Source organism: Zalophus californianus, chromosome 8 (genome assembly GCF_009762305.2).
Source record: "Zalophus californianus isolate mZalCal1 chromosome 8, mZalCal1.pri.v2, whole genome shotgun sequence".
Lineage (NCBI taxonomy): Eukaryota > Metazoa > Chordata > Mammalia > Carnivora > Otariidae > Zalophus > Zalophus californianus.
Genome location: NC_045602.1, coordinates 96,872,968 through 96,944,426, shown reverse-complemented (window position 1 = coordinate 96,944,426; position 71,459 = coordinate 96,872,968). Strand labels below are relative to the sequence as shown.

The following is a 71,459-nucleotide window of genomic DNA, read 5'->3' as shown; positions in this document are numbered from 1 at the left end:
CCAGGCAAGATAAGACTGTTACGCTGGTAAATATTTAACATTTAGCTCCGGAGGTAGGGGTGGAGGAGGTATTCCTAATTTGCAGCAATTATCAATTTCCATGGTGCCAATACTCCCACCATAGCTGATTTCAGGCTGCTAAGTCACTGAACACAAAGGTGGGAAGAAATTTGCAGTAATATGCCATTATATACCACAGAAATAATCTCATAAATAATCTCAAGGGCATATGTAATAATAAAATGTAGTGAAATAATTGGAAAGAGATGATGTTGAGTATTCATTACTTTTGTTTTTCGTACAATCTGTTTCTTTTTTAAATTTTTTGTATTTTTTTAAGGATTTTATTTATTTGAGAGAGAGAGAGCATGAGTGGGGGTAGGGACAGAGAGAGAGGGAGAAGCAGACTTCCCACTGACCAGGGAGCCCGACGAGATGCTGGATCCAAGGACCCTGGGATCATGACCTGAGCTGAAGGCAGACGGCCAACCGACTGAGCCACCCAGGCACCCCTCATACAATCTATTTCATTGTAAGTTTATATCATTAAATTTTTAATAATCATTGTGTTTAATGAACTGCTTGAAAAATTCTTAAAAACGTAACAATCAGCTGTCATGAGCCAGCTGGCTCTTCCACACCACTGAATATAATAGTCGTCTGGACCAGAGTGGAGGGGGGGTGTGTGTGTGTGAGAGAGAGAGAGAGAGAGAGAGACCCAACAGGATGTGAAATTGTACATGTTTGTGTTGACATTTCTGCACACATCTTGTTCCTCATCTCAACTTCAGACTCACTGGGGTTGGTAGCTCCATCTGATGTATCATCATGTTTCCTGAACACCTAGACCACTGCCTTGATTCAGGTACAGACTCACCTTAGGTTGGGTCTCCCCAGAAGAAGACATTGAGGACAAAAAGATTTAAGTGAGGCAGTTTTTCTTCAGAAGGTGATCCCCGGAATCACCAGGAAGGGAGAAGAGAAGTGAGACCAGAAGAGAAGACAGACGATGAGCAGTATGTCTTCAGCAAGTTACCTCTGTAGGCAACTGAAGCCTCATTCCATGAAAGAACTCTGGGCGACGGTGTGGAGTACGTCTCAGCATCATCCAGCTGAAAAGCCAGGAAGCTTGGGTACTTATTCACTAACACCCCTCCATCACTGGTTGGAGGCTGCTTCTGGTATTTTCAGCCCACACCACAGACAGAGCCCCAAGGAAAAAGATCGCTATTGAGATGCACAGGAATGGCGGACCGGATATCAACAGGCCACCAACAGTGTTGGTCCGAAACTCATGAACACTTCTTGAATGAATGAACAAATGAATGAATGAATGTAGGGCCCTTTGAGCTCCTTCAAACACAAATTTAAGATCTAGAAGTTTTAAAAGAGAATGCAGCTCCTTCTACTCCACAGGCAGCGCATTTATACTTTTGCAAAATCTAGAGCAGAAGCCCTATGTTATCCCAGATGGTTTAAGTTTTGTAGTAGTGCCACTTAAAATCAGAGTAATTTTATTATACCCTTGAAGAAAAATCTCTATAGACAGACTATAACAAGTGTCAAAAGGAAAATAAAATTTACGCAAAGAAATTGGATGGTAAGTGTGAACCTAAACTACCAATTTTTTATGGTTACTGGTGGTAGTAACAGGTAACTTGGGTAAGAATGTTTGGTTATGTGTGCGTGACACTGGAAGTGAGCTCAGAGTTAGGAGTCTTGCAAAAATGAGGACTGACCCAGTGGCTGACTGTGAATCCCCAAAGAAAGCAAGGGGGGAAAAAATAGATGGATGATGTCTATCTGGCACTTTTACTATTTCTAAAGTGCTTTGCAGATGATCCTTACCAGAACCAGGAGAGGGAAGTATTATTATTGTACCCTCAGTAGCAGATGAGGCAGGTGACTTCACACTTATGACAAAGTTAAATAAGCCTCGGAGACTCCAAAAATGGCATCTTTCCATAATACACCCCTCTGGGTTCTGAAATCACACTCCTCCATCTCAGACAGGAAGTACCAGTCATGACTAACGTATTGTGGTCCTGAGGTCAGCTTAGCAGGGTTAGCTGCCTCTCGCCGGACCTCCTGGGACAAAGTCTGAGAGCCACTGAGTCAGAAGCACAATGGGGCTTCGTTTTTCCAGCCCTGAGCAGAAAGCATCCTTCACTAGCCTAGTTAGTTAGACATCTTCACTCTTTTCTATGATTACCAGCAATGAAGAGCTCAGGACTCCAGAACTTTGTCTCCTATTCCTGATTGACTTCTTTCATTCAATAAGTATTTATGGAACATTGCCGCATGCTAGAGTCTATGCTAGGTGCTGAGAATTCAGCAGAGAATGAGCCCATAGGACCCTATGCTCAGTGAGTTTACAGTCTGGCAGAGATGGGGGCAGGCAATCAATAATTCATTAGACTTTAGACTAAGTTTCAGCTTGTGGTAAGTGCTCCAAAGTAAATAGAGTGAAACGGTATACAGGAACTGTGAACGATCTGACTGTCTTCTTTTTTGCTCTTTTTCTTTCCAATACATCCTGCTCACTTTTAGCAAACTTAACCTTTGCAAATGACTACTCCCAGCCTGTCTTGCCTCCCCCTTGGGAGCCCAAAAGAAATTGTTCCCACCGCATCAAATCTTCATTTCTCTGCCTGACTTTTGTGGAATTCCACAGCCCGGTGCCCCCTTCGCTTCACCGAGCTCTGCCTCTCCCTGTCTGTGCCCACCCTGTGCTTCTGCCCAGAGCAGGCTCTCCCCAGCTTTATTTTATTTATTTTTATTTTTTCTAAAGATTTTATTTATTTATTTGACAGACAGAGAGAGAGAGAGGGAGAGCAGGAACACAAGCAGGGGGAGTGGGAGAGGAAGAAGCAGGCTTCCCACCAAGCAGGGAGCCCCATGCGGGGCTCTGTCCCAGGACCCTGGGATCATGACCTGAGCCGAAGGCAGATGCTTACCGACTGAGCCACCCAGGCGCCCTAGGCTCTCCTCAATTTTAATCATTCCCTCCCACTTCGCCTTCCAAGAGCTGCCTTGGGTCGTTCATTCCAGAATCAGGTGCTAAGTTTGCCAGATACCCTCTTGGTGGTAGAGGTGCAAAGCTGGATTGGACTTGCTCTCTCTCTCTCTCTCTCTCTCTCTCTCTCTCTCTCTCTCTCTCGCCTTGTAGAGCTCACAGAGCTGCTTCCTCCGCAAAACCTCTGAATGCATTTTTTCCCCCATTTTACCAGCTCCATGTAGAGACTGCTCTGACACGACTGGGCACCAGAGTTCACTGGCAAAATCTGTGTACAGGAATGATGACTCTTCAACAATGATAAAAACTTACAAGAGGCCTGAGTCATATGTTTTCCTTCTGAATTCCCTGTGATTTTGGAAGTCCTTCCTTCTATCTTAAATCACTCCTACCTCACCGTGTACTCATTTCTTAAAGCCTTACTCTTCCTGGCTCTAGGGCAGAGTTAAGGCACCCGCTCAATGCCCAGTATCTGCTAAGTGTTCACAGAGTACATGTCGGTTGATTAGTAAGTGCCTGGCACTTAAAAATCGTTATTCTAGACCCTCCTCCGGGTTCTTCCCTCCAGACTTAAAAAGTGCAGCTGCTTCAACCTTTCTTCCACGTCTTTTTCCAACCACTTAATCATCGTGTGGCTCTTCTCAAACTCTGTTAATCAGCTTGTTTTTTTTTTAAATCATTAGTAAGAGTTTTGAAGAAGGTCTTAAACCAGAAGCAAAAAAAAATGTATAATAAAATTCAGAAAGAGCCCGATAGGGCGGTTGGGTTCAGTTCTCTGCTTTGGCTTGGCAGGCCCCCCAACCGGCTCATAGATCAAGCCGACTGGCTCGCCCGGCACAACCGCCCAGCCTCCGATCTGAAAGTGCGCTGCAGAAAAATTAGATTTGGTGGGATGAGAACATTGCCTGTAGCTCTGTTGATGCGCTTCTTCAGACTGCTAATGGTCACTGTGGTCAGAAAAATCCAGGCCTGGTCAGAAACTCATGAGACAGCTTAAATCAGACAACTTTTGTTTCTTCTTCTAGGGTCATTTTACTGTGAGTCCATGGATTCTTGTAGTGTTTAGGGGCCGTCTGTGGTCTGGTGTGTGTGTGTGCACACGCGCGTGTGTGTGTGAGAGAGTGCAATGAACTCATACTAATTCACACTAAGGTTTTACTGACTTACCATGCAATTCCTCTTAGACATTTGCACCAAACTGCCTCTAAAGACAGGGGAGAGTGAAGGTGGATATGGCAGATGAGGGGCTCTGGGCTCTAAACCATCTGTATCAGGAAGGCATTCAGGTTTGCATTAATATCCATGTAATTTTTTTAAAAGATTTTATTTATTTATTTGACAGAGAGAGACACAGTGAGAGAGGGAACACAAGCAGGGGGAGTGGGAGAGGGAGAAGCAGGCTTCCCGCGGAGCAGGGAGCCCGATGAGGGGCTCGATCCCAGGACCCTGGGATCATGACCTGAGCCGAAGGCAGACGCTTAACGACTGAACCACCCAGGCGCCCAATATCCATGTAATTTTTGCATTCTTCTCCAAAATATATCCACAAGGACAGACTTTCTAAAAATGGAAATCGTTGTATTGTTATTTTTATCAGAGTGATATATATATATGAATGCCATACATGATGCAGATAATATAGGAAAAAGTACCATGAAAAATATAAAAAATCACCTGAAGCCCCAGCCTCATAGGTAACATTTTTTTACTTTTTTCCTTCTACACTATTTTCTATTTATAAATATATGTTGTTTGTTTTCATACAAACTTTTAAAAGCACTGTGTAAAAAGATTCTGGCTATTTATCTGGTGGCATGGGGATCCATGGCACTGGGGATAACCCACCTGCTTTCCAGTTTGAAAAGCAGGACCTCAGGAGTGACCCCTCCAGAAATCATGCACATTTCGGAAGAGGAAGGAAGAGAGAGGGCAGAAGAACTTTCTGGAAATGTACAGGGTGGGCGCTTTAAGGGGAAGGGGGGGTGCAGTCCTGCCTCTGTTTAAGTCTCCCAGGGCCCTGGCCCGCCCTCAGCCCGTGGGCAGCAGGGGGCCATCTGTGTGGGCAACACCCAGGGGTCTTTGCAGGCCTGTGGGTGCTGGGCAGTGGGCTGGTTTTCCCCTAAATGACCCACCTACAAACCTACATTAAACTTCCTTGCAGGCAGGCCTCACCCTCCTTCAGCAGAACGCTAAACACGCCAATTCTTAAAGAAGTGTTTTCTTTCTTTCAGGCAGGAAAACTAATGAGCTCCATCTTTGGCATGGATCAGAAAATTCCACTGTGGCGTTGGCAGAGCTTACGCCAGCACTAGAACTTTAAAGAAGCCCCACATTGAGAGCTGCGAGGAACAAAGGTAAGGCTGATTGGCCTGATTTCCTTGCTCACAGTCGGGAAAAGAAAAAGGGAAAGGAGAAAGGAACAAAGTACCTGGCTGGGAAAGGTGTGTCCGGTCGGAGGGAGGTACTTTCCCGAGCCGTTCTCGGAACCATCCATCTCCGTGGGCAGCACAATGCCCTCCTTATTCCCGGTGTCCTCACGACACGGTGGCTGACTTGGAGCCTTACCCGGCACAGCGTCAGTGGCAAACATTCAGACCTGTGGCCCCCGGGCCCATCTTGGGCAGATTCCTCCAGCCACTGGGGTGGGTTCCCACTCTCAGCGGAGGTGGGAACAAGCCGTGTTTGCCTCACAGTCCCTTGTTTTCGGAAAACAGTTGGCAGACTGAACTGAATAAATACAGCATGTTGCCTACTTACCAATAAATATTTGTTCATTCATTCAATAAATGATTTTTGAGCACCTACTGTCCTCCAGGGGCTGGAAATACAGCATGAACAAAACAGACATAGACCTTCTACGCATGAAGGTTTGGGATGGGAGGTGGACCATCAGAATTAAACAAACAGATAAAATAATTTCAGACATTAAGAACACAGGGTGGCGAGAGAGAAAATGACAGTGGGGAGGAGGCTATTTTAGAATGCTTAGGTAAAGCCTCAAGTGACATTGCAGCCGAAATCTGAATCACCCAAAGGAACCAGCTGCCAGAAGATGTGAATGCAAAAGTCTTCTAGGGAGTGAGAATAGCATGTGCAAAGGCCCTGAGACAGGAACGTGTTTGACAATTTCAGGGAACTGAGGAAAAGCTGATGAGAAAGTCATGGTAATGAGCATGGTATAAAGGCAGGGACCAGATTTATTATGAGAATCATCACATGTAACATTGTAGAGTGTGTTATAGTTTGCACAAGGCTTTGAACACACATTATCTCGATTCTATCATCCCAACATTCCTATTTAACTTCCTCAGGGTCACAAAACTAGGAAGTGGCAGACAGGGACTCTGACCAAGAACTCTGTTTGCACAACTCCAGAGGGCACTATCCATGCAGCAGGGGGAGTCATTCATATCATTGCTTGGAGTTTGTGCAGTGCACAGCCTGTGCCACTGTGCATAGTGACCCTATGCTAGCTCAGGTCTATTTTCTCCAAATTTCTGTGCTTTTTCTGTGCTAGGGACCGTTGGGAATACAAAGAATAAAGATATTATTCTAGCCCTTGGTAAGCACATGATGCGGTTAAAGAGAAACAATATATGAAGAGATAGTGGATGATATAAGACAGTTTTTGTTTCTGGCAAGAATATTATGAATAATTTAGTAGGGGATACAAGATTTGAAATTGGCTTGAAGATTTAGATTGGTGGACATACAGAAAGAGAAATCCATAGGAGTCATCATACACACACACATGCAATAAAACCTAGTGTGTTGTAGACCACCATAAGAGCTCGCCTCCAGCAATTTGTGACTAAAAAAAAAAGAACGTTTATTATCCTATCATATAAAAGACAGAACCATACAGGTAAAATTTTGGCAAATCTAAGAGGAAAAGAAATCATCTATAATCTCATTAATGAAACACAACTGCTTTTCACATTTTAGTGTATTGCCTCTGGTTTTTCCTCTTAGGCAAGCAATGTATGGGTGTGTGCGTGTGTTTATGCCTCTTAGGCAAGCAATGTATGGGTGTGTGTGAATGTATGGATATGTCATACATGTCATATATACACCTACCATAAATACACACACACACACACACACACACACACATATTCTTACCTTTGTTGAAGTATAATTTACATGTTTTAAAATTCACACATTTTAACCGTGCAGGTTGACGAGTTTTGGCAAATACAAGCACCTGAGTAACGGCCACTATGCTAAAGATCTAGAACATTCCTTTACACCACAACTTCCCTTACCCCATTAGTCACTCCCCTACCCTACCCCATGGTCTCCTCCAGGCAATCACTAACCTTGTTTCTGCAGCCTTAGACTAGTTTTGCCTACTCCAGAACTTCATCGAATCAAGTGTATACTCTTGTCTCTGGCCTCTGTTCAGCGTGTCTCTGAGGTTCATCACGTTAGGAGTTTGTTCCTTTTCTTTGCTGACTAATATTCCGTTATAACTATATACAAGAACTTGTTTATTCATTTGCCCATTAAAGAACATTTGGGTTATTTCTCATTTGGGGACATCATGAATAAAGCAGCTATGAACAATCTTGTACATCTGTGGAGGTGTTTTCATTTCTCTTGCATAAATACCTGGGAGTCGATTTCCCAGGCCATTTAGTAGATCTGTATGTTTAAAGAAAACTACCAAGCATTTTCCAAAGTGGTTGTACCATTTTACAACATATGGGAGTTCAGCTTACTCCACATTCTCACCAACACTTCCTAGAGCTGTTCTTTTTCATTTCCCTCATCACTAATGATGGGGAGCACTTTTTTCACAGGCAAGCATTTCCATAGTTGTAATTCTTTGTAGCCTCTGCTTTTTAAATTTACACTTAATATCACCATTCTTCTCTGTTTCCCCGAAGTCTTCATGACCATTATATTAATGGCTCCTAATCCTCTGACACGGGGATTCTCTACAATTTATTCAATCATTCCTCTGTTAGACATTTAAATGATTTCCAATTTCCCACATTTCAAAGTAACACTGAAATGAACACATGAATGTCTATGTTTCCCCCATATTTTCAACGATTTCCTTTAATCACAAAAATAAGATGATCAGGCCAAAGGCATTTTACACTCTCAAAGTGTAAAATGTGAGGCAGACATTGAGGCTGCTGTCTTTGAAGGCACAAACTCAGCCCCCCGTTCTCATCTCTCAGCTCTGTGTTGAGGTCTTGTCATTGGGCCCCTTCCTGTATGTGATCTTTTTGTCTGGAGGCAGGGCTAATGGCTATTTGGTAGCCATGATTTTTTGAGTCCTGAGCAATGCAGAAAAGGTTGATGCTATCATCGACACAATGCTCCAGTACAACAGGCTTCGTTCCCCCTCTTGCCGAGTTGAAATGCAGGAAAGAAGAGGTGGGGTACCTGGTCCCCTGAGAATGATCTGTGAAGGTGCCCAACCAAGTAGCGACTTGGGGCCATTCACTGGCAGTTCCCTGATTTCTGTACACAAAGTGTCCGACTGAAGGGGCCAGGAACATGATTTGAAGAGTGTTTTGATGCCATGCGGAGTGTTTTCATTTGGATTGTATGTTTGTATGTAGGGGGGTCTCTGGGAGGACTGACGCTGATGATGGGGAGGGGTATGTGGAAGGAGTTGGGGGACCACACCACTTCAAAGGCAAGGGAGGAGTTGGATCAACCTTGCTATAGTATAGGTGTGAGGCTAGGCATAGGCATGGCATGGGCATGGGCACCTAGGGAAGCACATTAATCCTATTAGGACAGCAGAGACCTTCATCAACTCTTTCCAAGGATCCAACAGCCCCTCAAACCTAGCAAGAGCCATATTTTATATGGCTCCAGGTCTACCTCCATATTCCTGTTTCAGGAAGAATTGTCCAGGGAGATAGAAGCAAGAGGAATTTGCATAGCAAATCAGTCCCCTGTGGGTACCCCATTCAGTCCTGCCTATGTGGAAGAAAAAGCCTTTGGGCCAGGTTGCCAGGCCCCGTCTTCCCCCTGGCCTCCCCCTGAGAGTGTCATCTGAGTGCCTACATTTCCTCAAGGCACCGTTGATGACCCTCCAAATGGCAACCAGCAGACATTTACCAGCAATTCCCAGAAATTCCTGATTGTACTAAAGCCACGGTATGTGTCTTTCCCCCGCTAAATGTGAACTTACCAAGGACAAAAACCATTCCTTATTCATGATGTCTTAGTCTGGGTTCCCCCCCAAAACAGACCTTGAGAAGAGGATTCAAGGACAAGTTGTTTATTTAGAGGCAATCCCAGGAAACTCTGGCAGAGGGGTCGGGCAGTGGGCCAGGAGAGGGAGGGCAGCAAGATGGGGTGTGTTATCAAGCCAGTTACCACTGTGGGCAACTGAGGCTCGGTCCTGTGGAGACTTCTGGAAGATGGCACAGAGCACGCCTCCAAGCTGCTCCACCCAAGCAGGAGGGAGCTGGGGTATTTATCCACCAACCACTAACACTCATTGTGGAGGAGGTTCCTGGGGAGACTTTAATCCCTGGGCTCCCAGATGCACTGCCTGCAGGCACGGGGGGCTCCAGCAGCCAGGGAGAACCCCCAAACAAAGAGACACAGGTACTGGTGGCTGGAAGTCAGACCACCTTCGTGCACAGAAGTGGTAAAGCCAAGAAGCTGTGGGCAGGGCACAGACATGAGCTGTGCCTCCCCGACGTGGCTCAGTGCTGGCAATGAACACATTCTCAATAAAGTGGGTTGGCTGAACCCAGAGGGCTCAGCTAGCTTTGGCCCCAAAGCTATATCTTCTTTTTGTTCTCCAGCAACCCCTGACTACTGCCATCAGCGGGCCATGTTATTTTAGGATCAAACCCAGAAGACAAACACCATTACATTTTTGAGCAATACTTTTTAAAGTGCACTTCCTGGACCAGCAGCGGCAGGAGTGCCTGGAAACTTGTTAGAAATGCAGATTCTTGAGTCCTACCCCAGACTTACTGAAGTCAGGAATTCTGGGGAGCAAATCTGTATTTTAACAGGTCCTCCAGCTGATTCAAAATGAACCCTAAAGCTTGAAAACCACTGTTGAGACTCTAAAATGTAGGCTAGTCTCCAAGGCAAGGCCGTTTGCTCTTTGGTTAGAATGCTTCCCGCTCCCAACCTCAAGCACCAGAGAAGCAACTGGCCCCTTTTGTGGGTTCTCCTTTTCTTTGGGAGGGGGGCTTATTAAATAGGAATTGTACCTAATTACCAGTCACCTGCAGAGGGAAGCAGCGCAGGCATAGGAAACTATAGAAGGTACCCTGAGAGGCATCCATGTCGGGTCTGACCAAGGAGAGAGGGTGGGGGAGATTTACATTTTCCTGTTTGTTTTCTGAGCTAATATTTAAATTCTTCTGTTTGCCTCTGAACACACCAGTTGGGCGGTGGGGGAAAAGTTATGGGTCTGCCCTGGACTTTTAAATCAATCATAGAAAATGTGCAAAGGAAGAGTTAAGGGTTGGGGGTCCCCCCGCCTTGAAGTCAATGTGTGTGGGAAAAATTGAAAGAGGCACTTGGTTCACTTGTGTTGACCCAAACGAGGCGGGGTAGGGGACGCACTGCACTGGGGTCTCAGTGCCCCAGCTATATCATTTCTTCAGGAGGGGCTCCCTGCACCCTGACACCAGCAGTGACGGCGGGCCTTGTGGGGGACCCCAGTGGTGTGACATCACAATGTGGCCCCATTCAGGATCTCAGAACTGACTTGCCCCCACACCTAGGATATAAGCTTACCATCCTAGGGCTGGCCTGCACTTCCAAGGCCACAGCAACCGAGACAAGCTGACCTGCCAGGCACTCCTGGTGAGTATTCAGACACTCTGAGAACCATGGACAGAAACACAGCTGCTGGCTGGCTGGCCTAGTGCCTCAGGGTCCCACACTCAAAGCTGCAGACCCACTGGGGCGTCCAGCAGTGTGCCAGGACAAGCCTGAGCCCTTCCCAGAGAAGCGGGCTCACCTGACACAGACACCCCTCTCCTGACCTTGTTGTGCGGGTTGCCATCCGCAGGAACTGATATTCTAATCACCTCCTGGGCCCAGTCTGCCACCTGCCTCAGCTCCCAGGACAAAGGTCATCTGGATGCTCGATAGAGGCTCTGGGGCAAGGAGGCCAGGTTCTGAGATGGCATAGCCACTAGAGAATCACTTGAGTCCATGCTGGGGACAGAGGCAGCCACTGGTCCAGTGATACCCTCACAGCAGCGTGAGTAGGTGGAGCCTCACTGGCCGCTGGAGGGAGGCCAAGACCGCCTCCCCTCGGACCATGTGCACGATGGCCTTCCTCTCGGCACACTTTGCCTTCTCTCTTGGGCTGTTTTTAAATCCACCTCCCAGTGGTGCCCAGTGTATCAAGTCTCTTCCTTCCCTCTTGGGACAGAGAGAGAGATTTGAGACCATTATGGGAAGTGGGTAGATGGGTGAGAACACCGGAAGGGCGGGCAACAGGGAAGAAGGTGCGGGGGTAAGGGGTGGTGAGGGCAGGAGGCTGGCTTTTTCCCAGCTGAGTCACCAGCCGTGGCTTGAGGGTGGTCCCGGGCCCAAAGGTCTTCAGCAGCCAACAGTGGGGACGGGCACCGGGGGCACCAGGAGGCAGAGCCTGCCTCCCCCAATGCCCTGTCTGCCCATTGGCTCCCCACATGGACCATTTGCCATCTGTAGGAACCAGCGGGTGTGCACAGGTGCAGAACAGCTCACACACAGGGGTGGTTTGTTGAGAGCCCATGATTTTGAGCCCTCATTCGGAAAGGAAAGGAACAAACACTAAGCATCTACTACGTTTCAGACCCACTATCCCTGTGATTGCTCTCAATTCCTGCCACCAGGAAGGTGAAGTATGTATTTTCATGCTCATTTTATAGATATGGAAACTGAGAACTATGTTCTGGGTTGGGTGCCACGTTTTAAGAGGGACATTAGCCTAGAATTTCTATACACTCCGTATGCGGACGAGCATACCCATAGATTAGAGTGCTCTGAAAATAGAATGGGCTCCTTTAGGAGGCAGCGAGAGTACCTTTGGAAACATCCGGGCAAACCGGGTGCCTTCCGTCAGCAGGGCTGGGACAGGATCCTTGTGATCAGTCGGGAACTGAACCAAAAGCTCTTTAAAAGCTGTTCCAAATCCCAGATTGCAGGATCTGGGTCTCAAAACCTTGTTCACCTTCCATGTTTGAACCCAAATGGGTCAGGCCTTCCAGGGGGGCTGCAAACATTTTTAACAGGGAAAACTTGCAAGGAACCATAGAGACCAGCTCCCCCAACCCGCAGGTAGGAAGCAGGCAGCCAGGCTGGTTCTGGGGGGTGATCCAAGGCCACAGAGCCAATTCCCAGCATGAATACGTGTTGAATGAATGAATGAAGGGATGACAGTGCCAGGACTGGAACCAGTCTGAATGCTGATCAGACATCCCTTAGCCCATCTCTCTCCCTCTCCTGAAACTCTTTCCTGTGAAGATTATGATTAAGCCAACACTTACTGAGCACCGACTGTATGCCAAGTGTGTTCACCAAGATGATTTCACGTAATCTGCCCTCACCCATCAGGTGGTGTCATCATCCGCATTTCTCAGACGACGATGGTTGGGTAACTGCCCCAAGGGATAGGGGACTTGGGGAGCCGCCACGAACGATAATGACAATGCAGGTCTCGCCAACTCCAAGGAGAGCAGGCACCTCCACCTGTCGCCTCCCAGCCTGTGCAGGGAAGCACTTCCTTATTTATCCTTCCCAAGGACAAACTGCTTGTGACTTGCCCAGCTGCTCAGGGGCTATTTTACCTCCTCTTCGGCTTCGTCCTGGCTGCCGTTGGGCTCCCCGTGGGACTGCCTCCTTCACCGCCTGTGCCTCTCGCCGTAACAGGACAAGTTGGAGTGACTGTTTCCACACCAACAGATGTTATGCGCCAAGGAAGAAAATATGCTAATCAAAATCAGCTTTGGCTAATTGTAGCAATTTCCCTTCTGCGCATTGCCCTGAAATAGTAGCCACGCTCTGTTCTTTTTTCACATCAGGGAGCCCCAAATTGGCAGCTTAAATGAGGTTGCAAAGAAGTCAGTTAAACAGGCCTTTTTGCTGCCAGTTACCATGGATGAAGCCGTGAACATGCTCTCCTGGTAAGACCCCAGTTCAACCATTCGGGGATTTGGCACCTTGCTGTGGATAATTCAGACCCACTGTTGGGCTGCGAGAACCTCATTTAATCCTGGGGAAAAGCAGAACCTCAAGGGACTTAATGAAGTGCCAAGCTCAAAAGCACATGGTCTGACCTTGAACCCTAGTTTACTCGTGGTTTGTTCTATAGCTAGCACCGGCCGATAGTGTTTTCCCCACTGAGGGAGATATTCGCATCTGTGCGGTCCCATATGGTAGCCAGGAGTCATGTGTGGCTGTTGGATTCTGGAAACGTGGCTAGTGGGACTGAGGAACTGAATGATCAATTTTAATTTTAACGTAAGTTTGGCTTAAACAGCCTTGTGTGGCTAGTGGTCCGGGTGGCTGTAGCCCTGCCAACTTTTGTGACTTCATCTCTTGACCTTGTTCCCCTCTCTCCAGCCCCCCCAACATGGCGGCCCCCTCCCGCTGAATTCACCAGCCAGACCTTCAGCCTATGCCTCTAACAAGCCAAGTTGTTCCCTTGGGGCTTTGGCAGCATCGCCCTGCCCTCTGGTCATTTTACAGTTTGCCCCTGTCCACCATCACCGCCTCAGATCAAGAGTGTTTCCTCAGAGCACCCTTCCTGACCTTGTCTGATATCGTCCCCAGCGCCACTCCCAACTGCTCCTGATTTCTCCGAAATTATCGTGTGTCTTAGTTCAGACTGCTATAACAGAGCACCATCGACTGGTGGCTTATAAACAACAAGCGTAACTCACAGTTCTGGAGGTGGGAAGTCTGAGATTAGGGGCCAGCACAGACAGGTTCTGGCGAGCAACTGTTTCCCAGTCGTGGACAGACCTTTTCTTGTTGTCGCCTCACGTGGTGGACAGTTTTCTGGGGTTCCTTTTATAAGGGCGCTAATCCCATTCATGAGTGTTCCACCCTAATCACCTAATGACCTAATCACCTCCAAAGGCCCCGCCTCCTCTTACATCACTCTAGGGGTTAGGATTTCAACAGACGAATGCTGGGGGTGGGGGGGCACACACATTCCACCATGGCATTGTGTTTGGCTATTTTCCTGGCTACTGCCATCTTCCTGGACAGGAACTTCAGTCCTGCAAGAGCAGGGGTGCTAGCTCTCGTGATCACTACCCCCCAGACCTGGAACAGTGCCTGGAATAGCACCTGGCAGGTGGAAAGTGCTCAGCACAGTGTCTAGAGCAAGTGAACACCCTGCAGGAGGCAAGACAGTCACTGCCTCAGTAGGCTTTTGCTGCGGAACCCAAAACTTAGTGGTTTAATACAGCAATGATCAATGATTTCTCCCAATGCCTTGGGTCAGAAATTTGGGTAGGGCTCAGCTCCACATGGCATCAGCGAGGGTCGCTCCCACAACCTTCCGGAACTCACATGGCTTCCAGATGGCATCTCCATGCGGTTAGTCAGACTTATGACAGCTGGCTTCTGAGGGAGGATGCAGAGCTGCCAGGCTTCTTGAGGGCCAAGCACAGTCCTGGCCCCACCACTTCACCACATTCTGTTGGTCCAGGCAAGTCCCGGGCAAGCCCAGATAAAGGGGGTTGGGGAGGGGGAATGCCCACCTTCCAGTGGGCAGGGCATACAGGAAGGAAGGAACTAGTGGCGGCCATCTTTGCTCACTACCACAGTCACTACCGATAACCCAATAGTGGTGCTTCTCAAACTGGATTGTGCACATGCACCATTTGACCCCTTGTTAAAATGGAGATGATGATATAGTAAGTCTGCAGTGTGGCCTGAGATTCTGCATTCCAAACAAGCTCCCAGGAGATGCCAAGCCTTGGGTCCATGACCATCAGAACCACCGGCAAGGCTGTATTAGAGTGCATCCTGTCAGGGCTTGCTTATGTTTAGGTTTGGCCCCAGACACAACCACTGGTGCATCATTCCCCTGGGTTAAGCATTGCCCATTACCACCAGGGTCCATGTGATCAGTTCCTTCTCCCCTGGTCTCCAGGCTTGTGCCCACAAGAACCATCCCACTCCATATTCCAAATGCTTCCCACACTTTGCTTCACCAAGCTCCACAGCTCCTTCCTCCTTTTCTCTAATATTGGATTCCCACCACACCTCTTGTAAAATTGGTGGGGCGGGGCTTTTTCAGTTACAAGCTATAATCAAACTCAAAATAGTTTAATGGAAAAGGATTGATGGCATGTCATGGCTTCAGGAATGGCTGGATCCAGCCCCTCAGTGATGTTGTCAGAAAACTTTCACCATCATCAGCTCTGCCTCCCCCTAGAGATCTCTCTGGCAGGCTTTCCCAAAATGAAGGAAGAGATGACCCCTGCTTTGCAACCACACCAGGAAGAAGACACCATTTATTTCCTAATCTTTCCAGCAAAAGTACCAGAGTGCTCTCTGCTTGGTCCCACTGGAGTCCCATGTCCACAATGAACCAATCATGGCGGCCAGGAGGATGTGTTACCTCAACGGGCAGGCCTTGGTCATACGTATGCTCCTGGAGCCAGGTAGTGAGGCCAGCTCCACCCAGGCCACACGGAATGGGGTCAAGAAAGGTGCAAAAATCAGAAAGAAGAGAGAGCTCTTGAGAAGCTAAGAACTCCCCACAGTTCACCATGAGAACAGATGTTCTGTGATGGCTGGGGAAGCAGAGGGCAGGGGCCTTACTGATGTCAGGGAGCCCACAGCCAACCAGGCCTCTTGGCCCCCAGCACTGACTCAGAGGGGCTAAGACCTTTAGTACCAGAAAAGACTTGAAAATTAGCCAAGGCACGTTCCACAGAACACTGGCCCAAGGGATGTTAATTGATGTTACTTAAAAGGCTGTGTGGTCCAGGAAGCTTAAGGAGTGGGTTAGGCTAAGATGGCAGTTGCCTTGCTGCACAGGACTTGTCAGGGACCTTGAGTAAGCTGGAGTAAACTATGAATCCTCAAGAGTAAGGGGAAGATGAAGGCTATTGTTCTTTTGAGCACACTTTGGAAAATTATCAACCTAACTCCACCTCACCCATTTTATAGATGAATCAACTGAGGCTGAGAAAGGGAACATGATTGGGGCAAGTTAGTGTAACTCGTTAGTATGGAGTTTCTCCCCTGCTGCTATGACATTGACAAATCTGATGCTGCATTGGAAGAGTTGCCTTGTAGTTCAGGGTGGCCTGTGCCCCAAGAGCTGGTTGTTTTCCTTCCCCGTGAAAGGTGTTTTCCTCTCCCCCAGACATCCCCTGCAATGACCCTTAGGCTTCCGTGGCATGGCCCCTGTGAGGGGCTCTAGGCTCCCTGAGTGTTGACCCTTGCCTGGGACCTGCCCTTTGCCACTGCCAGCCTGACGGGAACCACTGACCAGGCAGGAAGCCCTGTGGGTCTGGACTTAGAAAAACACAGCCACCCGCCGAGCAAGATGGCAGCATTCTGAGGTTGAAGAGGCTCCAAGGTTGGCCAGACATGGAAGAGTAGCAACAGCCAGGGCACTAGGAGTGCCAGACAGGAGGGGCCCGGGGAAGATCAGGTTCCTGGGGCCAGGCATGCCCCGTAAATCCAGACAGAGATTGTGCGTCAGGGCCGCACCGTGAGGTGGTGGTTATCACAACAGCATCTTTGAGGACTTCTCTGGTGCGAGCACTTCATATGTGGTGCTTCTAAGCCACTCAATGGCCCACATTTACAAACAATAGAAAGTGGCCATTGGTCAGTTGGCAGAACTCACAAGAATTAGCTCAACATGAAGGACTCAAGCTCCTCTCCTTGCCAAGGACACAGTTGTGGATGTGTTATTAAACCTCGTTAACCTTCAGTTTTCTTACCGGTTAAATGGGGCTAAAATGAGCTCCTGCCTCACAGCTTTATTATGAGGATTGTACATATATATATATATATATATATATATATATGTATGTATGTATGTATGGCTTCAATGTGCCTCCATAGTAAGGACTTCTTATGTGATGGTGGTAATGGAGAGGTGGGCTCAGGTCCAAGTTCCCAGCTAGACAGGGGCAAAGCCAAGATCAAACACAGGTCCCGCCAATGCCCTGGCTTGGCTCTTTTCTGCCCCTGCAACTCAGAGAAGCAACACTGAGCAGACAGCAATGGCTCAGAGCCCAGGGAGTGCAAAGGGCTTTTTCAGGTCTTCCTCTGTATGAGAGGGGGGATGGCATCTGTGTCTCTTTGGTCACTTCCAGGTGACTCTATCCAAAGACCAGGTAGAGAAGTCGATGTCGAGAGCAGAGCCAGCACCAAGCATGACTTGGGTGGGCACCTGCCATCAGCAGTCAAGGCCCAGGAGGGAAGAGATTGGGGACCACACCCTAGCATTTTCAGCCAGGTCTACATGGACTGGAAACCATGTCTCCACCAGTGGATGCTTTTCTTCCCCATTAATTGAGATATAATTGACATATACTATTATATTAGTTTCAGATGTAAAACATAATAACTTACTATTCATATATATTGCAAAATATATAGTCTAGTTACCATCCAATACCATACATAGTTACAAATTTTTAAGAACTTCTAAGATCTACTCTCTAAGCAACTTCCAAATATACACTTTTATTAACTATGGTCACTATGCTGTACGTTATATCCCTGTGACTTATTTATTTTATAATGGGAAGTTTGTGCCTTTTGACTCTCTTCTCCCATTTTACCCACCCGCACCCCCCACCTCTGGCAACCACCAATCTGTTCTCTGTATCTATGAGCTCGGTTTGTTTTTATTTGTTTGTTTGTGTTTTAGGTTCCACATATAAGTGAAATCATGTGGTATTTGTCTTTCCCTGACTTATTTAACTTAGCATAATGCCCTCAAGTTTCATGTTATTGCAAATGGTAAGATTTCCTTCTTTCTTATGGCTGAATAATACTCCATTTTATGTATATACCACATTTTCTTTGTTCATTCTTCCATCAGTAGACACTTAGGTTGTTACTACGTTTTGGCTCTTGTAAATAATGCTGCAATGAACATGGGGGTACAGATATCTTTTCAAATTAGCGTTTTCGTTTTCTTTAGATTAACAGCCAGAAGTGAAATTGCTAGGTCATGTGGTAGATCTATTTTTAATTTTTTGAGGAAACTCCATACTGTTTTCCACAGTGGCTGCACCAGTTTGCATTTCTACCAAGAGTGCACAAGGGTTCCCTCTTTTCCACATCCTTGTCAATACCTGTTATTTCCAGTCTTTTTGATACTGGCCATTCTAACAGGTGTGAGGTGATATCTTATTATGGTTTTGATTTGCATTTTCCTGATGACTCAACACCAGCAGATGCCTTTGAGATGAAAATCCCAGTGGGGACCTTTGGGAAGATGCTGGGAGTAGTGAGTGTCTGGCCACCAAGTGGAAAGATGGGAAGCAGAGGCAGGAATGATGGTTGTCTGTTTGTAGATGACCTTCATGGGGAAAATTAGAACATGTCCCCAGGAAACCATGTCCAAGTTTAAAGATGAGAACCACTCACCCAAGATGAAGGTTTTATATGAGTTGAAACTTGAAGGTAAAGTTTCCTAACCTGGGGTCCCTGGTCCACAGACTTCTGAAATTTGATGTCAAATTATATTTATGTGTGTGCATTGGACATTTTTCTGGAAGGAAAGTCTATAGCAGGAGAGGCAAACTGGTGGAATGGCTTTGTTCGGTTGGGTCCACATCGTGTTAGAGATATTTGAATTATTGTCCAACATTTTAAAAATGGGAACTTGCACATAAAAATCTAAATTTTTAGATTCTTTTGAAATAACTCACCATATCTGGTCATCTGGGACCCACATTCCTATGAGGGGACTACCTCCTTTCGTGGGATGTGGTACAGCACTCAGCCATAGCCCACACCTTTTGTGACCTCCCTGATGAATGCCAAATGTCAGGCCTTGTTTATCTTTGCCCTCACACTATTTTTCCTCACTAATTTATTTTTTTCACTTGCCTGGACCCTTTGGATTTATGTTTGCTACCCCTTGGCTGAACTTCTAATAAATGCTCCAAAGGGTGTCTGATTTCAAAAGGGTCATTGAGACTAAGGTCCACTGCAGCCTAAACCCTTCCCTGACAATCCAGGGTTGAGACTGATCCTTAGTAGGAGAGAAGCACCGCCCTGCCCAGACCAGGAAACTCAGTCTCTTCCCCCTAAGGAATGTGGTTATGCTCCATGTCCATGAGTGTGTTTACAAATGGGCAGGCTTATCTTCTGATGACTACAGAACACCAAAAGGTCTCTAGAAATGACTGAAACTCCTTTGTGTAATCTCTGCAAAAGTCATGTTTGCAATACAAATAGTTCATTATCTGCTCACATAAATAATGCAATAAATGAAATCAATGGCAATCTTTGGGAAATACTTTCTTTATGGCCTTGAGAACCTGGCTTTGAGTGGAAACAAATCAGAAAGAGAAGAACACAACTCTGGCTGAGACCCCCTCTCTGAAGCCAGAGCCAAGAAGGCTAGTGATTTTTTTTGGAAAGAGTCTTAAGTAGGTCTTTGCACTTGGGAAAATTGGGTAAGTCATGAGGGCCAATTTCAGAACTAAAACACACAGAACATAGACACATACCCTCACAAGCAGAGATAGGCAGAACGGGAGGGGTCCTTAGAAGGTACTGGAACTGCTCTGCCAAGGACCAGCAGGCAAGGGCAAGTACATAAAATGTGAGCAAAAGGAATAAGGGAAAGTTGAATCTGGGACTCAGCACTCCATCTGCCAAAGAACAAGCAGAAGACATATAGCGTGGTGACCTGACATATCTTAGGATGGAATCAACACAGTGCTTACAACACTGTGCATTTGCACAATTCCACCTAGACCATGAGATGTCACCTTGCTGGCCGATGGCCAGCTGCCCCAGTTTGCATTTGCACCCAAGTAAAGGAATTCAGTCCAGAGCAGGAAGGAGAGAAAATGATTGCCCAGAAATGCAGCAGAAGCCTCTCCTGATGACTCAGTGCTTGGGAACACAGATATCACTTGAGGCTCACTTGGGCTTGAGGTCCGGCAATGCCTTGAGTCAGTTAACATATCTTATCTGTAAAATGGGGATCATCAGAGAGCCCACCTCCTCGCATTCGGGGCAGGTTAAATGAAGTCATGCTTGGGAAAGAGCTTCACACGGTGCCTTGGGGAGACTGGGGAGGCACTGACTACTCTCTTAGGCTGCCTTTCACAGTCACCAACCCTGGGAATCAAATTTCCGTGCAAGCAGGTTAATTTGTGAGGGGTCCAGCTCATACAAGTAGGAAGGCGAGGAGGCAAAACAGGGAGGGAGGGTGGCCACTAACCGTTCACATGCAGGTTGCCAAGGGCCACTGGGGTTCGGTCCCTCTGGGGATATCTGGGAACTGTCCCGCCTGAGCCATGCCAGCACTGGGCATTTATCCACCTACTGTCACCCATCCGCTGCCGGAAGAGCCATGGGTGCTGGCTGAGGGAACCGTGAGCCCCTAGAAGATGTGGGCAGGCGGGGACAGCACCTGCTAACCTTCCTGTGGTTGTTCTTCTGATTCCCATCCTGGAGAGGGAAGAGCATGGGCTTTGGAGCCACCCGGACCTGAGCTTACACCCAACATTGCCTTTTACTAGATATGTGATCCTTGTTGCCCCTCTGGGCCTCAGTTTCTCCATCTCTCAAAATAGTGCTGCCAAATGAATTTTGAGGACTATGTGGGACCATGGCCAGACAGAGGCCAGCAACATCATAGGTGCTCAACAAACGTGAGCCCCCTTTGGTTCCATTTCTCCCGCTTGCCTGCAACCCAGGCGTGATCCCTGGTGGTACCAGATGTTCTCTCCAGATGAGCAGGGGCACCCTGACATCCGAACTAGCGTTTGCCCCAGAGGCGACTTCTGAGTGACATGTGGTCCTACAATAATTCTCTCCCTAGCCAGGCATTATTGTGCTGCGTACCGTTCAGCTACGAGCTTGGTGAGTCTGTGGCTTTCATCAGATCCAGAGAGGGAGGGAAATCCCAACAGGAAGAATTTCTGACTCGCATGGCTCACCTGTGAGCCCAGAGTTGGGAGTGTGGGCTGAAATTTAGCGGCTTCTGCGGAGTCAGGAGTGGAGGAGAGAGCTGCTGGAAAAAATGCAGGATGCCCAGTTAAATTTGAATTTCAGATAATTAGTGAATAACTTTTTTGGGATGTCTGTCTTATGAAATATTTCGATCATACTTCTGCTAAAATTTATTGATCTGTTTATCTGAAATTCAAACTTAACTGGGCATTTTGTAGTTTGTATTTTTATCTCCTAAATCTGGCCACCCGAGTCTGGGGGAGCAGGGAAACAGGAGAGCAGGGGCTGAGTAAGGCTGCGGTGCCTGCTGGAACCAGCTTCTGCCTGACCCCATGAGCATTCTGGAACAGAATTGGTGCCAGAGAGTTGGTCCCAACTTGAGACAAAGGGATGGGGGCAGGGAGTTTCAACATTGTGGTTAGAGGTCTCTGGCCTCCCTCAGGCAAGGCCTGGGCCTTCTAACCTCCCAGGTGTCTCCCTGTGTGGTAGCTTCCATTGCTGAGATACTGCCCTGGGGGGAGCCACCGCCAGGAGCATTTAGCAGCCGCACAAGCAGTTGGGGGATGGGTGCATCAGCTGGTCGGGACCTCCTCATCTGTTTTTTCAGTTGCAAATTTTTCTTAATTTTAGTGTATTTTTTTATTTTTTTAAGATTTCATTTATTTATTTGTCAGAGAGAGAGAGAGCACAAGCAGGGGGAGCGGCAGGCAGACGGAGAAGCAGGCTCCCTGCTGAGGAAGGAGCCCAATGTGGGACTTGATCCCAGGACCCTGAGATCATGACCCAAGCCAAAGGCAGATACTTAACCGACTGAGCCAACCAGGCATCCCTCAGTTGTAAATTTTAAAGAGTCTCTGTTAAAAAGTGTGTCTCCTTAGGGACCTCTCTGCCCCTTCCCACCTTCCTAAGAAGCTTTGTGGCTGTGGAGGTGGGGAAGGGAGAAGTGCAGGTGGGTCCTGATGGCAGTGAGGGCAGAAGGCTTTGAATACTCGCAGAATCTGCAGGACAATAGCCGGATCCTGTGGCATGAGACTGCTCTGGTCCACACAGATGAGTAGCCCCATCTGGACTTTTAGGGATATCTTGGCAGCCTCCTCGGGAGTCTGTGCCTGGGGTCTTTGCCCTGGTTAGACAATCCCCACTCATGGGGCCTCTTCGTTCTGACTCTTGGCTTCAGCTCACCCATCAGCCCGTCTTCTGCCTCATGCTCAGACTCCTCTATCTAGCCACTGTTCACAGTGCCGCAACACTGCCACAAATGTTTAGGAAGTGCCTCTTCCTGTCATCTCGTGGGTAAGCCCAAGGAAGCAGGCCACAGCGTCTCAGGCACCATTCTCCCAATCCAGCTGGCATTCCGGACACTGCCCTCTGGAATCTAGCAGGTCCAGTCTACGGCCATACCACCCTGAACGCGCCCGATCTCGTCTGGAATCTTGCAGGTCTGCTCATTTGGGGATTTTTGTCCCAGAGAGGGAAGGTCAAGTCCCCTGCCCCTATGACCCACCTCACAGACATTGTCTTCTCTGGATAATGGAGCAAGCTTTCTCCATTATCCGTGGGGCAGATGAGATAGACTCTCCCTTCGTTTTTCCTTTCTCTGGGGGAAATCCTCCTCTTTCCCAAGACGATATTGTTTTCCTGCTCTCACTAGGGCTATAACAGCAGAGAGAGGCAGAATCAAGCGGCTCTACCCATGAGGGAATGTAAATCAAGGGGTTTAAAAATATACGATATAGAACACCCATATTCATAGCAGAATTGCCCACAATAGCCAAAAGGCAGAAGCAACCCAATTGTCCATCAATGAATGAATGATGATAAAATTTGGTATATACCCACAATGGAATATTTTTCAGCCTTAAAAGGGAAATTCTGACACATGATACAAAGTGGATGAACCTTGAGGACATTATGCTAAGTGAGATAAGCCAGTCACAAAACAGACAAATGCTGTCTGATTCCACTTATATGAGGTACGTAGAGTAGTCAAATTCATAGAGACAGAAAGTAGAATGATGGTTGCCAGGGGCTGGGGGAGTGGCGCATGGGAGGTTAGTGTTTAATGGGTATGAAAAAGTTCTGAAGATTGCTGGCACAACTATATGAGTATACTTAATGCTATGAAATGTACACTTAAAAATTAGTGAGAAGGTAAATTTTGTGTGATGAGTATTTTACCACAATGAAAAATAAAAATAAGTGAAAAAAGTTGTGTTAGAAATGCAGATGCCTTGTCCAGGGAGAGGAACTAAAACCCTGATACATTCCTTAGATGACTTACTTCATTAGCTCAGCGCCTGGTCTTTTACAGAGAACGGGGCCCCAGAGGAGAGGAAATGTTTTCATGAAGAAAAGATGCAAGCCCCAATAGTCCCAGTTAGAACCACTATGCAGACAGAAGATATCCAGCACAGATAGGAGAAAGGGGACAATTCTATTTGGGGAGAAAGGGTTAGTGACAGGGACAGAAACTTAGTGACATGGACAAGAAAGGTAGAGTGTGGGCAAGCTGGGGAGACAAGCATCTTCTACGGGAGACTGTTGCAGGCACAGTGATCTTAATGTCAGTCTATAAAACCTGATTCAAAAGTGCCGGAGCTAGAAGTTTTAGGAAAACTTAGATTTTTTTTGAATTTTAGAAAGGCAATATGGTGCCTATTCTGTGTCTTATAGAACATTCCTGGTGGAGTCTGGCTCAGTACATTGTAAACAAGCCCATTAATATTCCTGTGGTGAAATGTATAAATATTCACACTAAGTGGGATAATAAAGACTATAAATAGTTTTGTGTTGGTCTAGGCCAGGTTTGGCTGCCAAATAAGTTTTTAAAAAATCTTTTGGTTTTCAGACCTTTTTGGACCTGACAATGGTAGAATAGGGACTATGACCCTGTATGAATTTTGTATCATCTAAAGACTGTAAGTTAACAAAGACACACGGTTTTGGGAGGGACCAGAACAATGAGGTCCAGCTAATTCAACATGCTGATTTTGTATACATGAAATGGAAGTGATTTGCCCAACCGCTGGTCATGGGCAGAGCAGACTCGGGTCTCCTACCCCCAGTCTGGCACACCCCAGAGTGCTCTAGTAGATCCACACTGACCTTTGGAGTCTGGAATTCATGAAGACCATCCTCCCTCTCCTTTATGGTTCCCCAAAGATGTGACTTGCTGCCTGTGGGAACGTCCTGCTCATCACTGAGGTTTTCTCTGACAGGAACCTGCAGAAGCCTTTGTCCTATAGGTTCATAGACTTGACTCAAGGTCTTATAAGAGACAATGCTCAGTAAAGTTCTGAGAAATTGTTGTATTTATTTGGCTACTCATCACAGGCATCAGGAGAAAGCTTTACAATTAAAGGTTCATGTGTAAGACAGCCACTAAGGAATAGGGGAATCTTGTTTGCCATTGTAGAATTGGAATTCAGAGCAAGGAAGGGAAATAATCCTTTTATTTGTGAATGATGAGCATTAATGGTCATTGAAAAATGATTTTTTCCATCCCTGATGCCTGCCTATGGGACTAATCCTGCCACAGACCTCTAGGTGGAATGAAGATGCTCTTGTGCCTTGCATTGTGCTTGGTGCATAGAAGGCATACCACAAACACTTGATGAATGAGTGAGTGAATGAGTGAATGACTATGGGGGGGGTGGATGGGTTAGGGCTCTTTGTTACAGATTGTAAAATCCCAACTTAAACTGAATTAAACAAAAGTGGGAAATATTGCCTGATACAATTGAAAAGTTCAAGGGTAGGTGCCTTCAGGCATGGCTAGATCTAGGACTGCAAGTGAGTCCTGGGAATGTCTCTTTCCTTCTCACAGATCTGCTTTCCTACATGTTGCTTCCTTCTCAGGCATGTTCTCAGGGACAGGTGATGACAGAGATGGTCACCAGTGGTTCTGCACTCACATTCTGCCTGCTGAGCTTGGCCTGGGCTAGGGAACACACCACATCCCATTTCTGAACCAATTGCTGTGGCCAAAATGATGTACTAGTTCCATTGGCCAGGCCTTAACATGGTTGTCCCCTGGAGCCAGGGGGTTGAGAAGACAGAGATTGAAGTTTGAGGAAGAGTGAGTCCCCAAAGGGAAGTAGAGGTGCTGGCCCTAGAAGTAGAGAGAGCCAGTGCTGAGCACCGGTGGACAACAGGCAACCCTCACAGGGATGGATGCCAAAGGGTCTTTCCATGGTATGCAAAGGACAGACAGGCTCATGTTTTAGAAGACAGTACTCACTCATCATCAGGGAAATGCAAATCAAAACTACATGAGATACCACCTCACACCTGTCAGAATGGCTAAAATTAACAAGACAGAAAACAACAGATATTGGCAAGGATGCAGAGAAAGGGGAATCCTCTTATGCTGTTAGTGGGAATGCAAACTGGTGCAACCACTGTGGAGAACAGTTTGGAGGTTCCTCAAAAAGTTAAAAATAGAACTACCCTATGACCCAGCAATTTCACTATTAGATATTTACCCAAAGGATACAAAAATAGAGATTCATAGGGATACACGCACCCTTATGTCTTATGGGCCTCTGCACATTGGAGGCCAAACTATGGAAAGAGCCCAAATGTCCATTGACTGATGAATGGATAAAGAAAGTGTGGTGGTGGTGGTGGTGGTGGTGGTGGTGTGCGTGTGTGTGTGTGTGTGTATACATATATGTAATGGAATATTACTCAGTCATAAAAAAGAATGAAATCCTGCCATTTGCAACAACATAGATCTAGAGAGTATAACGCTAAGTGAAATAAGTCAGTCAGAGAAAGACAAACACCATATGGTTTCACTCATATGTGGAATTTAAGAAACAAAACAGATGAACAAAGAGGGGAGAAAGAGAGAAGCAAACTGTAAAATAGACTTGAAGATTGCTGGAGGGGAGGTGGGCAGGGGTTAGGCTAGAAAGGTGATGGGCATTAAGAAGGACACTTGTTGTGATGAGCACTGGGTGTCGTATGTAAATGATAAATCACTAAGTACTACACCTGAAACTAATATTACACTGTATATTAACTAACTGGAATTTAAATAAAAAATGAAACCAAAAGAAGAAGAAGAAAATAGTGCTTAGAAGCAACAGAAATCAACTTGACCATATAACCATAGATAGAGATTTGTGTAACAATAGGCTTGGGAAATCATGGTGCAATACAACCCCAATGAATTGTCTCATCTGCAGTGGTGCTTACTCTCTTCCAGACAGTGTACTGCACATTTGACATTCAGTTAACTCACCTGATCTGCACAACCACCCTGTGGGTGGGTGACATTCATTATGCCCACTGTACAGATGAGGAAACAGAGTCTTTGGTTCAGAAATCCTCTCAAGGTCTCCCAGCTAGTAAGTGAAAGACAGATATTTGCATCTCTCTGACTCCCTAGCTTGGGCATTTCTTCTGCCCATCTGCACTGCCCTCAGATCTGCTTCTCTCCATGTCGCTTCCTTCTCAGGCAGGCTCTCCATACATCCTGACAAAGATGGCCTCCAGCAGGCACAGAGCCTGCCAGCTGAGCAATCCTCACAGAGAAAGCCATTCATAGATGCACCAGGATGTGGCCTGAGAAGGTGAAATGTGGCCACGGGACACTGTGGTGAGCATGGTAGGCCCCGGAAAGTAATTCCTGAGTTGACTGTACAAAGTAGAGCTCTATGCCTTGGGGACATGAGCTTCCATCCAAAAAGGGAGGCAACCTTAGAGTGTCTCCTCAGACCTTTAACAGCTTAAGGGGGAGAGAGCTTCTCAGAGTCAGACCTCAATGTCATAGGAACATTACCACCTTTCTTTTTATTCTTTATCTGGGAATGACTGGGAGGGAGAGGCAGACCGGGTCATTTGAAGGGAGAAGAGATAGTTTGGAGGAGCGGGGCAGAGGTGTAGAGAGCCAGGAATGGTATTTGAGAGACAACATTCCTTTGGATCCTGAGGGGTGAGAAATGCGTACTGACCTCATTCCCTCCTGGTCCAACTCCGTTGTCCCATCATCTGCATGCTGGAGGCAAGGGCCTCCGTAGGGACAGTCCCGAGATTATTCTCAACCTCATTTTCTTGTCTTCCCTTGGTGCTACAAGGCTGCAGGATTTCGAGACCATAGGGATGGACCCTGAATTTTTCCATAAATCTGCTTAGTTTAGGAACTATTTTTATTCTCCATATCTTTGAGGCTTTGAGCACGTAATAAAGCAGCATAATTTAAAAAGTGTGTGAGTACTCTGAGCACATAAATTTAAGTTTTAAAGTAAAAGTAGAAAGAAAATGAGGGCATTGAGCTGAAGAAGCAAATATGAGAAGTAGGAAGGGAGAGAGATTTCATCCATGCTAATTTCTAAATGTGGCCGGTAGGTTTAGCTCAAAGCTTCCCAGTAGGCTGAGTAAAAAGAGAAATATGTTTACAAATTCTTCTCCTCATAAAGACAAATATACCAATTTTGAAAAGTATACTTTTTTCTTCACATGAAAAAAGATTCACCATAGGGGGCATTTTCTAGAAAAAATGTGGGCAGCAGCCCCCTCAACAATGTGACCACCTATGCAGATTTCTGTCCTATACCCCTTCAATAAAAGGGGAGAGCAAAACATAAAGCTTAAGTAATATCAACATCACAGTTCCTGGAGTAGGCAGTACTACATATGCCCAAATATAAAGCAAACAGGAAAATAAAAGAACCTCTCATTTGCTCAATTAGAAGACCCCTCCGAAAATGCTTTTTTGGGCCATTTGAATGTATAAACTCTTAGGGATGTAGATAAAATAGTTTGCTTATACCTTTTCATTTCATAATTTAATTATACACATTTAAAATAACATATTATGCAAAGTAATATATTTAGAAATATTACACTTTTCCATTTAGATTTCAAGAAACTATAGTATTCTAGCTATGTTCTTGTATGGTGCATACCCGTGTCTCCATCATTGGGGTCAGCTCTAGAGTTCATCTTACTTGGGCTCCAGAGACTAATGACTTCACTTTCAGCTAATGGTTGTTGAGAGATGTTACTTTTTAAACTTGTGTACAATGTCCCTACTGGAAATCTTATCCCAAGCCCCAAATACCCATTTGTATGGTATTAGAGCAGTGTCCCCACCCCACTCCATTTATCTGATGGGGCGCGTTTGGGATTGCCTCTTCACAAAGACTTATTGTATAGATTTTTAAATGATCTTTAAAGGATGTCAAACACTTGCAACTAGAAGGTCATTCCTTTGGGAGTGGTGATTAAATTCCATTGACCCTTTATTCCTTATTTAAACAGGTGAGTGACTTCTCTTAGCCTCTAAAACCAGACTTGGTTGAAGTCATTTCCTGCCAATGTATCCTCCCCAAACAGTACTTTGTGGTTCGAAACGATGTAATTAATAGAACGCCCTGTAACCCAAGACTCTTTTATGGGGCAGGACTATGTCAAGGCATTTGTGATGGCTGAGTGCTTGATCTGACCGTAACATAGCCCACCCTGAAACCCACCCTGGAAATGCCCCATGACTTAGAAAGAGTGCTCCCCTGGGAAACAAGAGTCAACCCTGTTTTGCTAAGTGTAGGATCTTGAGCAGGTCACTTAAATTCTGAGGCCTTGGTTTTCTTACAGGTGAAATGAGGGGTGTAGGCTGGATCAGACAGGGGTTTGAGGGGGTCATAAGGGGAACCATAGGGACGGCTCCATATATATCCCAGGGTGGCTCTGGTGCCTTCCCCTCATAGGCAAGTCAACAGAGTTATTCTGCTTTGGTCTATTTTATATAAAGGGATTCCAGGTAAAATTTCCTTTGAAGTAAAGATCCCTTTTTTTAATTAAAAAAAAAAAGGAGTAGGCCATTATAGAGGCCTGTCCGCTCTGAAGTTCTCTGACTTCAAAGCCATCAGGGGTCATAGTTAAATCTTCCTACTGATGGCTAATGAGGATATGATGTGCCTGGGGAAGGGGGGACAGACACTGCCTGCTAGTTGGTGAGCATAAGCCATCTGGCAACACAGACATAGACAACCCACTATAACAACCCACTTAGCTGGGACCTAGAAAACCTGCTCATAATTTTATGAGAAGCAAATGACAAGACAACAGTGGTTCTCAAACTTGGCAGCATATTGGAATCACCTGGGAGTTTTTGAAAATTCCGATGTCTGTGCCACACCCCATGCTAATTAAGTCAAATGCTAGAGGAGGAACCCAAGCTTTGGTTATTTGTGTCTCCCAGTGTGAGTCTAATATGTGGTGGTAAAGTTTAAGAATATACAGCACTGGTACAGTCACTATGGAAAACTGTACGGTGGTTCCTCCAAAGATTAAACATGGGACTACCATATAATCCAGTGATTCCACTCAATCCAAAAGAATTAAAAGCAGAATCTTGAAGAGATATTTGCACACCCATGTTTATAGCAGCATTACTCACTATAGCCAAAAGGTAGAAGCAAGCCAAGTGTCCGCTGATGGGTAAGTGAATAAACAAGATATGATATATACATACAGTGGAATATTATACATTCTTAAAAAGGAAGGAGATTCTGACACATGATACAACATGGTTGAACCTTGAAGACGTTAGGCTAAGTGAAATAAGCCAGTCACAAAAAGACAAATACTTATGATTCTACTTAAATGAGGAATCTGGAGTAGTCAAATTCATAGACAGAAAATAGAGTGGTGGTTGCCAGGGGCTGGGGGGAGGTGACGGTGGAGAGTTGCTATTTAATGAGTTTAGAGTTTCAGTTTTGTGAGATGAAAAGAGTTCTGGAGGTTGGTTGCACAACAATGTGAATATACTTAACACTACCTAAATGGACACTTAAGAATGGTTAAGACAGTAAATTTTATGCTATGTATATTTTGCCACCATTAAATATAAAAAGAAAAAGTGGCATCATGTAATGACTTGCTACTCCAAGTGTGATCTGTGAGCTCCCAGCATGGGCATCTTCTTAGGAGCTGGTTAGGAATGCAGTACCTTGGGCCCCACCCAGGTCTTCTGCATCAGAACCCACATTTTTAAACAAGACCCCCCCCCCCGCAGGTGGTCCATGTGCACATTAAACTTTGAGAAGTGCTAGTTGTGATGGACAGAACATTTGACCAGGTTGGAAGACATGGTGGACTCAGTCATTTGCTACCCAGCAACCACCTCCTTTCCCTACTTCCTCCAGAACCTGGCGTTCTCTGAAAGGCCATATGTCCAGCGGGCTGACCTCATCTGCATCCCCACGCAAACCACTCCCCTGGCCAGTGACTGGTTTCCGGGTGGGCATGCTGCCTGGTTCTGGCCAATGCAACTAAGGCAAGTTCTACTGAAGAGGTTCTGGGAACACCCGAGAAGAAATGGCTTGTCCTTCCTTTTGGAAGTTTTCATGTCTGGACGGGACCCAAGCAAATTCTGTATGCATCTTGGGACCTTGGACGCAACTGGCCTGGTTCTTGACACACACACACACACACACACACACACACACACACACACACACACACACACACACACACACACACACACACACACACACACAGACGCTGACTGACAAGATCCTGGGGTCCACCTCACTGATAGATTTATGATTACGTGAGATTAGAAAAGTATTTTTTAAGACCATTTGAATCAGGTTTTCTGTTACTTTTAGCCAAGGGTTTCTCAGCCTTGAACCTACCAACGTGTGGGACCGGGTAATTCTTTGTTGTGGGAGGGCTGTTGTGTGCATTACAGGACTTTAGGCAGCAACCCTGACCTCTACCCTTAGATGCCAATAGCTCTCCTCCCTCAGTTTTGACAACCCAAAGTGTCTCCAGACAGTTTGCCAATTTGGGGTTTGGCGCAGGGGGGGTACAATTTGCCCCCAGTTGAGAACCACTGCCTAAGACAAAGGCATCCTAATGAATGTGAAGGCCTCTATTCAGTGGATCCTCAGGAGGATAAAAATTCCTGCTGCCTATGCTCCAGAGTGTTGCAAGGATCAAAGTGAGATCCGTTGTGTGAGAAAAGCAAATACACACAAGGTGTTGCTAATCATTACCTGTCTTTGATGCTGCTGGGCTGCATTGATAGCGATGTTGTAGTTTCCATTTATTCTTTTAATGGGCAGAGATGTTTAACTTAACAGATGGCCAACATGGATAGTGAATGGAATTTTCCCCGACAAAGCTGGTGAAAGAGCTCTGGGGTTCTTCCTCCTGCTCAGAAACACTGATCTCCTACAGCCCAGTCCAGAGCTGGACCCCCAATCCCGACTCCTTGTCCCAGGAGGTGATGGGGGCTGCAGAGCTCACTTTTTAGCGTATTTTCACAGATTAAGAGAGATCTTCATATTTAGCTGCTGGAGAGATGGAGACCCCTCCCCCATAATAGTGTATTCACAGCTCATACATCTGTGTATTTGAGACCCGCAGTATTGGGGCCCAGTCTTGCCCTGTGCTCCCCTTCCTCGAACCAGCTGGCACATCAAGGTCTCTTAGATGCCTCCTAACTCCTACAGTCAGTGCCTTCAGATTCATCACTTCTTGGAGAGTGTGTGTCCCTAAGTGTCACAGAAAGTCTCCTGTGGCAGGAAGCCTTATGAGGGGAGCTAGACTCTAGGTGTGGAGAACTGGGAGCGTGGGAACAAGTGAGGGGACCAGCGCTGGAGATATCTGAAAGCAATGGATGGATCAGTCATTTCCGTCGCCAAGTGCTTGCCCTTTGCCTGCCTGGGGCTGGGGTGGGAAGCAAAGGGCGTTAGGAGGCAGCTGTGGCCCTCACAATCTACTGGGGAATATATGGTGGACATTGGGTTGCTCTCCTGACCTTGTCCCATATCATGGTATGGAGTAACTACCCCCACTAACATGGCAACTACCCTGACTTTGTGCCGCATCCTCACCCCTGCAGCCTGGGTGCTCTGTAGGTCACTGACTTGCCTTCTGAACCAGAGGTAGGACACATATCTGGTCTTGACATATGATGACTTGGACTGGAGAAGGCATTCCTTGGCAGCTTCTTGGGAAAAACAGTTTTCTTTTGAGGGAGGAGGGCGTGCCTTGCAAAAGTGATGCCAGGTCTGGCCACAGCCCAGTTATTTCCACGAAAGAGTCAAGCTGAGGATTGAGCCCATATATAAAGGAAGGCCAAGCCAAGAGAGTTGCAGGGAACTCAAGCCAGAGCTTCCTCAAGCATGTGATCCACCTCCGGACTTCTTGGTGGCAGCTGTTAATAAGACCTTCTTACTATGTAAGCCAGTTTGAACTGGATTTTTCTGTTCCTTGAATTACAAACTGTCCAAACTGACCCAGAGTTTGGTACCAAGAAGGGGATGCTCCAATAAGCAAACCTCAAATGTGGATTGGCTGAGAAGAGGTATTCACATGAAGAGCAGCAGGATGTCCCCTTGAACTAGGAAGACTCTGATCCCGGGCTAGCAAAATGGCTGGTTCTCCCTGTTTAACCCTGGGATACAGACCCTATGTGTAGGGAGATAGGACATTTGGAGAGATCTGGTGGGAAATACTCAGGATGTTGGCTACCTCTGGCAGTCTTTGTTAAGATCCTAGGAGACTTGTGGTACCTGGGTGGCCCAGTCGGTTAAGCGTCTGCCTCCAGCTCAGGTCATGATCCCAGGGTCCTGGGATCGAGCCCTGTGTTGGGCTCCCTGCTCAGCAGGGAGCCTGCTTCTCCCTCTCCCTCTGCTCCTTCCTGCCCTCCTCGTGCTCTCTCTCAAATAAATTAATAAAATCTTTAAACAAAAAAAAAAGGTCCTAGGAGACTCAAATTTAGGAGGAGCGTAGCCCATTTGAAAATGGGGAGGAATAAAAACACAGCTTTGCTGAGAGAGGGCCTTTCTGCCTGTGGCATGCCAGCTGAAGTGACTGGACTTTGATAAGCAAGCCCTGCTGGGTCAGAAAAGCTGATGTAACTGGCTAAAGTTAGAACCCAGGCAGCAAATCAGGTGGCTTAGCAAGAGAAAAGATCAGGGCCCTGGAAAAACAGTGTCCCCAGGTCCCAGGTCTTTATGGAGCATCTTGTCTTAGGTACCTCAAGCTTGATGAAGGGGACAGCTCATTCACTGAGAACATGGAGCTAGGATACAGCTGGGGGGCAGGTAGCCGACGTGGGGTACCTTCGCGTCAGAGGTGAAGGAAGATGCCACTAATCTGGGGAGCAGGGCAGTGGGCAAGGCACAGAGCCCTGTTGCCAGCTCAAGGATTCTGACCTGAGACCAAATCCAGCTTGAACTACCAGCCCAAAGACTTGAATAGAAGAAATCCAGGATATTCTTAAGGATGCTGACTTGCCAAAGAAAGGAGCCAACCAATGCCTGAAATTGCCCATTCCTTGGGGCAACCCCTGAACTTGTACCACCCAGAAGTGTGTTGTTAAAGCAATGACTTTCCTTGAAAGACACACGCCCACTCAAATTTTGGCAAGGCAGCAGACGGGCTAGCTACACCCAAACACAGAGCTGGGGGCCACCATCTCGGCTGACTAAGGCACTTGCTTTACCACCATGGCAAGGAATCTCCAGTATTTCCTCAAGACTGCATGTACTGTTGGCCAATGACACCTGAATGTGTTTCCCATGGTCCCCTTCTCCAAATGGGGAATACCCCTTCTGGAAATTCTTATTGCAGATAAACTGGGGTTTTTCCCCCTCACTATTGACTATGTTGATGGTGGTGAAGTTCAGAATTCAGTTCATAAATTATCATCCCATGAGTTGCTACTTCCAGACATGATGGAGAATATGATGCATCTTCCAGAAAATATGAACTTGAATCTGAATCCAGTAACTGGATGAGTCATAGGGCTTCACCCATTGGGGGAGGAGGTGAGTCTACTTTAGCCAAGTGTGGGTATTTCTGATGATTATGTAGTGGAAGAAGAATGTATAGACATTGGGTCACCAAAGGGGTGGACGATAGTGGGGTATTATGGTTACTGTTTAACACTCAGCTCACCTTCTCCGGATAATAATCCTGATTTTGTTCAGGTAACTATGCTTGATCTCACAGCTTATATGGTTTGAAGAAAGCTAACTCCCCTCCCAGATATAGGACTGGAGTGTACTGCCAACACTAAGCTCACACTGGTAACCCTATGCAGACCTTCAGGACTGGATGAGGCTCTGCTTGGAATGCCTCAGAGACACGTTCTTTCTCTTCCTTTCTTCTTCTGGGGCTCGGTGTTGGGAAATATGAGTCCTAAAGCAGCCATTTCCCTGCCATGAGGGGAACCAATCGAGACTGAAGCCAACACAAGGAGGAAAAGTTGAAAGAATCAGAGAAAATGGAGTTGTGGCCTTGACTGCACCATACCCATCCTTACCCTTGGGCTTTTGAGTTTTATAATGTCTTCTTTGATAGTTGATCCAGTTGAAGAGTTTTCTGTTGTGTCACTAAACAACCAACTATTACAGAGTGTGGTAAATGCTAAAATAAAAATATGAAAAAGTGTTGGTAGTAAAGAGAGAAGGTGGGTTAATTAGCTAAGAGGAGCAATGATTTCTTTTTTTTCCCTTTAAGACAACTTTATTGAGAAATCTTGGACTTACAGAAACTGTTTATATTAAGGTGCACAATTTGATTGGCATACACACACTGAAAAGATCACCATGATCAAGCTAAACAACTGATCCGTCAGTTCTTTATAGGTATCTTTTAGTGTATGTGTGTGTACTAAGATGTAATTTAAGATCTACCCTCTTAGAAGTCTTCAAGTATACAATGTATTATTGTTAACTATTATTACCGTGCTGTATACACAGATGTCCAGAATTTATTCATTCCACGTAACTAAACCTTTGCACCTTCTGACCAACAACATATCCCCATTTCTCCAACCACAATTCTGCTCCCAAGAAGCAGTGTTTCTTTAAGCACTGACAGCAGGAAGAGTAGCAGAGAGGAACCCATCACAGTTCTTAGCATTAAACACACCCCTTTGGTGGAATTTACTAGACTCATCCAGGGCCATCATTGTACATTTCTCAGTCCATCCAGGCGGGAATGGATGTGTTGAGGTCTTCAGGGCAGGGCGCTGCCCCTGACATCTCAAAGTCCTCAATAAATATTGAGTGGTGGGAGGAAGCCTGCCATCTGTTGCCCCCGTCCCTCAGCAGGGCAGTCCCCCAGTGTCCTCTCTCCCTGTGAGCAGCCAGCCACCTCCTAACCCTGTTCTCCCACCGCTGTTACAGAAGATGGATCACATGTCTCCCAGGCTGAGAGCCTTCCTCTCTGAACCCATTGGAGAAAAGGATGTTGCCTGGGTGGACGGGATCAGCCGTGAGCTTGCAATCAATTTGGTCACCAAAGGTTTCAACAAGGTAACTCATTTTTTTCTTATTGCCCCAACTTCACTCCCCGACCTCTCTTCCCCTAGCCCTGCCAGATGGCGGCCGCTGCTATGTGTCCCTGCAAGGGGCCATCACAGAGCAAAGCCACCACTTGGCAGAGCACCACTTGCTTCAGCGTCACTGACCCCTCATGTTTGGGCAGCCTCGAGGGCCAGTAGATGATGGGCAAATTGAATGGCTTTGGCTCAGAGCAGCTGGGCAGGGCATGATTCACTTGGTGTTCAAACACCCATGGGTCAACAGAAGTGAGCCAGCTGCCCGAGTCTGGGGCTGCGCTGTCAGGATGGATGATTTGCACATACTTCCCACCTCCATGAAAGACTCGTGGGGTCTCGCCTGCCTGACTAGGGCACCAGCTTGGCAATGGCAGGTGGAGTAACAGCAGCCTGGGGTCTATACCAGAGTAAGAGGATATGAGTTGTTCTAAGATGTCACTCACAGCCCAAGAATGGCCTCGAGGGTACCCAGTGGAATCGGAACATTCTTTTCTATGTAATTATTTGTTTTTATGGTGCTCTTAAAGCTGCTTGGAACTTTAGGGAGAATGGGAGACGATCCCGAGGAGAACCCAAAGAGGGTGAGCACATACAGAGGTGGATGGGAATTCACGTGGAGCATTGTGCGCTCAGTGGAGAGATTTTGCTCACAGCTACTGCTGCTCATTCCCTTCAGTTTCTAATGTCAGTCTATACCACTGCGCAGGAAGATGTTGCAGAAACGCCTGACAAGGCTGGGAACTGTTGCACACATGGCTGATAATCAGTTTGGTGTGCACCTGCACCATGCATGCTGTTTCTAGGGGGCCTTGAACTAGTGGGCCTCTGGTTTTCTGGTCAACACGCTGCTTATACCAGTTGTGAAATATTCTGAATATCACCCCAATCTACTGGCGCATTTACTATCCACTAGGTGGTATTGCCAGGAAGCTGGAGCTCCACCATTGAGGTGGATTGGATTCTTTCCTCCCAGATAAAGGAGATGGGACCCTTCCCAAGGAAGTAGTGAAGTAAGCAAAGTCTGCTTAGGGAAGACATTTTAAATTAAAAATTCCTTTTTGAAAGAAATGATTGTCCCTTTTCTTTTCTATTGTGGTGTAATGCACCAACATTGATATGAAGGGTTCAGCTCAGTGAATTTTTACACACACACACACACACACACACACACACACACACACACTCACGGAGGCACCCCCCAGATTCAGTGATTGGATACCTCCAGAATGCCCTGTGTCTCTCCCCCATCAATGTCATCCCCCACTCTCAGATATACCCATTATTCTGGCTTCTACCCCCTTTGATTTAATGGGTTGTGGGTTTTTTTGCTGTTGTTCAGCCAGACTCAGCATTTTAAAAATATTTTTATTCACATACAGTGAATTTCACCTTTTTTAGTACACAGTTCTGCAAGGTTTAACAAATGCATGCAGTCATGAAGCCACTACAATCAAGACACAGAACAATCCCAACACTTCAAAATGTTCCTCTGTGCCCTTCATATTCCCCACCCTCAGCCCCCAACAAACCACTGATTTATTTTCTGTCCCTATAGTTTTGTCTTTTCCAGCCTGTGTTTTAAATGAGGATTACAGGTGGGGCAATAGGCATGTTTAAGATAAAGGAATGAATGAATAATGGGTAAATTTCAGGCATCCCAGAACTTGCTGCACAGAATCAGGGCTGTAGGGAAGAAGAAACCATTTGCCTGGGTGTGGCCAGGACCCTCTTATGCTCATGACCTCCTGGTGAGCACAGTGACCAACACACCACTTCCAGGCCCTACTCATTCCTAGGGTCACTAATTCCAAACACTAACGTAGGGGATTTCACCTTTCTCCGTTGCTTTGAGCCCCTCACCTACCTGCAAATGAGATGAGGATCGCTATCTCCACTTCACAAAGGAGAGGACAGAGGCTCCTGGGAGTTAGTGCCTTGATCAAGGTCCTGAGTGAGGACAAGAATGGCGATGGATTGTGTTGTCACAAACCACACAGGAAGATCTGGGTCCCAGTGGTTACCACGGCAGGGAGAGGGCTTACCCTGGGATTCGGTGGTGAGACTCTGTTTCAGGGCTGGGCCTGTAAAAGGATCCAGGAGATCTGATGTGGCACCTACAAAGGTGAACAGGTGCTTCTGGGTGAGGACCGGTCAGTGGCTAGGGCCAGCAGGAAGAGCCTCCAGGGCAGGCAGATCCTACAGGGAAGGGGTTTCAGATTTAGCATATATTTTATTATTATTTATTATTATTTTTAGCATATTTTTAGGCTTTTATTTTTAGAGCAGTTTTAGGTTCACAGCAAAATTAAGCAGAAGATGCAGAGATTTCTCATGTACCCCCTTCCCCCACCACATGTACATCCTCTCTCATGAGCCGCACCCCTACCAGAGTGGTACATCTGTAACCATCAAAGAACTTACGTTGGCACACTGTAATCACCCAGGGTTCATAGCTTATTTTAGGGTTCACTCGCAGTTTCTATAGGTTTGGGCAAATGTATAATGACACATATCCCCCATTATAGTAATGTACAGAGCTGTTTCACCGCCCTAGAATCCTCTGAGCTCCTGGATTTTTATACCCTGGCTGCAAGAGACCTTAGGGAGGGTACCTGCCTGCGTCTCATGCTATCCTTTGCTGGCCTCTCCTGGGGTCTAGTTGTCCCCTTCCCCAGCTATGCCATGACTTTTAAAACTATTGATTCTTCTATGGATTCACCCAAGTCTCTTCAGGACTTTGACAGTCAAAAATTTCGCTGAATTCTCTCTGAGGTATTTTGTGCCCGCTCTTCTCCCAGGCGGTCAGCCTTGGCAGATCTAGATCTCTGCTGTCGGATACAGTGGCCACTGGCCATTTGTACCTGCAGAGCACGTGTCTGAATAATGCTTTAACACTATGCATATAAAGTACACACCATGATTTTATTTTAAAGATTTAGAATTTTAAAGTACCCCACCCAATGCAAAGTATCTCATCAATAGTTTTTTATTGATTACACTTTGAAATGATATTTGTGACATATGGGAGAAAATGAAGCATATTATCAGAACTAATTTCACCTGTTTCATCCCCCCCACCTTTTTCCTGTGGCTACTAGAAAATTAAAAATTGTATATGTGGCTGGCTCACATTAAATTTCTACTGAACAGGGCGCCTGGGTGGCTCGGTTGGTTGAGCGACTGCCTTCGGCTCAGGTCATGATCCTAGGGTCCTGAGATCGAGTCCCGCATCGGGCTCCCTGCTCAGCGGGGAGTCTGCTTCTCCCTCTGACCCTCCCCCCTCTCATGTGCTCTCTGTCTCTCTCTCTCATTCTCGCTCTCTCAAATGAATAAATAAATAAAATCTTTAAAAAAAATTTCTACTGAACAGTGCTGGTCTAGATTTAACAGCAGAAGGGCCGAAAGGGACAAAGGAATGACCGGGAAGGGAAAATATGTTGGTGCACAAGACGCTCAAGAGGCTTTCGATGGTCTGGTTCTAGCTCTGTCTTATATTTCCCACCCCCACCCCCTCCATACCCAAGCCCCACTGTCCATGAATCTCAAACACAGACGGGACCACCTGCCCGCAGGCCTCTCTTGAAATGAACATTCCCCCACTTCAGGACCCCATTCACAGTGGACCTTCTCTGGGAAGAATGCCTTCCTTCTGCCCGCATACCCCAGCCTAATAAGCTTGTGCTTCTGAACACTGAGTATTCAGTAGGACCCCTTGCTGTGACATCTGTACTGTTAACTATTCTTTCCACACATGGCCTGAGTACCCACCCTCATTATGCTAGAGAGGCACAGCTTGCCTTTGGGGCTCTTCCACGTCTCCTGTGAAGCACAGGAGGGTTCTACAATCTTTGTACTCCTCTTCTCCCTGTGAAAACACTGCCCAGGGATGAGGGAATTTCCAGGCACTCAGTAAATTCAGGGACTTTGCACAGTGCCCTATGGGGCGGGTGCATTACTTGGGGGATAACCCTGAAGTTATCCAACAGTGAGGAAGTAAGTTTACCAGCCCAGAGAATCTGGTTTGGCTCAATGTTCTTTGAAGACACTATAAAGTCCTATCCTTGAGCCTGAATCTTCCTCCGGAAAGATACTTGGAAGATCAGTAAGGGATATATGTATGGGTGCCCGCCTGCTCCCTAAGGCTCTCCTAGCAGCAGAACTTGTGCATGATGTTTGCTACATGTCAGGCTCTGTCCTCAGTGCATTATTTATATCTCATCAAAGCATCAGAAAATCCTATAAGGTATACTATTTCACCTTTGTTTTACCAATGGGGAAACAGAGGCACAGAGCGTGACCTGCTCAAAGTCACTCGGGCTTAGAGAGGTGAAATTTGCATCTGGACAGACAGTCTCTGGAGGTGGGGGGTAGTCATGCAGAGGCCCCCCCCACTGCCTGATGTCTGGGCCCTGCAAGGAGTCAGTCGTGGAAGTTTGGGTTTACCCTGCATAGGGTTGCCAGATAAAATACAAGCACCTGCTCCATTAAATCTGAATTTTAGTCAAACAAATAATTTTTTAGTGTAAGTATATCCCAGGGAGGCATGGAGAAGAAAGAAGAGGCAAGCCCTGCATTGGATCAAGCATTCGCACTAAGACAAGGAGTTTTAAACCAGAAATGACCGAGAGGTACCGGATTTTCAAGATTGTCACTGGCTACCAGTGGCCGCGAAGGCTGAAGAGCCAGAATCCGGTTAGAGAAAAAGAGAGTTGTTGATCCCCCAAAGAAGTCTTGTAGCCACGTAAATGCATTCCCTCTAGGCTCCAAGGAGCCGGCATTGCAGGCAAAGGTGAGAGAGAAGCCTGAGAATCAGTGAGGGCCAAGACCGTGGATGTGTTTGCAAAGGTCAGGTGACAGAAGGTACACTTGTGGGGAGTATTGCATAACCTGCAGGGTGTAAAATCACTATGTTGTACACCTGAAACAAACGTGTGTCAACTTTGCTCAAATAAAAAAAAACAGTTAACGAAAGAAAAGAAAAGGCCAGGTGTCACAGTGAAGATGGAAGATTTTCATTGGCATGGACTAGGACCAGCCACCTAGCATGAAATGAAGATATGAGGCCCCTTGTTCCCCTATCCCGAGGAATTCAAGATGGCCGCAGCAAAGCATTAAACCAAGGGGGGGGCCTCTGTCCAAGGTGGTGGGACTAGGCCATGGCTGCTCAACGTCCCCGTGTCTCTGCGTCACCCTCCCCGCAGCCAGATTTTTGTGAGCTTTGGTCACTTTCTGGAGCCAGTGGAGAAACAGAACAGACTTTGGGCAGGGCGGGGATGGGGACCATGACGATGGCTAACTTTTCCTCCCCACCCCTGGAGGGTGGCAGAGTGAGTGGACGAGGAATAGTCAGTGGCAACTTGGTTCCAGAGGCCACGAGAAGAGGCCCTTCTTCCTGCAGCGTTCCTGGAAAATTTGCCTGTGGTCCTACATGGCATGTGTTCCCTGGCTTCCCAGCTGCTGAGGCTGGAGGGGATACGGAGGCTCTGATCACCCGACCAGCTGATGCCAACAGCGGGGCCTCCAAAAGGGCAGAGGCCTCCATAGGTGTGAGGCCAGATGTGGACAGTCAGGATGGGCAAACATGGGGCTCAGGAAAACCTCTTCTATTCTCAGTGATTCCATCTGGAGAATGGGACGGGGTTAAAACGTGCCAGGGATCTGGAGCCCATCAAAGGTCCTCAAGCGCCATTACTATTATCATTATTATTACTCTTATTTATCATCTTCCCTAATGTTCTTTCTCCCTGGACAGAGCTCCTTGTTCCTTGATCCTGTCATTCACCTCTGCACCCCACCCCCCCACACCCACTGCAGCACCTGGCTCAATTAACATTCAATAGATGTTCATTTTTTTTTAAATGTTGAATTAAAAGACATCTCCATAAAATCACCACCGAAAAAACAAGGATACGAGATCGTTCCAAGCAATAATATGGCTTTTCTAAAAAGATGATTCAAGTAACAGTTGAAAATGACCATGACATCCTGGCTGTTTTTTTAATCTTCTCAACAACCAGACCATGACTAAAAATAAGAAACCCCAAGCTCCAACAGCTTGGGTACATTTTACAACTGCAATTCAGCTTTTATTTAATTTCTTTAAAAAAAAAAATGTTCCCTTTGGTTCAGATGAAGTTTGCTTTGTTTTATGTAACTGAAAGTAAATAGACAGCAGCAGGTTTTCCTGGAGAAGGCCCAGGACGGCAGGCATGGACACTGGTTCTCGTTCATTCCAGGCTGGAGAGCCCCCAAACCAGCAGCGAATGAAGGGCGTTTATGTGACCTTAAATCTCCAGGCTTCACCATTGAGCAGCTCAGTCAATTTGTGGCCACTTGGTCTTGGGCGTCCCTTTCTCCATGTAGTCCTCGCTCCTTGTCAATAATCATGTGATAAAATTATAAAGAGATTAGGGAAAGTTGTAGAATAGTAGTTAGAAAATGAGAGAATGCCGAAGAGCTATCAGTCCTGGTGTACTTAGTATTAATTATGTGCATTTTTCATGCGCACAGACTTTTCAGAAGGGAAGGATGGGCAAGATTTATCGTGTTTTACATTCTGTGCTCCTCCCACAGGCTAAGCATTCCAGGACAAATAAGGAATTTGCATTTTCCTGATGTTTTCACACTGAATCTACTTAATTCAGTTTGCAAGGTGGGGCAGGGCATGTTGTGAGCCTTCAGGCAATGCAGAAACTGAGACCCTGTTTCTTGGGGTCCTCACTTCAGGTTAAGTGAGTTGCCTGAGGTCACACAGCTGGTTTGCAAGAACAGATTGGTGTTAAGATGCCCTTCATCTACCAGTCCCACGTGCAGTGGTTCTTGGTCAAAGGAGCTTTTGTGGCAATGTCTGGAGGGGACATGTGGCAATGTCTGGAGGCACTTATGACTGTCAAAATTTGGGGGGCTGGGGGACTGCTCCTGACATCTCGTGGGTAGAGACTGGGGATGGTGCTAAACTTGCTGCAATGCACAGGACAGTCCCCAACCCACCCCAACAGCACAAAATTATCCACAATGTCAACAGCCAAGAGAGTTAGAAACTCTGCAAGATGGATTGAGAAAGTGATGGGGTGGGGAGCATTTCTGATTCTTCGTTATGTGCGCGTGCATGTGTGCATGTGTGCGTGTGTCTGTGTTAAAAAGAAATACTAGGGGCACCTGGCTGGCTCAGTTGGTGGAGCGTGCAACTCTTAATCTTGGGATTGTAAGTTTGAGCTCCACGTTGGATGGAGAGCTTACTTAAAATCTTAAAAAGAGAGAGAGAGAGAGAAATACTAGATCAGAGGCCAGAAGGGAGTATGCTAGGCTCTTGCTACTCAAAATGTCCCTGGACCAGCATCAGCTGGGGACATGTTGGAAATGCAGACTTTCAGGCCCCCCTCCAGACTTAATGAGTCAGAACCTCCCTTTTAACAAGGTCCCAGGTGATTTATGTGCTCATTAAAGTTGAGAAAGGCAGGTTCTGGTTTACCCCAGGCTGAACATTCCCCCAAACCCGACCCGAGAGATGTGCATTTCACTTGGCCTCACATCTCACCAAGGGCCGGTCCCAGAACCCACATCGCCCAGGTGCCATCATTGTCCCTCAAACCAGACCTGGGCCCCTTCCTTCGATTTTCACGAGGGTCCTGGTGTTGGATAAGAGCACCTCTGGGTTGGTTTATTATAACCTTTCCCGTTTTCCTCCCTGCCTCTCCCCCGCCCCACAGGCCTACATCCTGTTGGGACAGTTCCTTCTGATGCACAAGAACGAAGCAGAGTTTCAGAAGTGGCTCATCTGTTGTTGTGGTGCCACCGAGTGTGAGGCCCAGGAGAGTTCTCATTGTCTGAAGGAGTGGTGCTCCTGCTTCCTATAGACACACACCTCCTGGCTCTGATGCCTGGGTAAACAGCGCACTCTGTACTGGCACCCAGGCTTGGAGTCATTATTTTTGTGTTTAACTTGAAGGATACACGTTCATTATACAAAGTCATGCATGAATATAAAAGAGGACAGACAAAAGACAAATGATCCCCAAATTCACCCACACAGAAACCACTGTCATTCACCTCCCATGAACATCATGCCAAGTATCTCAGCATAAATTTATATAAAAGAATCTTTTCTTCTAAGGTGGGGATTAAGTTTTAAGCCAGTGTATTGGTTATCTATTGCTGCATGGCCCATGAACCCAAAGCATAGCGGCTTCAAACAAACAATTTTACCTCACACAGTTTCTTAGGGTCAGGAACTGAGAGTGGCTTAGCTGGTGATTCTGTCTCTGGGTCTCCATGAGGTTGCAAACTGACAGCTGGGCAGCAGTCATCTGAAGGTTTGACTGGGGCTGTAGGCTCCACTTCAAGGCATTGCACTCATGTAGCTGTTGACTGGAGGCCTCAGCTGCTCTTTACGTGGGCCTCTCCATAGGACTACACATGGCATGGCGTCTAGCTTCCCCCAAAGTGGCTGACCCAAGAGGGAGTAAGAGAGCAAGCAGGAAGCCACAGTGCCTTTTTACGAACCAGTCTCTGACTCACACTGTAAAACTTCTGCCTTCTATTTTTAGAAGCAAGTCATTAAGTCCTCAAGAGAAAAGAACTAAGCTTCCTTGAAACAGCAACTAATATGGCAGACCTATTTTTAAAAGCATCATAGTCAGATTTCTGAGGTATAAGTTATATTCAGTAAAACTTGCCCTTTTTAGGTATAGTAGTTCTATGACTTCTGACAAATGCATTGTTTTATGACCACCTCCAGAATCAAGACAGAGAACACTTTCAATGCCCCAAAGAGTTCTCTAATGCCCTCCTGTATTCATCCCGGTGCCCCTCCCCAGCCTTTGCCAACCAATGATCTGGTTTTTGTCCTTATGGTTTTGACATTTCCAGAAAGCCAAATAAATGTAATCACACACTATGTAGCCTTTTAAGAGTGACTTCTTTCACTTAGCATAATTCATTTGAGGTGAATCCATTATACAGGCTTTATAATTTCAAAAAAATGTTGGCACATATTGTTGGTGCCTGGCCCCATATCCTGTTGGCACTCACTGTTCTAATAGAGCCCAGTAACTTCCCTCAGCAAGCTCCTGAATAGTCTCTGCCAGCAGGGTTCTCTGGCTCCAGGAGTGGGGATTCAACCATGCACAGGGAGTTAACACCCAGTCGTGGGTGGAAATTGATGGCTAAATGCCTCAGCTTCCTTGTGCTCTGGGTGGGACAGCTCTGAGGTGGTATCTCCCAGCTTCCCAGCGGGGTTGATCCCAGCTCCCCACAGTGGCCCCCTACCCTTTTAACACCCCTAGACATTTGCTTTCTTCTCCTCCCACTCTACTATCAGGGTTTCCTGGGATCACCCCTCTAGGAAATATTCAATTTTAGTTTCAGTCGGGTTCAAGAAGAACCCAACTTAAGACAAAAGTGTTATAATTTAATTTTATTTCAAGAGAAGAAAAAAAAGTGGAACAGAGAGAATTATTGAACTTCATTGAATTTTTTTCTTCATTACTTGATATAGTCTTTTCTAAATCAATTTCTTCCAAGTGTAAAGAATAATATGGGAAAAACAATAAGAGAGAGGTTAGTATCATTAGGTATATTTTAAACTCTGTTTTTCAATATTAGATGGTATGAATTCCCATTAAAAAAAAAAGAAACAAGAGTAAAAAGAAATTAGCACTCTTATTCCTCTCATTTTAAAAAATTGGCTTTAGTATTATTTTTAACTTGTCAAGGTTTATAGCATTTACATGATTCCCATAAGCTTAATGCCTGCATTTGTTCAGTCTTAGTTGTATATTTAAGAGCTTATCATCAATCCTTGTTGGTATAATTACTTTATACCTGGCTTTGTCACTCCCAAATTCTTTGTTTTGATACATCTCTCTGTTGGTTGAGTTGGATGATTATATTAGTCAGAATAGGTCAGATTATGCTGTTGTAACAAACACTCCCCCAAAGCTCAGTGATTTAGCCAGCAAATGTTGATTTCTGTCTTAGGCTTCATATCTAGTATATGCCATCAGGAGAGCTCTGTCCATTGTAATCACTCATAGTTAGGTAGATGGAAATTCTCTTTCAATACATGCTTGGGGTGCCTGGCTGACTCAGTCAGAAGAGCATGTGACTCTTGATCTCAGGGTCATGAGTTTGAGCCCCATGTTGGGTGTAGAGATTACTTAACTAAATAAAACTTAAAAAAAAAAAGTTTCCATGAGTACCACAGCAGTGGCAAGGTGCCATGGTGAATTACACACTGTATTTTGAAGCCTCTACCCAGAGTGATATATTCCACTTACGCTCACATTTCGCTGAACAAAGCAACATTTGTTCACATTTCATTTTGAACAAAACAACAAAGCAAATTACATGGTCATACCTAACTTCGAAGGGTCAAGGACTCTTCTGAACTCAGAAGAAGCAGAAATTTTTGGTGACAGCACTAATCAAGACTGCAGTCATCAACTTGGTTCAATGCTTTTTTCCTGGATGCCTCACAGGTGTTACATTTCCTAAGTTCATAATACGATTGGGATATTTCCATGGGGGTCTGTTTAACTCTTTCTAGCTCTGCTTCTCTAGTTGTCCCCAAGGAGAGCCAACTGGCTGGCCCAAAGATTTAAATAGCTCCATCTCCCTAGGTCTCAGGTTCTGACCATCCAGAGCCCTTCCCTTGCTCCCTCCTGTACAGCCCATCCTTGGATTAATTCCCTACTGAGATAGGCATGAGATCTAGAAGTCAATCATTTTCTTTTCTTAAGATTTTATTTATTGGGTGCCTGGGTGGCTCAGTTGGTTAAGCGTCTGCCTTTGGCTCAGGTCATGATCCCAGGGTCCTGGGATCGAGTCCCGCGTCGGGCTCCCTGCTCCTTGGGAGCCTGCTTCTCCCTCTGCCTCTCTCGCTCTCTCTTTCTCTCTGTCTTTCATGAATGGATAAATAAAATCTTTAAAAAAAAAGATTTTATTTATTTATTTTAGAGGGAAAGAGAGCATGTGCATACATGTGCAAACGTGGGGGAAGGTTGGCAGAGGGGAGGGAGAGAGAATCTGAAGTAGACTCCACACTGAGCACCTGAGCCTAAACCAAGAGTTAGATGCTTAACCGACTGAGCCACCCAGGTACCCCAAAGTCATTCATTTTCTAAAAAAGAGCTGGTTGGCTCTAGGGAAAGGAAAATGGGAAGTAGCTTTGTTTTTCACTCTATTTCTACACACCGCCCACACTGCTGAAATTTGTCCCTTTAATCAGGTTGATGTCTAGGATCATGTGGGAAGATTAGGGAGCTGAGAAACTTGGAGGAGACAGGCTTCCAAGATTAAGGAGCATCTACAGAGGGACCCTAGCACAGATATTGAAAACCAGGGTAGATGCTTCTTGTGTAGTGTAACTGGAAGGACACTGAGGATGAACCCTGTTCCCCACGATTTTCTCTACAGACACTAAGAATGCTCCCCATCAGCCATTCATTCTCTTGTGTTGATTTTAGTTTTTCTCATAAATAAAATTACTGACCCCAATCCTTCACCTTCTCCCTGTATTTTCCACCTTTGTCAGGTGATTTTGCAGTCCCTCCCACTAGAGGCAGAGTAACTCCCAGTCCCTTGACTTAGACTTGACCATGATTTGCTTTGGCCAATAGTACAAGTTTGAAATGACAGCATGCCAGTTCTGAGCTTCATTGTGCATTTCCATTTTCTCTCTCATATCTCGATCAATGTTGAGAGAAGAGCTAGCTCCTTGGATAACTGCTGCACCTTCAGGGTCCTAGAATAAACCCCAGTGAAACTGATCTGACCCAATTTGCAGCAAGAACCCAAGGCCAGCCAAACCTGCAGCTTGATGCAAAGTTGCCCAGCAGAGCCCACCCTGGATCAGCCAACTCACAGATGTGTGAGTAGGAATAAAGGATTGCTATGCAAAGCCACTAATGTTTGGGACAGTTTGCTATGCAGCAATATCTGATACATTCCTTCTAGTCTAACATGTCCTCACCCTGCCAAACGGTGCTGCATTAAAACCCAACCAAACCTTTCAATGGAGCAGCAGTCCAGAGTGAGTGAAAGAATATTGCCTCTGAAGGCAGCCAGGCACAGGCACAGCCAGCTCTGCCAACCAGCACCTTATCCTGGGTAAGCTACTTAACTTCACTGAGCCTTGGTTTCTTCATCTGTAAAATGGGGCCAGGAAGGTAATTACCCTGCGTGGAAGCCTGGATTAATTGAAATAGTATATGTTAGATACGTGGTTCATAGTAGAATCTCTGTCTCTGTTCTTAAGGCTCTCCTCTGAGCCTGACCCCTGAGTGCTTGGTCATCTCGTGATACTTGGGAGAGAATTCATAGCTCTGAGTTGGAAGGGAGCCCAGCTATCAGCTTATCCAATTCTGTTCCAGCAGACGAGTACAGGACACTGTACACTATACACTCTTTAGGGAGATGAGTGGGTAATAAAGGACAACCAGTACAAATCAGATTTTGACTGGGATCTTATAGGGTCACATCAATCCACTGATCCCCAAAGGCATTTTCAAGGACACTCAAGAGGGCACATGTGTCCTCAGCCAGGTCAAAGGCTCATCTTCTACTTGGCAGGACAGTTGTTTCAATGACTTGGGAAAGGATTGGTGCCTGAGAACATTTACCAGTTGTCATGGATTTGAGCAGCATGTTAAACGGGAGCCAACCATCTGCAAGGAAGAGGGGTTGAGTATTGACTCTTAGCCCAATATCTGTAGTTTGGGGGCATCTGTGAATCAATAAATGATTTCAGTTAGTATTTATGGAGCATTTAAACTTCCACACATGATTAGGTACTAAGGGAAAGGCAAAGGAAATAAGAACAAGTTTCTCTGGCTTTGAGCAGCTTACAGCTTAACAAGAGATGATTAGGAGAAGGGAGGAGAAAGCAGCCAAGGTGTTAGGAGGTATATCTTAGCTTGCACTGTCCCAGAAGTACACCTCAAGACAAGAGTCTAAGGGAAAGTAGTGCATTCAGGAATGCTCCCAGGAAATGCCAGTAGGGGAGTGGGCAGTGTGGCATGAAGAGAAAAGCAGCCAATAAAGGTGTTCCATCTCTGGCACTGTGGGCAACTGGACCTCAGTCCTGCCCAGGGAACTCTGGGAGCCAGTGTAGGGCATGCATTCAGACACCTCACCCTGGGGTGACTAAACACCTGCTCTTAATAGTCACTTATTGAGGACTGCTCCCACAGGAAGTTAATCCCTCAGCTCTTGAACCTGCCACATGGGGAAAGTGAACCTCACTGAGAAGGAGGTCAGGCACTGGCAGCAGGAAGTCGGGCCAGTCACATGCAATGAAGTGGTAAAGGTGAGGGCACACGGTGTGTGGGGCACCCATGGCTCCTGCTACATGCTGGATTTTGGAAAAGGACAGGCCTGGCTTTGAAAACCGTCCATCCCTTACCACCAGTTATAAAGCCTTTTGGGAAGTCACCCTGTCAGCCTCACCGCCCATCTGTAAAATGGTGATGATAATTGTATCTACTCAAGCACTGGGAAGATTAACATTCCTAGCACCTGATAAGAGCTTCATGCATAGTAGCTCTAAAAACCTAAGTAATAAAATGTGCAGCACTGACTGTGTATTGTTATTTATAGAAAGGAGAGGTGGGGATGAACGAGAGTGGTTAAGGAAGGCTTCTAGGAGGAGGTGACGTTTGACCTTGGTGTTAAAAGGGGGAGGTCAGGATTGAACAAGCTGTGGATGGGGAAGAGATAGGGAAAGAAAAAGAGGGTGGGAGAAGGAGCTGTGAGGGAAACACAAACCCATTTGGCCTGGAGAGGGTTGAGTTGTAGGAACCCTGAAGAGTCACTGCAGGCTCTCTGTCCTGGCAAGGTTAGTGCCCAGCAGCACTGAGTGGGGACAGGGACCCCTTTGTTGCTGATAACCCAGAATAGGGCAGCCCTGCTCCCTGCACCTGAGAAAGATCCTGTAGTAACTGATTACTACAACCAACAACCCTTTACTCTTCCTTGTATCCACACGCTTTACACAATTTTTTAGCTCCTCCTGCCAAGAGGCAGAGTCTACCTCCCTTCCTACTGAATCTGGACCAACCTTGTGACTTACCTTGGCCAAAAGAATATGGCGAATGTGACACCGTGACAATTGTGAGCCAAGGCTTCTGCTTGCTCTCTTGCACCCCTGTTGACCGTGCAAACAAGCCTGTGCTAGCTTGCTAGAGGATAAGAGACATATGGGCCAGTTGTCTCCATTGCCTCAGCCAATAACCAGTCAAAAGCCAGCCATCGGAGTGAGCATCCTAGACAAGCCAATCTATCAGCTGACCTCAGATCCGTGAGTGAGTTCAGCTGAGAACAGCCATGCCTGGCCCAGAGCCAGAAAACTGCCCAACCAACCCACAAACTCGTATAAATAAATCCTATTGTTTTAAGCTGCTATGTTTTGGTGGTTGTTTGTTACGTGACTAGAGCTAACAGCTAGAACGCCCATGTGAGGCTCAGAGTGTGGAGCATCTCCAGGTGTAAAATGGGAAGCTCCCACTTATTTTTTAGAGGGCACCCTGAGTGATATCCTGGTAAATGATGATAATGGGAGGGATCCCATGGCTCCTGGGCAAAAGCCAAGCAACAATGGTGGGGTGGAGTGAGAAACAATGGCAGCGAAGCTTTGAACCAAGTATTTTGTAAAGAGTGTGGCTCAGAGTGGAGAAGGTAGGATGAAACCGTGGCAATCTCAGAAGGCAAGGCAAGAGTTACCAATGGTGTGACCAGTTGTGGGGGGCAGGGTGATTTATTCCTGGAAATTTCTGAAAGAATACTGTGTGTATATGTGTGTGTGTGTGTGTGTATGTCTCTATATCTATATATGTATATGTATACATATCTCCATACATATATGTATATATGAGTATATATGTATATATGTGTATGTATGTGGGTGTAGATATATAATTTTTAAATGTTTGCTGCTCTAAATACAGAAATAGGAATGATTGAACACACACTTCACCGGGCACTTTGCTAGCACCCCAAATCCTCCTGGGGTGAGTGTCTTACAGATGAGAAAACTGAGGACCAAAGACATCGATCCTGTGAGTCACTTCACTCCAAGTCTGCCTGATGTAAAAGCAGTGCCCACGGCCTGTAGAGCCACCTTGGTGGTGGGGAGGGGGCATATCTGGTGATTCAGAGGTGCACTCAGTGACACAAACGTAGAACCTACTAGGGAGAGACAGGCATTAGAAGACATGAGGGAGACTTTTCCCATGGCCACGGGAAGATGACTGATGAGAAAAGCATGGACTGAGGGCCTCGGGATGTATTCTGTGTCGCCACCACCACCACCCCCAGAGCCTCCCATATCACTGGTCTCGCATCATGAGCTGTTGCTCTAGGCGGAGGTGAAAGCTCCTCTTGAAATTCTTTGGCTTGGAGACTTAGGGACCGCCTTTCTCATCTCCCCCCGCTTTCTAGTTCTCCCCTTTCTTTCCTAAGATCAAGGTCACTTGGAGAAATGGAAGTAGGCAGTTATCTTTACAGACCCATTCTTGCCCATTTCTACCAGCTGCTTCTTCACTGTGCTGTGGTTTTCCCTCTGTAGTCAAGTCTCTGGTTTATCATTGAGCAAACTATGCTGTTGTGCTGCTTAACCTGGCCCAGTGTCTGGATCTTTTTGGACCAGGCTGAGGGCTACTGGATGATGCCACTGAGTGGGTCTGGGAACCATGGACAAATCACTTGACTTGTCTGTGCCATAAGGAGAATATCTGATTCCCCTGTCTCTCAGCTTGGCTTTGAAGAGAGCTCAAAGATAAACATAAAGACATTTTAAACATAAAAGAAGGTAGGGTGCCTGACAGCAGTGTGATGGGTAGTTATTGCCCTGTTTTGTTCCAGACAACAGCGGCTCCTCTTTAGAGCTCATGGTTTACACACTAATGTGTGTTGGTACTGGCTGGGCTGTGCTGTGACAAAAAAAAAAAAAAGCCCAAAAAGCTTTCTGCCCCACTCACCTCACATGTCCATTTCAGGTCTGCTGGGACCATTCTGTGTTGCTGTGACTCTAGGACCCAGGCTGACAGAGCAGCACTCATTCTGAACGTTCGAAGTTTACCTCAGCCGAAAGAGCCTGGGGGATGGCTCACTCACATGGACAACGACACACTCTGGCTCAGAAGTGACAGGTCACTTTCACAAACCAATCATTGGCCAGAACTAGTTATGTAGTCGCGCCCAGCCCCAACGGGACCAGGCAGTGCTGTCTGCTGGAAAATTGGGGCAGACATCACAAATCACTGCCATGGTGGGTGAGGGAGGTCGGGGAGATTCACAGAAGGTCCTGGACAAGGCTCTGTTCCACGCCATACTTGTCCCTTTTCTTTATCATTTTGCAAACTTGCCACCATCACTGAAATATAGGAGAAAATTGATAACACCCCTGCCAAAAAAAAAACCCTACCATCCAATATTTTATTGTATTTCTTGCCAATCTTTCTTCAGTGGCATGGGTATACATTCATTAAGAACAGCTTTATTGAAATATATTTCATACAGCATAAAATTCACCCTTTTAAAGTGTACAATTCAGGGGTTTTAGTATATTCACAGAATTGTGCAAACCATCACCACTATTGAATCTCAGAATATTTTTATCACCCCCAAAAGAAACCCCGTTAGTAATGGGCAGTTACACCCCCCCCGACCCCACCCCCGACTCAGCCCCGGGCAACCACTCATCTACTTTCTACCTCTATGGATCTGCTTATTCTGGACACTTCATGTAAATGGAATCATACAGTATGTGGTCTTTGGTGACTGGCTCCTTTCACTGAGTATAATGCGTGCAAGGCTCATCCATGCTGTAGTGTGTCTGTGTGTCCATGTTTACTGCGTACATGTGGACATTTTAAAAAACAAATTGAGGACGCCTGGGTGGCTCAGTCGGTTAAGTGTCTGCCTTCGGCTCAGGTCATGATCCCAGGGTCCTGGGATCGAGCCCCACATCGGGCTCCCTGCTCAGGGGGGAGCCTGCTTCTCCCTCTTCCACTCCCCCTGCTTGTGCTCTCTCTCTCCCTCCATCAAATAAATAATTTAAAAAAAAAATGAAAAAGAAATTGAGATCCTATCAAATATCAGTTATCCTGTTCCCTTTATTTATGTTTTGTTTTCCTTCATCAGTCAATCTTTGAAAAATAGTTTTTACCATTTCTATAGCAATTCATCAAATGTATGTGCAATACTGGTTGAATTGTGCCCCTAGTTTTGGACTTTTAGGTGTTTGCTGGCTTTTTTCAGCATTATAAACAAAGCTGTTATGAGTAGCTATACATTTTTTATTGAATGAATGAATAAATGGAGTCATAAATAGAAATATGTGTAACATTTCTCGTTCTCCCCTTAAGGAAGATGCCTAAAAATGAGTCTAAATGGGTGAATAAACAGGGACATTTTTAAGGCTTTTGCTTCTTTTTTTTTAAGATTTATTTACTTATTTATCTGAGATAGAGAGAGAGAGTAGGGGGAGGGGCAGAGGAAGAAGGAGAGAGAGAAATCCCAAGCAGACTCCCCACTGAGGGTGGAGCCTGATGCAAGGCTTGATCCCAGGACCTTAAGATCATTACCTGAGCTAAAATCAAGAATCGGTGGCTTAACTGACTGAGCCACCCAGGTGCCCCTAAGGCCTTTGATTCTTAATGTTAATGCTTTTCTAGAAAGCTGAGCCAATCTGCTAAACATGGCTTTAAGTTAGTTGGACCACATGTCACTCAGAGTAAAACCAATTCCTTACTATGGCCCAAGAGGCCCTGCACAGTCTGGGCCCATTCCCTCTCCAGCTGCCTCTTCTTTGCCCCCACTGGCTCTCTCTGCTCCAGCTGCTGGCCTCTTTGTTGTCCCTTAAACACCAGGACCCACTCCCTAGCAGGGAACTCAATGGCCTCGCAATGGCTGTTCCCTGTGCCTGGAACAGCCTTCCCCGGTCTCCCCATAGCTCACTCACCTACTTCACCATTACAGCCTGGCCCAGTGCTGGGCCTGGGTAGTCGCTCAATAAATCTGTGTTGAACTGTGCTGATGACTAGCACTGAGAGTCTTCCTTATAAAACGGGTGGCCCACTCCACCCTTCTCCCTGGACGGCAGTGGCAGCTCTGGTCTCCAAACAAGTCCTCGTCGGTGGTTCCTTCTTGACTCAGCTCTGGAGCAAACTAGACAGGTGGCTGTCTTCAGGACTGTTTGTTCCTCCCTGTAGTAAAACCGGGAAGAGGAGAACCCTGACACAGTAGCCCGCTGGTGATTGGGGAGTACAAAGATTTGTTTCTGAAAGGAGAGCAAACCTTTCCAGGGCCCACACCGCAAAGAGCCCACCAGTGGCCCAGCCAGCCTCCAGCCCCTGAGCTGCTTCCGGGACAGACCCAGGCACTGGGATCTCACCAGCACCTCCCAAGGAGCAAGCTCCCCACGCCCAAAGAGGGACAGTGGCTCACAGGCCCCTGAGGAGTGGGTGGTTTCCTGCATAGCCCACACTGCCATACTAGCAGGAGTCAGGAGAGGAAACCCACGGGAAGCTGGGAAATCCCTTTTCTGGCCCCTTCTGGCAAAGCAGCAGGGAGTCCCTCAGGAGCCTCCCATTGTGGGACATTTCCGGCCAGGCTCCTGGGATTTCCACTGCAGGCAGAAGATCAAAATTCCTGACCCCATACAGCAGTGTTTTTATTATTTTATTTTATTTTTTATTTTATTATGTTATGTTAGTCACCATACAATATTTCATTAGTTTTTGATGTAGTGATCCACGATTCATTGTTTTTGTATAACACCCAGCGTTACAGTACAGTTACATGCAGTACGTGCCCTCCTTAATACCCATCACCAGGCTAGCCCATCCCCCTACCGCCCTCCCCTCTAAAACCCTCAGTTTGTTTCTCAGAGTCCATAGTCTCTCATGCTTCATCTCTCTCTCTCCGATTCCCCCCCCTTCATTTTTCCCTTCCTTCTCCTAATGTCCTCCATGTTATTCCTCACATTCCACAAATAAGTGAAACCATATGATAATTGACTTTCTCTGCTTGACTTATTTCACTTAGCATAATCTCCAGTCCCATCTATGTTGATGTAAAAGTTGGGTATTCATCCTTTCTGATGGCTGAGTAATATTCCATTGTATATATGGACCACACCTTCTTTATCCATTCATCTGTTGAAGGGCATCTTGGCTCTTTCCACAGTTTGGCTATTGCAGACATTTACAGCAGTGTTTTTAAAGGGTCTGTAAGTCAATGCACAAACAATGTCCAATAGTTAATAGCCTTAGAGTTAGGCCTGCATCGAGGAAGTTAATTCAGAACCAGTCACAATCCCAGAGCCTTTCCTAAGTCATCTCCACCGGCAAGCAGGCCCATCTCAAGGGCCAAAGAGCTTTCCCTCCTAATTCGCCCTACCAAGGTCCCTGGGGTGGGGTGGGGGGAACATTACTGGAATTCTGGAATTCCTCCAGAGCATTCTGCAATTCCTCCATTAGAATGGCCACTAGGGCCCAAAATGTTTTCTTAAATATTCTCAACATGGTAAATCTTTGTCTTCTGAAAGTCCATTTGAATTTTGGCAATAATGAAGTTATTTAGAGCAAAATCTTATGAATATGATGGGTAATCAAGTTATGGAACATGATCTTTGAAAAATTTTTGTTCAAGTGTAACAAGCACACCGAGAAGTGTACAAATCATAAACTAGCCACTTGGAGAATTTTCAGAAATGGAGTGCCACCAGGTGACCACCACCCAGACCAAGAACAGAATATTACCAGCAGCTCAGAGGCCCCTCACACCCCTTTCACACAGGTTTACCTCCCCTATGTCTGTTGTACTGACATCCAGCAGCAAAGATTGTTTAGACTGTTCTTGAACTTGACATAATGGGTACCTGCAACATGTACACTTCTGTGTCTGGCTCTATCCATGTTCCATGAGATTTGTGTATGATATTCATGTATAATGTTGCAGGCAACAATGACTGTATACTATTTCATTATATGCATAGACTCATCTGTTTATTGACTGTTGCAAATAATGCTACTGAGAACATTCTTGTATGTATCTTTTGGTAGATGTATACACTCATTTATCTTGGGCATATGCCTCAGAGTGGAATTGCTGGCTAGTGTATATGGAGCTAAGACAATAAGTGAAGCAGCTGGGTGTCAAACAGTAGGGAGCAGTGGGGAGTGTGGAAACTGGAGCACCTCTGCCTCCTGAAAGGGAACAGCTGGCCCTCAGGTACCAGCTGGTAGTGGCCATGTTGTGATCTTCAGTTTTTTGAGAGCTGCCAGAAACCCAGATTTTCATGTGAGACTTTCCACCTTTTTAATATCGTAACAAATTCAAAAAGTTTGAAAAATATTGTGCAAGGCAAAACACGTTGGTAACTGTAATCTGGTTTATAGTCAGGAATTTGCTACCTCTGGTAAGCTAAACAAAGATGGGCCCAGGGAGCCCAAGGACCACAGGCCAGTTGTGATCAGAGGGTGGAGGAAGAGGAGGAAGCTTTCTGAAAAGTGTGATCCCTGAGTGGGGTCTTAAGAAAGAGAAGCTAGGGGAAGAAGGTGGGGAAAGAAGAGGAAGGGAATATCAAGCAGAGGATGAAGTAACAGTCTGACCCATACCTGGGGAATAACAAGAGAGCCTTGGGGTTTTGGAGGATGGTATATCTGGAGTGCAGGATACATGTGGGGATGGGGACTTCTCCATAAAGACTAGAATGTCAATGACAGTCCACCATATGCCAGGCATGGTATTAGGCACTCATGAGCATTTTTCATTGCATCATCATAACAGAAGTTAGAATCATCGTTTGCTTTGTATATGCAGAGAATAAGACACAGAGAGGTTAAATTATTTGCCCAAAGTCACACAGTCAGTAAGTGGAGAAGCCTGGACTCAACTGGAGCCTTATTGCAGATAGGTGGAGTGGGGCCAAATCAGTCAACACTTCATGTGTTAATCTTTAAATTTTGTCCTTACTATGATGGGAGATACTGGAAGGTTTAAGCAGGGAGGGTCATGTCACTGTGACCACAGCCTGGAGAGGGCAGTGGGAGGGAAGGCAGAATCAGAAGTGATTGCCGGAATCTGGGTAAGAACCAGCAAGGTCTCAGCTAGGACAGTGTTAGGGCATGAAATCAAGGAGAGAGATTTAGGAGATAAGCCACTGCCCTCCTTCCCAGGACTTGGGGACTGATTGGAAGTGTCAAGGGTGGAGTGGAGCAAGAAAGAGGTTTGTAGGAGATGCTGGTAAGTTCTTTTCTGGATACATTGACCTGGAGATGTCTGTGCAGTGTCTGAGGACCAACGTCTTATAATCAGATGACCCTGTGGTTCTGAAGTCAGGAAGAAGAGGAGGAGGGCAAGAGATGAGCTTTGGGGGCATCACCAGAATACAGGTTGAAGATACAGGTGGAGGAGAGGAGGTGGGACAGAACTGGGGGGAGGGTACTGCAATGGTTCAGGGCAAGAAGATGCTGATGGACACACTCAGACACCAAGAAGGAGCAGTCAGAGGTGTGGCTGCTGCAAGAGAGTGGTTCCATGGGCCATCAAGAGAGGGGAGAGTTTCCAAAAGGCAGCATCAGTTCTTCAGAGGCTGAGCAGGAAAATAACCAAAAAATGCCCATGAGGTTTGGCAACAAGGATGCCACTGGTAACCTTAGTGGGGTCCCTTCAGTGGGGACACAGGCAGATTGGGATGCACTAGGGAGGGAAGAGGAGGCGAGGGGGAAGGAAATGATTAAGAAGCATAGGGACCAGAAGCCTGCCTCACCCAGAGCCCCTCAGGAGGCTTTGATGCCAGAGGTCTTTCAGCTTTCAGTTCAATACCGTGTTTGATTTTTTTTTTAATACATGTGTATTTGTGTATCAACCTCCATCATTTGACTAGCTTTTGGGGGGAAGCATCTTCATTCCCTTACCATCTTCTTGAAGAGTGCTCACAACTGCTTGCAATGCTTATGTTCATGCACACCATCTCTTGATCCAATTTCAGGCTCAAGTTCTTAGGATGATTTTAAACCCTCATAGTGGGGGGGGGGGGCAGTGGACAGGATCCATACCTTTCAACTTTTCACATCATGTAAAGTGATCTAGAATGGCCTGAGAGAGTCACGACATGCTGCATTGCTCATGTCTGTTCCAGCATCTGCCATCACTGGCTTGAGAAGGAAGTCAAGGTGTTATAAAATTCAATGCAGGGACTCATGTCCTCACTCTCTGATTTGTTCATGGAGGCCAGAGGAGCAAGAGCAGAGCAGGCAACAGCAAGGACCTTCTAACTGAGTTGGCGTAGAGGAAAAATGCATTTATCTAAGTGCCATCCCTTGGAGAGATTCCTCAGTATTGACTTTGACTTCAATGGCTGATATATGAGACCAATCACCTAGGCATACCCTAATACAGACTCATTCATTCATCCATCCATTCATTCATTCATTCAGTTTTTTTAATGGCTACAGATTATTTTACATTCCTCCCATCAAAAAAGAGATAGAGTCGCATTTAACTGCTTTGACCAACAGAGCATGGTGGAAGCTCTTCTTTGTGACTTCTGAGGCTACAAAACTCTAGCCCAGTTCACTGAAAGGCTAAACCACCATATAAAGAATCTGATGACCCTGAGTTCACCTGGCAAAGCTCCACCAAACATTCTCAGCTGAACCCCACCTCCCAGCCATCCCAGCCCAGGCACCAGATATGTGAGTGAGGAAAACCTCTTCAAAGTGGATTCTTTAGCTCCAACCCAGTCCTTTAAGATACCCCTAACCACCCCAGTCTCCCCCAGACACTGTGACACAGAAACAAACTATTCCTGCTGGGTCCTGTCTGACTCTGTGAGCATAATTAAATGGTGTTGTTGTATGTCTCTAGATTTGGGAAGGCTATTGTGCATAATAGATAAGAATTATCTGGGATAAGAACCTATTATGTATTGGGTGTTATTCCACGCACTGCAGATAAGCAATAAGCAAGATAGGCAAAGTCCCATGTGGGGTTAACACTCCATCTGGGGAATACAGATAATGTAAATAAACACTGAGTTGGTAACTCAATGATTCAGAAAAATAAAACCGGGGAATGTAGCTGTGACTGTCAGGCTACAGAGGGGTGTGATAGGTCCAGGGAAGATCTATCAGAAGAGGTAATATTTGAGCTGAAAATTGAATGATAATAGGAGGATCAGAGGAACAGCAAGTACAAAGGTGCTAAGGATACTGCTAAGGGTGGACAGAAGCCAGTGAGAGTGGAGCATGGTTAAGGAAGGGCATGAGTGGAGGAGATGAGACCAAATAGACAGGTTGGGTCAATCTAGCCAGCACTTGTGGGCCATGATGAGGAGGCTGGATGATATCCTAAGAGCAATGGCAAGTGACATGATCTGTACTTTAAAAAGGTGGCCCTGGGGCGCCTGGGTGGCTCGGTTATTGAGCGTCTGCCTTCGGCTCAGGTCATGATTCCAGGGTCCTGGGATCGAGCCCTGCATTAGGCTCCCTGCTCAGTGGGGAACCTGCTTCTCCTTCTCCCCCTCCCCCTGCTTGTGTTCCCTCTCTCACTGTGTCTCTCTCTGCCAAATAAATAAATAAAATCTTTAAAAAAAATAAAAAAATGGCTCTGTCTGTTGTGCAAGTACTGAATTGCAGAGGAACAAGGGAGGAAGCAGGAACACCAGTGAGGAGCCTTGGTTAGTAATTCAGGTCAGAGATGATGGTGGCTTGGCAAGGAGGTCATGCTGGAGATGGTGAGAAGCAGATGAAACGAAGCAGTGTTTTTGAAGTAGAGCAGACAGGTCTCACAAATGGGTTGATTATAGAAAGCAAGAGACAGGGAAGAATCAAGGACAACTCCTAGGTATCCCTATGCCCATCTTGGATAGTTTTCTAGGTATTATGGATGCGATTTTGTAGAGACTCTGGATTCTGTTATATTACTTTGGAGAATATAGATGCTTATTTGTCTGTTTGTTGTTGTTTTATAAAGCAATAAACTTGGCTAGATTCAAACTGCAGACTCTGCCTTTTGGGAACAAGCTCAAATCTCAGTTCAGTTCTCTTAGCTTGGCTGGGCTGTTGGAAGTCTTTCCCATACATGCATGTTTCAGCGGTCAGCCAGAGATTTGGACAGTGTTAATACACAGAATAAGGGGCTGGTCCTCACCTCTCTGGGGTTCCCCTCCCCCTCTTAACACCTGTAGTTGCCCACACTCTGTCTTCTGGTTCTTTCAGCCAGAAAAATTGTAGATTTTCTATTGGAGTTTTAGTTACCCCACATAGTTCAGGCTGGGAACTGTCCTCAAGCTAAAAGTCATAGAAATATAAAATAGGAAACTCTGCCTATGCCATTCCTTTACTTCCAAGTATAGAGCCCCCCACCCCATTTCTGCCAGCTTTTGTTCACTCTCCAGTGCCTTCAGGAAGGTTTTTTTTTTTTTAATTAAACTTCGTATGGTGATTAACATAACAATAAAAATTTAAAAATAAATAAATAAAATTAAACTTCATATTTTGAGATAATTATAAATGCATATCCAATTGTAAGAAATAAGAGAGCTACCCTCTGGATGCTTTACTCAGTTTCCCCTAGTGGCAGCATCTTGCAAAACTATAGTACAACAGCACAGCCAAGATATTGACATTGAGATAGTCAAGATACATAACATTTCTATCACTACAGGGTCCCTCATCATTGCCTTTGTATAGCCATACCCATTGCCCTCCCACCTACACCCCTTCCTTAGCTCCTGGTCACCACTGATCTGTTGTTCATTTCTAAAATTTCATCATTTCAAAAATATTATATAAATAGAATCATACAGTATGTAACCTTTTGGGGATCTTTGTGTTTGTTTTTGTTTTGTTTTATTTTTGCCTAACATAATTTCCTGGAGATTCATCCAAATTGCATGTATCAATAGTTCATTCCTTTATTCCATGGCATGGATGTATCCTAATTTTTTGTTTGTTTTGTTTTTGACCATTCACTTTGTTGAAGCACACCTGGACTGATTCCAGCTTTTGGCTATGACAAATAAAGCTGCTATGAACATATTTATCCATAGGCTTTTCTGTGACAAAAGTATTCATTTCTGTGAGATAAATGCCTAGCAATGCATTGCTGGGATGTATGGTAGTTGCATGTTTAGCTTTTAAAAGAAACTGCTAAATTCCTGTCTGACATGGCTGTACCATCTCACTAGCCATGAATGAGGGATCCAGTTTTTCTACATCCTTATCAGCATTTCGCATTGTCACCATTTTTTATTTTAGTCATTCTGATAAGTATATAATGATATCTCATTGTGATTTTAATTTGCATTTCCCTAATGGCTAAAGATATTGAGCATCTTTTCATGTGTTTACTTGCCATCTGTATATCCTCTTTGGTTAAATGTCTGTTCATTTCTGAGCTTTGTCTTTTGGAAAGCAGAGCAACACATGTAATTCTGATATCTGTGTTCCCTGCAAGGCTCCACATTTGCAGCTGCCCCATCTTCCACCAGTGAGGGGATGATCATGGGTGTAATCACCCATCAGATCAGAGAGGAGGTTGGGGAGAGGGGAGGGAGAAAGCCAGATTTGTGGTGTCCTTAAACGGAGAGCTGTGGATAGGATTTCTTCTCTCTCCACCTCTTTCCCTTTTCTAACAAGAGCAGAGGCTCCTGATCCATTTCTCAGAGTACCATCCCTTCTATACCTTCCTGAGACATCCCTTCCCACAGTCTCTCTCAAAACCACAAAAAGCTGACCACACTGTGTTGTACCTAGTAGATGTTCCATAAATATTTGGGCTTGGTGGATTTGGTCTCATTGGAATTCCTGGTGCGCACATGACAGAAATCCAGTTAGAGTTTGTCTGACCCAGAGCAGGAGTCTGTTGGAAGGAATCATTTGTGAGATATAGCCAGTTGGTGCGGTAAGGGCAGGAGCAAGCCTTCCCATCACTACTCCCCCTCTGTCTCTCTGTCTCTGCCTCTCTCTCTGCCTAGCAGCTTTATTCCCTCTGAGCACAGACTTCAACTTCCACAATACAGGGAACATGGTTGCCACCAGCCCTGGAGCCTCACACCCATGGCACCCAGAAACAGAGGGTCTAACTTTTACCTGTAGTTTTTAAAAGTCCTGGGGGAAGGTCATGGTGGATTCAATGGGGGCCAAAGGGTGGGCCACCATGGCTGGCAGTAGAAGAGAGATATTTCCTCAAAGTGGGAAGGCCGTGTAGACCTATCCATTAGATGCCCTCTCCAGGTTTACTGCCAGCTTTGGGGGTTCAAATGAGACCATTGGAAGGCACACAAAGCTCATGCTTTCCTTTGCTTTTCTCACCTCCCAACCTGGAACGTCTGCTGGACTCCAACCCAAATGCCACCCAAGCTTGGGAGCCTAGTCAGGTTGGCCTCCTGTGTGACCTCCTTCCTGGGTTTACTCTAACATTTGATGACTTACTCTATGACTTAGGGTAATGCTGGCCGCTGTAACAAACACCTGCATCATGGTGGGTTATACAATACAAGTTTTTTCTGGCTCACTTAAAAGTGCAATATGTGTATTTGAAGTTGAGGTTGCCTTCCACATGTTAATTCAGGAATCTAAATCCTCCTTCCATCTTGTGGCTCCACCTTTCCCTGCCTCAGAGTCCTCTGCATTCAGCCAGGAAGATGGGAAACGATAGAATGGAGAAGACACACCCACTTTTTAACCACCTCATGTCTATTCACATTCTCATTGGTGGGAACTAGTCACATGACCCTTCCAGAATATAAGGGATGATGGGAAATGTAGTTCCTGGCTGGATAACTGCTTCTCAGCCACAACTTTATACTATGTAAGGAAGAACGTACAGGCATACCTCAGAGATAGTGCTGGTTTGGTTCCAGATCACCGCAATAAAATGAATGTGACAATGAAGTGAATCAAATGAATTTTGGAGTTTCCCAGTATATATAAAAGTTCTATTTATACCCTATGTAGTCTTCTAAGTGTGCGATCGATTATCTAAAAAAAAAAGTATATATCTTAATTTAAAAGTACTTTATTACTAAAAATGCTAACCATCACCTGAGCTTTCAGTGAGTTGCAATCACTGGTGACAAATCACCATAACGAATATAATGATGAAAAAGTTTGAAATATTGTGAGAATTACCAAAATGTGACATAGAGACATGAAGTGAGCAAATGCTGTAGGAAAAATGACATCGCAAGACTTGCTTGATGCAGGGTTGCCACAGAACTTCAATTTGTAAAAAACAGTATCTGCGAAGCACAATAAAATGAGGGATGTGTATGTTTTGGCGGGCTGTTGGTTATCTTGCCACCCCTCCCCTGCCTGTGCAGGCAGTCACCCACAGATGAGCGCCTTATTGTCCTCTGTTTCTTGTCCGCTAATCTTAATGTCCACAACACTTGGAGTCCTAGTGTCTTGTCACTCCCAGAGATGCAGCAGGCTAATGGATTCATGAAAGAAGATGGTCAGCCTCACCCAATAGTTTTTTAAAAGAAAATTGGCAAGCTGTGATCTGCAGGCCTGCTGCCTGGTTTTGTAAATGAGGTTTTATTGGAACCAAGGCAGGGACTAGGGACAGGTGAGTGAAACAGGGTCAGGCAAGCACAGGATTAGGTCCTGTCTTCCTTTGAAATTTTGACATTTTGTTCATCATGGATTTTTGGGGTTATTTTGATTTTTAAAAATAACATGTTAAAATATTTTTTTCCTAATTACTGAGTTTCTTGGTACTCCCTTAAATGTTGCGTCCAAGGCAAGTGCCTCACTCACCTACCTTTCATGGTCCTTCCCGCTCTGAAGAGCCTGGCATCTGGGAACATGCCCAGACCAGGGCGAGACTGGCACAGAGAGAGGACGGGGAGGGCCCCACTGTTGTGTCCCGGAGAAGTACTCCACATGCTTCCCCCACTGGCCCTGCAGCCCTGGGAGGGTTCCGCTACCGTAGGGCCACTGCAGGTGGTAGGAAGATCCTGATTAGTCCACAGAAGGCCTCCCTCCTCCACCAAAGCTCCTGCTGCTTCTGGAGACGGCCATGGGACCCTGCTTATCTCATTTCTCTGGCACCATTTTGTAAGCTTTCAAATTGAAGCCACATCTCATAACAATTTGGTAGAAAGACACAATTGTCACCAGTTTGAAGCTATAGAATTCCAGAGCTATTTGGTTTCACTTCATAGCCCCCAGGTTTTGTGCCTTTGTGTTTTGCAGCTGATTCTCTACTCTCCAGCCCTCCCTCCCTCCCTTTCCTTCCCTCTTCTTCTTTGGTTATCTCTTCCCCTATCGCTGTGACTTCCATCCCTTCCAGCCTTGGAGCAGGTGCTGTCTGAGGCTGCATTGGGAGGAAGAAGGAATGTGGAATCTAGGCTCTGGCAGTTTCCTTGGAGGTCATGGTGTGGGAGGGAGGTGACAGCTTCCTTTAAAATGAAAATGAGACTGGAGCGACTGCGTGGCTCAGTCAGTTAAGCGTCTGCCTCCAGCTCAGGTCATGATCCCAGGGTCCTGGGATCACGCCCCGTGTGGGGCGTGGGACTCCCTGCTCATCAGGGAGCCTGCTTCTCCCTCTCCCTCTGCTGCATCCCCTGCTTGTGTGCACGCTCTCTGTCAAATAAATAAAATATTTTTTAAAAATGAAAATGAGACTGTTTCCCAACCAAATCAGATATCTTGCATCCCACAAGAGAAGGACCAAAGCCTTAGAAAACCATGTTACCCCTCCCCCAAGAAAACAACCCAGTTTCTCTGAATTAATGGAAGCTGACCTACTACACATACTCATCCCACGGCCCTGCAGTTCCCTCCCAGCTCTGAAAAGAAAAGCAAGAGCCGCGCTCAAGAAGGTTCACAGTGACATGAACAGTAAAATGGACAAGTAAATTGAATAAATATTAATCAGTACTAATCATAAATAAACAAGTGGATAAACAAATAAATGCCATCCAATGGAATATTCCACAGCAGCGAGAATAAACAATCTACAACTAGATATACAGATACCATGTTGAGCAAAAGAAGCTAAACACAAAGCACATGTGGGATGATTCCAAGTATGTAAGCACAAAAAGGCAAAGTGAATCTCTGCTGTCCAATGATGGTGGCTGCCTAGCAAGGTACAGGCTAGAAGGGCATGCAGGGGCTCTGGGGCTGGTATTGTAGAGGCTCTTGATCTGGAGGTGTTCGGTTTGTGAAAATGTGGCAAGCTGCACATTTATGCCACATGCATGGTTCTATGTATCTGTTATTTTGAAATAACTCAAAAGCCAAAAGCAGGCCCTCTTGGCCCCTTGGACTTTAGGAGCAGTGAGGAGGTATGAGAGAGAGGAGGGCAGATGGCCTGCAAGCTTCCAGAATGCCCCCCTGTGAGAGGACAGCCCTCAAAGCTGGCCTACCTCCTACGCCTGTCTCACCCCTGGATAACTAAGTGGGGCTGGTCGCATGGGCTGGGATACCACTCTTGCTCCCAGAACTCAACCCCCCATCTTCCAGTCTAGCCAAAGCACATGCTCAGTCAAAGCTCGGTGCAGCCCAGTTAGTGGTGGGTGAGCCCAGTCTCTCCTGGAAGAGGACATGAGCCCTCTTAAAGCAGAGCTGAGGCAGGGCCAGCTCTCACCTGCCTGCCAGGGCCACCATGCTCCAAGGCCCATGGTACCCTTCAGACTAGTTCTTTTTGGCCCCCTGTGACCACACTGTTTTCCTTACGGCCTTGAGAGAAGCCAGTAAGTTGGTGGGGCAGTTTTCACTGACATAGTCAGCAAGTGTTTATTGAGCACCTACTATGTGTCAGGCACTATACTAGATGCTGGCAACCCACTCCTGTCCCCACAGCCCTGACAGATGAAAAACAAATATAAAATAAACAAGATGATTTATGACAAGAGAGAGCAGACCCCCCCCCAATATTCATGGCCTCCAGATAAGAGTTCAAGTGGAGACCATTGGCCTAAAGTCCACTTCTTTCTCTTCCTGCTCCATCCTGCTTCTTTTTTTAAAAAAAAAAAGATTTATCTTTATTTGAAAGAGAGAGAGAAAGCATGAGCGGGGGAGGGGGGCAGAGGGAGAGAGAGAATCTCAAGCAGACTCCCCACTGAGCACAGAACTCGACACAGGGCCCTATGTGGGGCCCGATCCCATGACCTAACTTAGATCATGACCTGAGCCAAACTCGAAAGTCAGACTCTTAACCGACTGAGCCACCCAGACATCCCTCTATCCTGCTTCTGAAGGGGCCTTCACACATGTGAATAACCCAGGTGCACACCCACCTTCCACCCCCTCCTCTCCACAGGTGCAGGAGAAGACACCCAGAGAAGAGAGCCCTGTGTAGCTGTGTCAGCAGGGAGGGGAGCTGTCTGTGTAGAGTTGTATACGTACCTGGACTCTGGATGAGTACCTTCCCTTGGCCCCGTCTACTCCTTGCCCTGTGGGGAGGGGCATGGATAGGGGAGGGTAAGAGCAAGGATGAGGGCAGAGCTCCTGTTCACCTGGTTCAAATGGTAAAACTGATTGTATTAACTGAGATAGGAGCTACTTGGGGGAGAGGAGGTGCCCTGTGGGTCCCAGCTATACAAAGACCTAGGGAAGAGCATTGTGGAAGGAGGAAGGAAGGAGTTTACAGAAAGAAGGCCAATGCGCCTGGAGCAGAGGGAAATGAGCAAGGCAGACCATGCAGAGAAATGAAGGCTTTATTCTCAGGGCCATGGGACCCACTGGAAGGATTTTTATTTCTTCCATAATGAAGTATAATTGACACACAATAAAATGCACTATCTTAAGTGTACAGGTCGATAAATCTTACAAATGCATACATTCATGAAAACACCACCAGTGCAAGACATGGAATATTTCCAGTTGTCCTAGAGAGCTCCATTGTGCCCCTTCTCACTTAATAGCCCCCTTCAAAGATAACCACTGTTTTGACTTACATCACCAAAGACTGTTTTGCCTGATTCTGATCTTCAGGTAAATAGAACCATATGGCTATGTACTCATTTATGTCTGACTTCCTTCACTCAATATTCTATCTGTGAGATGCCCCCATTTGGCCACATGTAGTGGCAGGTCATACTTGTTCATTGCTATGTAGTATTCTACGTCTAAATGTACCGTAATATGTTTATCCATTCTCTTGTGGATGGACAGCTGGGCTGTTCCAATTACGGGCTCTTATGAAGGAAGCAGCTATGAGTACTCTTAAGTTTTGCGTTTGTCCTGGGTGTCCATCTCTGTTGAGTGTATGCTCAGGAGTGGAACTGCTGGGTCACGGAGTAGGTCTATTATGTCCTTAGTAGGTCCTATCAAGGAGTTCTTCAAAGTGGTTTGAGAGTTGGATGAAGGGCTTCAAATGGGAGCCTGCACAACCTGCAGTATATGTATAAAAGAGCAGGTCAGCTGCTGTGGAGCGAAGAGCTGTAAGGGGTTAGAGTGGAGGTGAGACCAGTTAGTGGGTGATGGAATGATCCAGGCAAGCAAGGACAAGCTGCAGGTGTGACTGGTAGCAATGGGAATGAGGAAGACACCATCCCACTTCAATGAGAAGGACACCGTAAGCTCACTGCCCAAAGCCATACAGCAGAGTACAGAATCAGTCCTTGAACCCAGAGATTCCAACTTAGCCCAGCAGAGTCTCTCTCAGCTCAGGGCCCTATCCCCTCTCCAGAACTCTTTGGACGGTGCATCCTGCAACCCCAGGGCTAATGAAGCTGGTATGGGAAATGTCAGAGAGAAAACAGATAGACCTGCTGGGGACAACTGGCCTTCCCTCCTAGCCTGAAGTCACTTGAAATCATGTTGTTTTTGCACACTTATTTATGGCCCCTGTTCAGCTTCCCAAACACCCCAACTCCTTGGCTCTTCCCTGGGCTCTCTCTGGGGTTGGAACCCCAGTAACAAACACCCAGAGCTTTCTCAAGCCTTGTTCACACTCTACCCCAGGGACACATGCTGCAGACTGGGAAGCTCACTTACCTGACACCTTTGGGCAACTAGTGCTTACTGTTAGTGTTGCACCCATACTTGGCCATCATTGAGTATGGGGCATGGCAGGCCTCCTCCACCCATAAAAATCAGAGCCAAGAAATGCCACAATGCATGGGCTTCCTATAGGGACTGGTGAAAATTGTTCTACTATCTGGACAGCTGGCTAATTGGAAATGAATCACCTTTATTACTCACTAGGCAGGGTGAGATGACTCTCTACATGGATTTGGGTCCTCTGGAGGTGTCAATGAAGGGTATCTCTAGGACTCTTTGAAATAGATACAGAAATCCAATTCCAACTAGTTTTAACAGCAACACAACAAATTCATGGATCTATGCACCTGAAAAGTCTGGAGATATTGGCTACAGGAATAGCAGGCTCCAGGTGCTCAAAAATATTATAAGGCTCCTACTCACTTCATTTTTCATCTTTGCTTTTCTCTCTGTTGGCTACACTTTCAAGCTAGCTCTCTCCATGTGATAGAAAAACATGGCCACCAATAGAACAAGCGTTATGTCCTGTTTATTAATCTCAGCCAAAAAAGAGGGCCTCTTTACCAATGTAGTTTTCAGGGTTGGCTTTCCTGAGACAAACCTGGGTCAGGTGTTCAACTTGAACCAATCATTGTGGCTAAGAGCACTGATGTGCTGATTGGCCACCCTGGAGTCAGAGGCGGAGGGAAGAGAGGGTCCCCCAAAGAAAGGTGGGTGCTATTTACAGAAAAAGGAGAAGTAGATGGTGAACAACCCCAAAAAGCAGATTTTAAAATTATATCTGGTTGCTTCAAATGCCTATACTCAGGAAAGCTGCTGATAAACTCATTCTAGGTAGCCTGAGAAGAATGAGAGAAGGGATGGATGGATGAATAGATGGATGGACAGATGAACAAACAAATGCACACAGGAGCAAATATTTATGGGTCACAAGATTTTAAGCTACTTGAGAGCAAAAATCTAGCTGAGGACCTGGCACATAGTAGTAGGTCAAGGGTGGCAAATGTCAATAGATGACTGTTATTCCTGTTCGGCTCAGGCTGGCCTCAGAATCCTTCACAACACAGCACTCCAGATGAAACTAATCACCATCCTTTTCAAATACATCACCCCCCTTCAGAGCCTGCCCCAGTTCTCTGGTCCTGCTCAACAGAAGTGTGTTGACATAAAGTAGGTATCTACCATGGGCTGGGCTCATTTGAACACAACAGCTTGTTAAACGAAGACAGTCTGCTACCATCTTAGATGTCTGTGGACACCTTCTGGAGACAGATTGATGTCAACACTTCTCAGAGCTTAGGTAAAGGGAAAGTTGACAGGGAAGGGGATGCAGCAGACTGGTGTGTTAATACACATCTAGCAGCCCAGCTTTCCAAATATAAAGGTCCCAATTTGTAGCATTTGCCAACCACCATGGTATAAATTCGCCCAATATAGCCAATTTCAACCTTCCAAACTGAAGCCTCTGAAAATAGAACTGGGAAGGGATGCACACAATCAGCTCTCGAGTGCTGACGTGAGCTGGCTGCAGCACCCCACAGCCTTAGAGGATGTTGTGTTTCCCAAGGGATTCTAGAACCACATCAGAATTTTCTTTGAGGTGAGATTTCACTAACAGTCACTCAAGAATATTTTATTAGAATCCAATAAAGAAACCTAAATTCTCTTTTAGAAGTTAGAGCTACTTCTGAAATCAAAGTTAATGTTACTTTAGGCTCCAGAATGAAATGTGCAGGGAGGGGTATTAGCTGACTTCATTCATAAGATCTACTCTGAGGTATTGTATACTTTCAGCACATCATCTGGTTCTGCTCTTATTCTATGGTGTTCACATTTAATCTGCTCCCTGACAATACAATAACTTTTAAAGGTTCCCCCAATTTCATTATTGGAAATGTTGAACATATGCCAAAGTAGTATATGACCATTGTGACCGAACTTCAATTATGATCAGCTCATAACCAATCTTGTTGCGTCTACACCTGACCCATTCTCTACCTCCTGTATGACTTGGAAACAAATCCCACACATCATAAAATTCATCTGTAAAGATGTTAATAAAAAGAAATACCATTTTAATCGGGAAAACTCATTTAAACTGAGGTGTAGGTAACTGAGGATGGTCTAAATTGTCGGCTTGCTCTGACTTGGTGGAATTTTTCACTAGGCCATAGGCTGAAGAACGGCGCCGTGATGGTGGTGTCTCGTGCATTATTTACCCAGTGGGGAGGTGGGGGTGAAGTTTTTGGGGGCGGGGAGCTGTCGATGGTACCTCAATTACAACCTATAAACAACAACTGTCTCAGCTGCTTACAAGGTCATTCTTGCCACTTCCCTCAATCAGAGGCTCGCACAAAAGGACATTTGAGTTCAATCCAAAGAATGCTCCAACTTTGTCCCAGGCCCGTAAGTCTCAAGTATATAGATCTTGTTCCAGTTCAGATTGATTCATTAGAATTTTTTCAAATGGGGGTGGAGAGGGACAGATGAATAACTACAAGTTAGAAGCCATGGGAAAACCACCGGCCACTCAGAACCCTCTGGTTCTTCTGACTCCAGTGTGTCCGGAGGTCTCTCTTCCAGCCTGGATACCAGCGAGGCGGTACCTTGGAGGGAGGGCAGTGGAGTCCTGCTCTCCTCCCAACAGCAGTGACGATCTGGAGGTCCACAAGCTGCATCTAGGAGTTCAACTCCTTTTGTTTGGCTCTTGTAGCATTTATTTAAAAGATGTGGGGATCCTTTGCCAATACTTATCAATCGGGAGGTTTTCCATAAAAATCTCTTGGAGGCTAACCCAACGGCTTTTCAACACAGCCTCATGCACAGCAGGCTGGGGACTCGAAACCCCACCTCTCCCAGGGAGCCAGTGATGGACAGATGTTGATGGAATGAATACCCCAGCTTTCTCGCCCTCAGGTGGGCAACTCAGCAGCACATTCTGTGCCTATTTCCGGGTCCTCAGGTGGCTGGAGCCCCAGTTGTACCTGCCCAAGTACACCCTGACCGGGCTTCCTTCCCATGACTCTGTCTCCCTTCCCCACTCCCTCCTTCCACTTCCAGGAATCATCTTGCAAATCATCTGCTTGCACTCAATCCTTGTCTGGTGCGGGAGAATTCAATCCAAGACACATTCCACTAACTCCTAGCCCAGTCCTCCCAGTTTATCAGCCTCTAGCCCTGCCGGGCCAGTTCCTCAGAGCACTGAGCACCCCCACGAACCAGTCATTGTGCAAGGACGGCTTGCCTCAGAGATCAAAGTGGCCTCTGCATTCGGGAAAATATTGGGTCAAATAGCATGTCGTTTCAGAAAAGCTCTCAAGTACAGCATTCCCTGAGCTCTGCAATTACAGCCTCTTTCTCTGCTCTCTTTAAATGCCCATGCAAGCAGCTATTTACTCTCTGGCCCAGGGCACCACTAAAGGGCTCTAAATATATCACGACAAACTCACAACCCTCCCGCGGCCCAAATGCATATTTGTGAGTGCCCAGTGCCTCCAAGGAAAACCCAGCCGCGATGTACAAAGTGCGGCAGAGCCCTCTTTCCTGTTCTCCCTTCTCCCCACCCACCCTCTGAGAAGCCAGGGGGATTTCTATGGGAAAGTAAAAATGGCAGGGCGTTGAGATTCACTGTCAGACTGGCTCCAAGGGCAAGAGAGTTGTAGGGTTTAACAATATGTCTGAAGCTTAAAATACGCACCAATAAATATTTGTCAAATACATTCTGTAGCCATTCAGGTGGATGACTTTTCCTTTCTTCTTTTCTTCCCTCCCTCCCTCCCTCCTTCTGTCCCTTTCTTCTTTCCTGCCTTCCTTCCCCCTATCTCTCAGCACAAGGCATACATGGATGCCATTGCTTGTGATAGGCAAAGACTGGAACCGACCTTTGTGTCTATGTGTGCGGGAGGGTTAATTCCATTATGTTCTCTCCACCTAATAGAATACTCCGTGGCCTTTTCAGAGGGAGCTTAATGCTCTGAGCTGGAAGTACCTCTAAGACATATTGTTAAGTGAAAGAGGAGTGTGCGTCGTGTACTACCACTTGTGA

The 71,459-nt window shown here is 46.1% G+C and overlaps 1 protein-coding gene across 4 annotated transcripts; it reads left to right on the top strand.

Annotated features, from left to right (window-relative positions):
- Positions 1-10,726: 10,726 nt before the first annotated feature.
- BANF2 (BANF family member 2) lies at positions 10,727-43,463 on the top strand. Of its 4 annotated transcripts, none has more exons than XM_027623050.2 (4): positions 10,729-10,819; positions 26,598-26,747; positions 35,293-35,421; positions 43,157-43,463. In XM_027623050.2, the coding sequence occupies exons 2-4, from the start codon at positions 26,718-26,720 to the stop codon at positions 43,301-43,303; spliced, it is 306 nt and encodes a 101-aa protein (XP_027478851.1). In that variant the 5' UTR covers positions 10,729-10,819; positions 26,598-26,717; the 3' UTR covers positions 43,304-43,463. The 4 variants fall into 4 exon arrangements, with proteins under 4 accessions (XP_027478856.1, XP_027478851.1, XP_027478853.1 ...); XM_027623052.2 differs by having other exon boundaries at positions 26,598-26,738; positions 43,157-43,458; XM_027623051.2 differs by lacking the exon at positions 10,729-10,819 and adding an exon at positions 11,824-11,850.
- The last annotated feature ends 27,996 nt before the right edge of the window (positions 43,464-71,459 follow it).

What these genes read in the sequence shown, in the direction of transcription:
- BANF2 (XM_027623050.2), top strand. Translation starts at nt 26,718, where the DNA reads ATGTGGCCACGGGACACTGTGGTGAGCATG. An exon ending in GGGACACTGTGGTGAGCATG is followed by an intron (nt 26,748 to 35,292) that starts GTAGGCCCCGGA and finishes CCGCTGTTACAG; the next exon opens with AAGATGGATCACATGTCTCC. An exon ending in TCACCAAAGGTTTCAACAAG is followed by an intron (nt 35,422 to 43,156) that starts GTAACTCATTTT and finishes CCCGCCCCACAG; the next exon opens with GCCTACATCCTGTTGGGACA.